The sequence below is a fragment of the Triticum aestivum genome, chromosome 4D (assembly GCF_018294505.1).
Source record: "Triticum aestivum cultivar Chinese Spring chromosome 4D, IWGSC CS RefSeq v2.1, whole genome shotgun sequence".
Lineage (NCBI taxonomy): Eukaryota > Viridiplantae > Streptophyta > Magnoliopsida > Poales > Poaceae > Triticum > Triticum aestivum.
Window position 1 is genome coordinate 486234514 of NC_057805.1, and position 72089 is coordinate 486306602.

General features: G+C 45.4%; 3 protein-coding genes across 3 annotated transcripts; 2 read left to right on the forward strand and 1 right to left on the reverse strand.

Annotated features, from left to right (window-relative positions):
- Positions 1 to 18451: 18451 nt before the first annotated feature.
- On the forward strand, positions 18452 to 22069 carry LOC123100495 (serine/threonine-protein phosphatase 6 regulatory ankyrin repeat subunit A). Its single transcript, XM_044522420.1, has 3 exons — positions 18452 to 19171; positions 20727 to 21253; positions 21380 to 22069. The coding sequence occupies exons 1-3, from the start codon at positions 18496 to 18498 to the stop codon at positions 22067 to 22069; spliced, it is 1893 nt and encodes a 630-aa protein (XP_044378355.1). The 5' UTR covers positions 18452 to 18495.
- Positions 22070 to 47267: 25198 nt separating this feature from the next.
- On the forward strand, positions 47268 to 49520 carry LOC123098895 (uncharacterized). Its single transcript, XM_044520969.1, has 3 exons — positions 47268 to 47787; positions 47983 to 48238; positions 48505 to 49520. The coding sequence occupies exons 1-3, from the start codon at positions 47296 to 47298 to the stop codon at positions 48795 to 48797; spliced, it is 1041 nt and encodes a 346-aa protein (XP_044376904.1). The 5' UTR covers positions 47268 to 47295; the 3' UTR covers positions 48798 to 49520.
- Positions 49521 to 49625: 105 nt separating this feature from the next.
- On the reverse strand, positions 49626 to 59479 carry LOC123098896 (uncharacterized). Its single transcript, XM_044520970.1, has 16 exons — positions 58927 to 59479; positions 58514 to 58605; positions 58169 to 58362; positions 57478 to 57517; positions 57103 to 57184; positions 56378 to 56455; positions 56168 to 56293; positions 55837 to 55958; positions 54700 to 54739; positions 54521 to 54595; positions 54316 to 54400; positions 53696 to 53866; positions 52256 to 52679; positions 50392 to 50509; positions 50101 to 50294; positions 49626 to 49989 (listed from the first exon to the last, which is right to left on the reverse strand). The coding sequence occupies exons 1-16, from the start codon at positions 59205 to 59207 to the stop codon at positions 49895 to 49897; spliced, it is 2217 nt and encodes a 738-aa protein (XP_044376905.1). The 5' UTR covers positions 59208 to 59479; the 3' UTR covers positions 49626 to 49894.
- Positions 59480 to 72089: the final 12610 nt, after the last annotated feature.

Here is a 72089-nt window from a genome sequence, read left to right on the forward strand (position 1 = left end):
GGGAGCAATAGCGTGGGGTTGATATTCTCGTGTGTGCTTGTTTGCTTTCTTCACTAAGTAGATTTTTTTTCCTTTTTGTTTCTGTTTAGTTGTGGGTGAAACATAAAAAAATTAAAAGAATGAAAATACAAAAAAAGTATTACTTGCCTCTCATGCCTAAAAAGGTTTTTCAAAAAGGGAAGTGATTGGAAAGTTATGCATTGAAGAAGTGAGGGTCGACCTTGAGCACTTATGTTCATGCTCACGGAAACAATGTAGAATTTTTCATGGAAGTTTCTCTGTAAATAATTATCCCCTTGTATATATCCATTGTATTATAAAAATAATGTGCCAAGCTTTGGTTTTAGTATGATTAGATTGCTTGTTTACTATGTGCAGAACAAAAACAGAAACTTTGGCTGTAGTGCATGAATTTAAATTTTTTACTGGAAGGTCAAATGGGTCTGAAACTTTTTGCACATTACTTCTGTACAAATTGTTAAAATTGGAAAATTTATTTCATAATTTTAGGAGTTACAGAAGTTTACTAAACTTCCATATTACTACAGACTGTCCTGTTTTTGACAGATTCTGTTTTTCGCGTGTTGTTTGCTTATTTTGATGAATCTATGGCTAGTATCGGGGGGTATGAACCATAGAGAAGTTGGAATACAGTAGGTTTAACACCAATATAAAAAAGAATGATTTAATTACAGTACCTTAAAGTGGTGGTTTGCTTTATTACACTAACGGATCTAACAAAGTTTTTGTTAAAGTTTTGTGTGGATGAAGTGTTCGAAGATCGAGGAACTATCAATATGAGAAGAATAAAGAGAGGCAAGAGTTCAAGCTTGGGGATTCCCAAGGCACCCCAAGTAAATATTTCAAAGGATACTCAAGCATCTAAGCTTGGGGATGCCTCGGTTGGCATCCCATCTTTCTTCTTCAACAATTATCGGTATACCTCGGTTTTTGTTTTGTTCACATGATTTGTGTCCCTTGTGTTTTTATTTTTCTTTAAGAACCATGCTAGTATGAGATGTCCCTTCATCAATTTATAGAATAATTCATGTGCTTCACTTATATCTTTTAAGTATGATCTTATAGAATTGCTCTTTGTGCTTCATTTAAATCTTTTGAGTATGGTTTTATAGAATGCTTCGTGTGTTTCACTTATACATTTTGAGCTTGGAAATTGGTTAGCCTATATTAATTGTAGAATGCTCCATGAACTTCACTTATATCTTTTGGAGTATGAATAATACTATCATCTAAAGCGGGTTTGGAAGAGTGTCAACCTTAGGAACTAGTGATCCCGCTATTCCGAATGAGAAGAGTTTTGCTTATGTAGAGAGTAGAAAATTTTCCATGCTTGTAGATCATGAAGAGAATGCTTTATGTGATGGTTATATTGTTGAATTCCTTCATGATGCTACTGAAAATTATTATGAGGGAGGAATATATGCTTGTAGGAGTTGCAATAATATCAAGTTTCCTCTCTATGTGCTGAAAGTTTCGAAGTTATACTTATTTTGCCTTCCTATGCTAGTTGATTCCTGTTCCTATAAATTGTGTTCTCACAAAATCCCTAGGCATAGGAAGTGGGTTAGATTTAGATGTGCTAGTCATATTCTTCATGATGCTCTCCTTATGTTTCAATTCTTATCTTTTTTGTGAGCATCATTGAAATCATCATGCCTAGCTAAAAGGCATTAAAGAAAAGCGCTTGTTGGGAGACAACCCATTATCTACCCTTACTGTTTTTGTGTGTTTACATGATTAAGCTACTGTATTAATCATGTTTTATAGCTTCTTGTTTCAATAAAGTGCCAAGTAAGACCTTTGGGAAGACTTGGGTGAAAGTTAATGTGATCTTGCTGTAAAAAACAGAAACTTTGTGCTCACGGGATTAGCTACCATTTTTTACAGAAGAGTGCTTTTGAGTGATTATTTTTGCAGAAGATTAATAGACAAACTCCTCACGTCCACAAATTTATTTCATAATTTTTGGAGTAGCAGAAGTATGGTTTATGTTCAGATCATTACAGACTGCTCTGTTTCTGACAGATTCTGTTTTCATTGCATAGTTTGCTTGTTTTCTAGTTTCTATGGCTTATATTTCTCAATATAAATTGTCGAAATGATATGGTACAGTAGGAATGGTGTGAGAACAATTATGAACCTTGTCTTAGACAGTACCAAAGTGAATGGTTTACTCTTTATCATACTAACCTATCTCACGAAGTTTTGTTAAGTTTTGTGTGATAGAAGTTTTCAAGCTTTGGGTGAGATATCGATATGAGGAGAATAAGGAGTGGAAAGACCCTAAGCTTGGGGATGCCCAAGGCACCCCAAGGTAATATTCAAGGAAGACTCAAGCGCCTAATCTTGGGGACGCCCCGGAAGGCATCCCCTCTTTCGTCTTCAAAACTATTGGTATACCTTACTCGGAGCTATATTTTTATTCGTCACATGATATGTGTTTTGCTTGGACCGTATTTTCAATTTTACTTGCTGTTTGAATAAAATCATTGGATCTGAATTATCAAATGAAAAAGAATCCTCCCATGGCTAGTTAATTGTTTGACTACTCAGTGTCCTTCACTATTATCTTTTGGAGTAGTTTGTCATTTACTCCTGTGCTTCACGTATATCCTATGAGTAAATGGTTGAATAATTGAAATATCATAAACCTGAATTTATATATGTTTCATATGCTTATACAATGGGGAGTAATGACTTCACATAGAATAAGTATAGGTAGTAAACTTATTGAAAGTTAGCAAACGTAGAATTGGTCACTTGAACAATTCATGAAAGAATATTGAAGGAAGAGAGATTTCACATATAAATATACTATCTTGGACATCTTTTGTAATTGTGAGCACCCATTAAAATATGACATGCTAAAAGGTTGATGTCGGACAAGGAAGACAACGTAATGGGTTATGTTTTCTTATATCTGAAATAAAGTATATTGTCTTGGATCATCCAATATGTTGAGCTTGCTTTCCCCCCTCATGCTAGCCAAATTCTTTGCACCAAGTAGAGATACTACTTGTGATTCTAAACATTCCTTAAACCAGTTTTGCCATGAGAGTCCATCATACCTACCTATGGATTGAGTAAGATCCTTCAAGTAAGTTGTCATCGGTGCATGCAATAAAAATTGCTAAATATGTATGATCTATTAATGTGGAGGAAATAAGCTTTATACGATCTTGTGATGTGGAAGAAATAAAAGCGATGGACTGCATAATAAAGGTCCATATCACAAGTGGCAATATAAAGTGACGTTCTTTTGCATTAAGATTTTGTGCATCCAACCATAAAAGCGCATGACAACCTTTGCTTCCCTCTGCGAAGGGCCTATCTTTTACTTTTATCTTCTACCCTTATGCAAGAGTCATGGTGATCTTCACCTTTCCTTTTTACATTTTATCCTTTGACAAGCACATCGTGTTGGAAAGATCCTAATATATATATCCAATTGGATGTAAGTTATCATGAACTATTATTGTTGACATTACCCTTGAGGTAAAAGGTTGGGAGGCGAATCTATAAGCCCCTATCTTTCTCTGTGTCCGATTAAAACTTTGAACCCATAAATATCACGTGAGTGTTAGCAATTGCGAAAGATTAAATGATAGTTGAGTATGTGGAGTTTGCTTAATTAAAGCTCTGACATAGACCCTTCCTGAAAATAAGATGAATTGCAATTGTTTGATGACTAAGAGCACTGTTTGTTAGTTTTCAAGAAAGTCTATGATCTATACTTTAACATGTGAATAGCTTGTTACTTGATCATGAAAATTTTTATGAGATGAGCTACTGTTATGACATATAATGATGCTAGAAAAGGTGATTGAAATTATCATTGATCAAACTTGTGCACCTGCTAGTATTCACACTTCATAAATTATTTCTTTTATCATTTACCTACTCGAAGACAAGCCGGAATTAAGCTTGGGGATGCTGATACGTCTCCAACGTATCTATAATTTATGAAGTATCCATGCTATTATATTATCCATCTTAGATGTTTTATATGCATTTATATGCTATTTTATATGATTTTTAGGACTAACGTATTAACCTAGAGCCCAGTGCCAGTTCCTATTTTTTCCTTGTTTTTGAGTTTTACAGAAAAGGAATATCAAACGGAGTCCAATTGACGTGCCAATTTTTGACGATTTTTTATGGACCAAAAGAAGACCCCAGAGTGAAAGAGTTGGGCCAGGAGAGTCCCGGGGCGCCACCCCCCCCCCCCCGAGGCGCGTGGGCCTACCTCGTGGACGCCTCGGGCACCTCCTTGACGTGAAACCGATGCCAAAAATTCCTATAAATACAGAAACCTTGGAAAATTAACCTAGATCGGGAGTTCCGCCGCCACAAGCCTCTGTAGCCACAAGAAATCAATCTAGGCCCTCTCCGGCACCCTGCCGGAGGGGGCCATCATCACCGGTGGCCATGGAGGAGTGTCCCGGAGAGGCCATCATCGCCATGAAGGCCAAGGACTAGAGGGAGAACCTTTCCCCATCTAGGGGGGAGGCCATGGAGGAGGAAGCACAAGGGGGAGAACCACTCCTCCTCTCTCTTGGTGGCACCGGAGTGCCATTGAGAGGGGAATCATCGCCGCGGTGATCATCTTCATCAACATCACCATCATCATCACCATCCTTACCTCTTTTACGCAGTCCACTCTCCCGCACCCCGCTGTAATCCCTACTTTAACATGGTGCTTTATGCCATATATTATGATCCAATGATGTGTTGCCATCCTATGATGTTTTGAGTAGATATCCTTTGTCTTCGGGTTGATTGATGATCTAGATTGGGACGAGTTGTATGTTTTATTTTGGTGCTGTCCTATGGTGCCCTCCGTGTCGCGCAAGCGTGAGGGATTCCCGCTGTAGGGTGTTGCAATACGTTCATGATTCGCTTATAGTGGGTTGGTGAGTGACTGAAACACAAACCCGAGTAAGGGGGTTGTTGCGTATGGGAATAAAGAGGACTTGATGCTTTAATGCTATGGTTGGGTTTTACCTTAATGATCTTTAGTAGTTGCGGATGCTTGCTAGAGTTCCAATCATAAGTGCATATGATCCAAGTAGAGAAAGTATTTTAGCTTATGCCTGTCCCTCATATGAAATTGCAATGACGACTACCGGTCTTGTTAACAATTGCCTAGGACAATTCCGCACACCGATCCACCATTATTCCACACTCGCTATTTATAATATTTAGTAATATATTCTAACTTTATGATAACAGCACCTACTTTTATATTTTAGCTCTCCGATACCATGCAAAGTTATCCTCTTCATACCCACAACGTAGTTTTATTTCTCGTTGCTAGTTGGAAGCAAACGTTCGGTGTACGTAGAGTCGTATCAGTGGCAGATAGGGCTTGAGAGAATATTGATCTTACCTTTAGCTCCTTGTGGGTTCGACACTCCATACTTATCACTTCCACCTTTGGAAATTGCTACGATGATTCCCTGCACTCGGGGATTATCAGTCGTTGACGGGGACGACGGCGGGGATGATGGAGGGGCTCCTTGATTTCTGCAAAAGCAAAAACCCTATAAGTTATCACTAATACATCCTGAATAATTGCTTAAACTAAAAAAATAACAAATATGACATGCTCAACTAGTTCTATTAATTCAACTAGTTCTTACTAAATATAAACTTACTATAAATAGAAAAAAAACTAGTTCTTTCTGAAAATAAAGTAGTTCAACTAGTTATATTAATTTTCTTACTAAAAATACATTAGTTCTATTAATTCAACTAGTTCAACTAGTTTATTAATTTACTTACTAAACTAGTTCAACTAAAACTAAACTAGTTTATTAATTTACTTACTAATTATTTTAAACACTTACTAAAAACAGTAAAAAAAACTACATTATACAATAGTAAAAAACATCTACTATTAACCATACTGCCCTAGTTAACTAGTACCATCACTACTACTAATTAACATCTACTACTACTAAAAATCATTATCTATGAACCCTAAATTAACATCTACTACTACTAAAAAACATCTACTAACTAAGCAGAGAGAGAGGGGGTGGGGGAGGGGTGGGGGGCTTACAGAGAGGGGAGAGACGGTGGCGGGGAGGTGCTCGGCGACGGAGAGGTAGGGGCGGCGAGGGCGGGCTCGGGATCAGGAGGCGGCGGTCCTGGGCGGGCTGGGGCGGCGGCGGTGAGGTTGAGGGCGACGCCGGTGAGGTCGAGAGCGGCGGCGGGCGGCGGCGGTGAGGTTGAGGGCGGCCTCGGGCGGCGGCGGTGAGGGCAGGCTCGGGCTCGGGCGGCGGCGACAGAGGAGTAGGGGAACAGGGGGGAAGGAGGACTTAGCAAAATTTTGAGCCCGCGGGTGGTTAAGTCGAACTAGCAGTAGCGCACTTTAGGAAACGCGCTATAGCTAATTTAGCTATAACGCGTTTTAGAGAAAAACACTACTGCTAAGTCTAAGCACGCATCAAAAATATACATTGGTCATCATTGATCTTTTTGTGTAGAATCTAAATAGTCAACATGAATCCTCACAATACCTGTATAGGCACCGGTGAAGATTCATATTGCAGCCACAAATCCTACACATATAGTTCAATGAAGACCAAGTGCTCGACATAGTTTGAGAAGTAACATATTTAAGGTGGTAAACACCTTGTTCGCTTAGCAGTATGGGACTAAACTTAATTAGGTGCAATACTTAGCAGCAGCGAGTTTTGAAGAAAAACGCTGCTACTAAGTACTTTAGCAGTAGCGCGTCCAGAGAAGGGCGCTACTACTATATCTAGCCTGGAGGCAACACCGTGGCAATTATAGTAGTAGCGCTTGTTTCACCTAGAGCGCTACTGCTACCAGGTTATTAGTAGCACGGTTTCCTCAAGCTCGCTACTGTTAATTAGCAGTAGCGTTTGTTTTTAAACCGCGCTGCTGCTAAGATTCTGTGTATAAGGTTTTCCCTAGTAGTGTACTTCTACTTGGACTGATCTTGACTTGTTGTTGGATGCTTAGTGTTGATGCTTTATAATATAAAGCGCGGGGAAACCCATTTTCATAATAAAAATGAGCCTGGCAATTTCAATATGCTCGAGAACCATCAAGGCGAGGAGGTCAGCTTGGATGACAACGATGAGCTTCAGCCCGCCAGATGAAAAGATCAACTGAGCTACAGAAAATCATTTTTGACAGATTGGAAGGTGTAGAAAGAGAGATCTGACATCCACGCCAAAATCACTGTCCAATTTAACAACAAAAAAACAATGAATTCTCAATAGGAGGAATCAATGTTCCTCACCTTCAGCATTGGAGGAAGCTCGCGGGCGAGATAGGAGAGAAGAAGGGCATAGCTGATGCCTTGAGTATGAGGCGGTGTAGGCGGGACGGCGGCGCCGGTGAGAGCCGAGGCGAGGTGGTGTGGGCTGGAGGGCGGCGTCGGCGCGAGGCGAGGTGGTGCGGGCTGGAGGGCATAGTCGGCGCGAGGCGAAGTGGTGCGGGCTGGAGGGAATCGTCGGCGAGGACCGACCACGTGCGACAAGGACCTAGGGTTGCTGCGGACAGTGGCGAGGACCGACTAGCAGCGGAAGGGCTGTGCTGCCTTGCGGAAGTTGCGGATGGCGGCGAGGACTGAGGAGCGGCAGGACCCTGTTGTCGCTGCGTACGGTGGCGAGGACCGAGGAGCGGCAGGACCGAGGGGGTGTTGGAAATATGCCCTAGAGGCAATAATAAAATGGTTATTATTGTATTTCCTTGTTCATGATAATTGTCTGTTGTTCATGCTATAATTGTATTAAATGGAAACCGTAATACATGTGTGAATACATAGACCACAACATGTCCCTAGTAAGCCTCTAGTTGACTAGCTCGTTGATCAATAGATGGTTATGGTTTCCTGACCATGGACATTGGATGTCATTGATAACGGGATCACATCATTAGGAGAATGATGTGATGGACAAGACCCAATCCTAAGCATAGCACAAGATCGTGTAGTTCGTTTGCTAGAGCTTTTCTAATGTCAAGTATCATTTCCTTAGACCATGAGATTGTGCAACTCCCGGATACCGTAGGAATGCTTTGGGTGTACCAAACGTCACAACGTAACTGGGTGGCTATAAAGGTGCACTACAGGTATCTCCGAAAGTGTCTGTTGGGTTGGCACGAATCGAGACTGGGATTTGTCACTCCGTATGACGGAGAGGTATCTCTGGGCCCACTCGGTAATGCATCATCATAATGAGCTCAATGTGACCAAGTGTTGGTCACGGGATCATGCATTACGGTACGAGTAAAGTGACTTGCCGGTAACGAGATTGAACAAGGTATTGGGATACCGACGATCGAATCTCGGGCAAGTAACGTACCGATTGACAAAGGGAATTGTATACGGGATTGATTGAATCCTCGACATCGTGGTTCATCCGATGAGATCATCGTGGAACATGTGGGAGCCAACATGGGTATCCAGATCCCGCTGTTGGTTATTGACTGGAGAGTCGTCTCGGTCATGTCTGCATGTCTCCCGAACCCGTAGGGTCTACACACTTAAGGTTCGATGACGCTAGAGTTGTAGAGATATTTGTATGCGGTTAACCGAAAGTTGTTCGGAGTCCTGGATGAGATCCCAGAGGTCACGAGGAGTTCCGGAATGGTCCGGAGGTAAAGATTTATATATGGGAAGTCCTATTTTGGCCACCGGAAAATGTTCGGGATTTTTCGGTATTGTACCAGGAAGGTTCTAGAAGGTTCCGAAGTGGGGCCCACCTGCATGGGGGGGACCCACATGAACGTGGGTAGTGGGGGCAAGGCCCCACACCCCTGGTCAAGGCGCACCAAGATCCCACCTTAGAAGGAATAAGATCATATCCCGAAGGGATAAGATCAAGATCCCTAAAAAGGGGGGATAACAATCGGTGGGGAAGGGAAATGATGGGATTTCTTCCCCCACCTTTGCCAACGCCCCAATGGACTTGGAGGGCAAGAAACCAGCCCCCTCCACCCCTATATATAGTGGGGAGGCGCATGGGAGAAGCACCGCAAGCCCTGGCGCCTCCCTCCCTCCCGTGACACCTCTTCCTCCCCGCTTGCGCTTGGCGAAGCCCTGCCGGGATCCCGCTACTTCCACCACCACGCCGTCGTGCTGCTGGATCTCCATCAACTTCTCCTCCCCCCTTGCTGGATCAAGAAGGAGGAGACGTCCCCGCTCCGTACGTGTGTTGAACGCGGAGGTGCCGTCCGTTCGGCACTAGGATCATCGGTGATTTGGATCACGACAAGTACGACTCCATCAACCCCGTTCTCTTGAACGCTTCCGCTCGCGATCTACAAGGGTATGTAGATGCACTCCTCCCCTCTCATTGCTAGCGCTCCTAGATTGATCTTGGTGACACGTAGGAAAATTTTGAATTTCTGCTACGTTCCCCAACAGTGGCATCATGAGCCAGGTTTATGCGTAGATTCTATGCACGAGTAGAACACAAAGTAGTTGTGGGCGACGATTTGTTCAATTTTCTTACCGTTACTAGTCTTATCTTGATTCGGCGGCATTGTGGGATGAAGCGGCCCGGACCGACCTTACACGTACTCTTACGTGAGACAGGTTCCACCGACTGACGTGCACTTGATGCATAAGGTGGCTAGCGGGTGTCTGTCTCTCCCACTTTAGTCGGATCGGATTCGATGAAAAGGGTCCTTATGAAGGGTAAATAGCAATTGGCATATCACCGTTGCGGCTTTTGCGTAGGTAAGAAACGTTCTTGCTAGAAACCCATAGCAGCCACGTAAAACATGCAACAACAATTAGAGGACGTCTAACTTGTTTTTGCAGGGTATGCTATGTGATGTGATATGGCCAAAAGGATGTGATGAATGACATATGTGATGTATGAGATTGATCATGTTTTTGTAATAGGAATCACGACTTGCATGTCGATGAGTATGACAACCGGCAGGAGCCATAGGAGTTGTCTTAATTTATTGTATGACCTGCGTGTCAATGAAAAACGCCATGTAATTACTTTACTTTATTGCTAACCGTTAGCCATAGTAGTAGAAGTAATAGTTGGCGAGACAACTTCATGAAGACACGATGATGGAGATCATGATGATGGAGATCATGGTGTCATGCCGGTGACGAAGGTGATCATGCCGCGCCTCGAAGATGGAGATCAAAGGCGCAAGATGATATTGGCCATATCATGTCACTTTATGATTTGCATGTGATGTTTGTCATGTTTACATCTTATTTGCTTAGAACGACGGTAGCATAAATAAGATGATCCCTCACTAAAATTTCAAGAGATGTGTTCCCCCTAACTGTGCACCGTTGCGAAGGTTCGTTGTTTCGAAGCACCACGTGATGATCGGGTGTGATAGATTCTAACGTTCGCATACAACGGGTGTTGACGAGCCTAGCATGTACAGACATGGCCTCGGAACACAAGCAAAACACTTAGGTTGACTTGACGAGCCTAGCATGTACAGACATGGCCTCGGAACACAAGAGACCGAAAGGTCGAACATGAGTCGTATAGTAGATACGATCAACATGGAGATGTTCACCGATGATGACTAGTCCGTCTCACGTGATGATCGGACACGGCCTAGTCGATTCGGATCATGTATCACTTAGATGACTAGAGGGATGTCTATCTAAGTGGGAGTTCATTAAATAATCAGATGAACTTAATTATCATGAACATAGTCAAAAGGTCTTTGCAAATAATGTCGTAGCTTACGCTTTAGTTCTACTAAGATATGTTCCTAGAGAAAATTTAGTTGAAAGTTGATAGTAGCAATTATGCGGACTGGGTCCGTAAACTGAGGATTGTCCTCATTGCTGCACAGAAGGCATTTGTCCTTAATGCACCGCTCGGTGTGTTGAACCTCGAGCGTCGTTTGTGGATGTTGCGAACATCTGACATACACGTTTTGATGACTACGTGATAGTTCAGTGTGTGATGCTAACGGTTTAAAATTGTGGCACCAAAGACGGTTTTGAAACGTCGCAGAACATATGAGATGTTCCAAAGACTGAAATTGGGATTTCAGACTAATGCCCACGTCAAGAGGTATGAGACCTCTGACAAGTTTCATAAGCCTGCAAACTAAGGGAGAAAAGCTCAATCGTTGAGCATGTGCTCAGATTGTCTGAGTACTACAATCACTTGAATCGAGTGGGAGTTAATCTTCCAGATGAGATAGTGATGGTTCTCCATAGTCACTGCCACCAAGCTATTAGAGCTTCGTGATGAACTATAACATATCAGGGATAGACATGATGATCCTTGAGCAACTCGCGATGTTTGACACCGCGAAAGTAGAAATCAAGAAGGAGCATCAATTGTTGATGGTTAGTAAAACCACTAGTTTCTAGAAGGGCAAGGGCAAGAAGGGATACTTCATGAAACGGCAAATCAGTTGCTGCTCTAGTGAAGAAACCCAAGGTTGAACCCAAACCCGAGACTAAGTGCTTCTGAAATGAGGGGAACGGTCACTGAAGCAGAACTACCCTAGATACTTCGTAGATGAGAAGGCTGGCAAGGTCGACAGAAGTATATTGGATATACATTATATTAATGTGTACTTTACTAGTACTCCTAGTAGCACCAGGGTATTAGATACCGGTTCGGTTGCTAAGTGTTAGTAACTCGAAATAAAAGCTGCGGAATAAACGGAGACTAGCTAAAGGTGAGATGACGATATGTGTTGGAAGTGTTTCCAAGGTTGATGTGATCAAGCATCGCATGCTCCCTCTACCATCGAGATTGGGGTTAAACCTGAATAATTATTATTTGGTGTTTGCGTTGAGCATAGACATGATTGGATTATGTTTATCGCAATACGGTTATTCATTAAAGGAGAATAATGGTTACTCTGTCTATTTGAATAATACCTTCAATGGTCTTGCACCTAAAATGAATGGTTTATTGAATCTCGATCGTAGTGATACACATGTTCATGCCAAAAGATATAAGATAGTAATGATAGTACCACATACTTGTGGCACTGCCACTTGAGTCATATTGGTATAAAACGCATGAAGAAGCTCCATGTTGATGGATCTTTGGACTCACTCGTTTTTGAAAAGATTGAGACATGCGAACCATGTCTATTAGTATATATGCATGAAGAAAGTCCATACAGATGGATCATTTGGACTCACTTGATTTTGAATCACTTGAGACATGCAAATCATACCACATGGGCAAGATGACTGAAAGGCCTCGTTTTCAGTAAGATGGAACAAGAGAGCAACTTGTTGGAAGTAATACATTTGATGTGTGCAGTCCAATGAGTGCTGAGGCACGCAGTGGATATCGTTATGTTCTTACTTCACAGATGATTTGAGTAGATGCTGAGAATATTTACTTGATGAAACACAAGTCTGAATTATTGAAAGGTTCAAGTAATTTCAGAGTGAAGTTGAAGATCGTCGTGACAAGAGGATAAAATGTCTGTGATATGATCATAGAGATGAATATCTGAGTTACGAGTTTGGCACACAATTAAGAAATTGTGGAAATTGTTTCACGACTAATACCGCCTGGAACACCATATTGTGATGGTGTGTCCGAACATCATAACTGCACCCTATTGGATATGGTGCATACCATGATGTCTCTTATCGAATTACAACTATCGTTTATGGGTTAGGCATTAGAGACAACCGCATTCACTTTAAATAGGGCACCACGCAATTCCGTTGAGACGACACCGTATGAACTATGGTTTAGAGAAACCTAAGCTGTCGTTTCTTAAAAGTTTGGGGCTGCGACGCTTATGTGAAAAAGTTTCAGGCTGATAAGCTCGAACCCAAAGCGGATAAATGCATCTTCATAGAATACCCAAAACAGTTGGGTATACCTCCTATTTCAGATCTGGAAGCAAAAGTGATTGTTTCTAGAAACGGGTCCTTTCTCGAGGAAAAGTTTCTCTCGAAAGAATTGAGTGGGAGGATGGTGGAGACTTGATGAGGTCATTGAACCGTCACTTCAACTAATGTGTAGCAGGGCACAGGAAGTTGTTCCTGTGGCACCTACACCAATTGAAGTGGAAGCTTATGATAGTGATCATGAAACTTCAGATCAAGTCACTACCAAACCTCATAGGACGACAAGGATGCGTACTACTTCAGAGTGGTACGTAATCCTGTCTTGGAAGTCATGTTGCTAGACAACAATGAACCTACGAGCTATGGAGAAGCGATGGTGGGCCCGGATTCCGACGAATGGCTCGAGGCCATAAAATCCGAGAGGATCCATGTATGAAAACAAAGTATAGACTTTGAAAGAACTACTTGATGGTCGTAAGGCTGTTGGGTACAGATGGATTTTAAAGGGAAGACAGACAATGATGGTAAGTGTCACCATTAAGAAAGCTCGACTTGTCGTTAAGATGTTTTCCGGCAAGTTCAAGGAGTTGACTGCGATGAGACTTTCTCACTCGTAGCGATGCTAAGAGTCTGTTAGAATTATATTAGCAGTTACTGCATTATTTATGAAATCTTGCAGATAGGATGTCAAAACATTGTTTCCTCGACGATTTTCTTGAGGAAAGGTTGTATGTGATACAACCAGAAGGTTTTGTCAATCCTGAAAGATGCTAACAAGTATGCAAAGCTCCAGCAATCCTTCTAAGGATTGGAGTAAGCATCTCGGAGTTGGAATGAACGCTTTGATGAGATGATCAAAGATTTTGGGTTTATACAAAGTTCATGAGAAACTTGTATTTCCAAAGAAGTGAGTGGGAGCACTATAGAATTTTTGATGAGTATATGTTGTTAACATATTGTTGATCAGAAATGATGTAGAATTTCTGGAAAGCATCCAGGGTTATTTGAAAAGTGTTTTTAATGGAAAACCTGGATTAAGCTACTTGAACATTGAGCATCAAGATCTATAAGGATAGATCAAAAACGCTTAATAGTACTTTCAAATGAATACATACCGTGACAAGATTTTGAAGGAGTTCAAAATAGATCAGCAAAGAAGGAGTTCTTGGCTGTGTTACAAGGTGTGAGTATTGAGTAAGACTCAAGACCTGACCACGGCAGAAGAAAGAGAAAGGACGAAGGTCGTCCCCTATGCTTTAGACGTAGGCTCTACAATATGCTATGCTGTGTACCGCACCTGAAGTGTGCCTTGCCATGAGTTAGTCAAGGGGTACAATAGTGATCCAGGAAGGGATCACATGACAGCGGTCGAACTTATCCTTAGTATCTAGTGGACTAAGGAATTTTCTCGATTATGGAGGTGGAAAGGGGGTTCGTCGTAAAGGGTTACGTCGATGCAAACTTTGACACTAATCCGGATGACTCTGAGTAGTGAACCGGATTCGTATAGTAGAGCAGTTATTTGGAATAGCTCCAAGTAGCGCGTGGTAGCTGCATCTACAAGATGACATAGAGATTTGTAAAGCACACACGGATCTGAATGTTGCAGACCCGTTGACTAAAACCTCTCTCGTAAGCATAACATGATCAAACCCTAGAACTCATTGAGTGTTAATCACATGGTGATGTGAACTAGATTATTGACTCTAGTAAACTCTTGGGTATTAGTCACATGGCGATGTGAACTTTGAGTGTTAATCACATGGTGATGTGAACTAGATTATTGACTCTAGTGCAAGTGGGAGACTGTTGGAAATATGCCCTAGAGGCAATAATAAAATGGTTATTATTGTATTTCCTTGTTCATGATAATTGTCTGTTGTTCATGCTATAATTGTATTAACTGGAAACCGTAATACATGTGTGAATACATAGACCACAACATGTCCCTAGTAAGCCTCTAGTTGACTAGCTCGTTGATCAATAGATGGTTATGGTTTCCTGACCATGGACATTGGATGTCATTGATAACGGGATCACATCATTAGGAGAATGATGTGATGGACAAGACCCAATCCTAAGCATCGCACAAGATCGTGTAGTTCGTTTGCTAGAGCTTTTCTAATGTCAAGTATCATTTCCTTAGACCATGAGATTGTGCAACTCCCGGATACCGTAGGAATGCTTTGGGTGTACCAAACGTCACAACGTAACTGGGTGGCTATAAAGGTGCACTACAGGTATCTCCGAAAGTGTCTGTTGGGTTGGCACGAATCGAGACTGGGATTTGTCACTCCGTAGGACGGAGAGGTATCTCTGGGCCCAGTCGGTAATGCATCATCATAATGAGCTCAGTGTGACCAAGTGTTTGGTCACGGGATCATGCATTACGGTACGAGTAAAGTGACTTGCCGGTAACGAGATTGAACAAGGTATTGGGATACCGACGATCGAATCTCGGGCAAGTAACGTACCGATTGACAAAGGGAATTGTATACGGGATTGATTGAATCCTCGACGTCGTGGTTCATCCGATGAGATCATCGTGGAACATGTGGGAGCCAACATGGGTATCCAGATCCCACTGTTGGTTATTGACTGGAGAGTCGTCTCGGTCATGTCTGCATGTCTCCCGAACCCGTAGGGTCTACACACTTAAGGTTCGATGACGCTAGAGTTGTAGAGATATTTGTATGCGGTTAACCGAAAGTTGTTCGGAGTCCTGGATGAGATCCCGGATGTCACGAGGAGTTCCGGAATGGTCCGGAGGTAAAGATTTATATATGGGAAGTCCTATTTTGGCCACCGGAAAATGTTCGGGATTTTTCGGTATTGTACCAGGAAGGTTCTAGAAGGTTCCGAAGTGGGGCCCACCTGCATGGGGGAACCCACATGAACGTGGGTAGTGGGGGCAAGGCCACACACCCCTGGTCAAGGCGCACCAAGATCCCACCTTAGAAGGAATAAGATCATATCCCGAAGGGATAAGATCAAGATCCCTAAAAAGGGGGGATAACAATCGGTGGGGAAGGGAAATGATGGGATTTCTTTCCCCCACCTTTGCCAACGCCCCAATGGACTTGGAGGGCAAGAAACCAGCCCCCTCCACCCCTATATATAGTGGGGAGGCGCATGGGAGAAGCACCGCAAGCCCTGGCGCCTCCCTCCCTCACGTGACACCTCTTCCTCCCCGCTTGCGCTTGGCGAAGCCCTGCCGGGATCCCGCTACTTCCACCACCACGCCGTCGTGCTGCTGGATCTCCATCAACTTCTCCTCCCCCCTTGCTGGATCAAGAAGGAGGAGACGTCCCCGCTGCGTACGTGTGTTGAACGCGGAGGTGCCGTCCGTTCGGCGCTAGGATCATCAGTGATTTGGATCACGACGAGTACGACTCCATCAACCCCGTTCTCTTGAACGCTTCCGCTCGCGATCTACAAGGGTATGTAGATGCACTCCTCCCCTCTCGTTGCTAGCATCTCCTAGATTGATGCTTGTGACACGTAGGAAAATTTTGAATTTCTGCTACGTTCCCCAACAGGGGGGGGGCAGGACGGGCGAGCCGCGCATCAAGGGGACGTCCAAAGAAGATGAGTGCCTCGCTGAAGCATGGAAGACCGTCTGCCTCGACCCGGTAACCGGCACAAACCAGAACGCCGACACGTACTGGGAGCGCATCAAGTCGGAGTTCGATGAGCGCAAACTGGTCGACCCCTACTTCGCCACCATCCACATGCATCGCGGCTCGAAGGCCATGCCGAACCATTGGGTGATCATCCAAACGGCCTGCAACAAATGGCTTGGGATCGTCGAGAAGATCGCGGCTCGCCCGGAAAGCGGCGCCAACGTCGAGAGTCAGTTATGCACAGACGCCGGCTCTCGCCTCTTTTCGTCGTGTATGTCGCCGACACTTGTTCTTCGGCGCAGATGGTTCATATGTTCGTCATGTACCGCCAGGATAGCAGGACCAATCAAGAGTTCAAGTACCTCCATGTGTTCACGCGGATCGAGAAGTGCGAGAAGTGGGCAGATGTCCGGCGCACCCTCGCCAAGGCCAAGGAGATGTACAAGACGGACGCTCCCACGCCGGGGGCGGCGGATGGGCGCCCTGACGGCAACAAACGAGCCAAGACGGCGAAGGACGCTGCACCGGCTACCGAGCGGCTGCACGCGTCCATCGAGCAGTGCATCGCCGACGGCAAGAACCACGCCGCCCAGAGGGAAGAGAAGTCCGAGGCGCGGTGGTCGGCGTTGATGACGAACAGCGCCGTCAAGCTCGACCTACTCCGGACGAACGTCGCCGCGAAGAAGAGGAACACCGACCTGGCATTCCTGATGGGGGCAGACATGTCGACGATGGACGTGCAGGTCAAGGCATGGTACCTGGTGGAGCGCGGCTCATCTTGAACCAGATGACGTTGACGACCACGCCAACTCCCACGCCGACCCCAACGCCGCCACCAAGCCCGATTGATTATGTCTCCACGACGCCCAGCACAGAAGCCGCGCCGTCGCCGACCAGCCCGAGTACGCTGACTCCCCCCAGTCCGACGCCGGAGGATCACGCCGCCGTTTGATGCATTGCGTACGCGTCCTTTCCTTTTGAACGCCAAACTTTCGAGTATGATTGATCGCCGAACTGTGGCATGGTGATCGCCGAACTTTTGTGGCAGCCGTTGATCGCCGAACTTGTGGCTTTTTTGGGGTAGCGGTAAACGTCGAGTTTGAATTCATACGCGTCTTGGGGCCGAAACCTGGGGGCATGGCTGGGAACTGGATCGCCCCCAGGGCCAAAAAAGCGCGGGCCGAAGGGCCAAACCACAATGGCCGGGTGCCCGGGGGGGGGGGGGGGGGGGGGGGGGGGGACGAGTGGAGATGCTCTTATTGCCCGCCGAGGTACATTTGCTTTGCGGAGGCCAATGAACATGGGAAACAAATCAGATCAGGCTACTTTTAATTTATGGCACAAGAAAAATAAGATCACCTTGCTTGAATTAATCATGAAACGGTTATTTGCTGAGAGCCAAAGTGAGGGCTCTCGGCAAAGGCTACCCACTGTCCCCGAGCCGTCAACCTCTGACGAACTTGCCGTGTGGCATTTTTTACCGTGAGCTTACTGTATGGCTCTCGCCATATGCTCCCTTTGTCGAGTTTCTTCTTTTTGTCGAGTATGTTTTTGCCGGATTCTCGGTAACGCCCGGTCTTTGTCGTGCTCCATTCTTCGTTGAGTGTTGCTCTCGGCATATAAATCTTTGCCGAGAGCCCGTGCTTTGTTGATTTGCCACTCGGCATAGATGATTTTTCCAGTAGTGCATCCTAGTGCGTTGACGGCTTTGTTAATTCAAATTCAGACTCGGCTTGAGCTTATCTCTAAAAAAGTTGTGGCGTGGTAGATACATATTACGTGTTGACCAATTAACGTCTTGCAAAGTAGTATATCAACTTATATATGGACCATCGAATGGGTTGATAACTGGTGGCGAACAGTTGGCGAAGTTTGTGCGATGATATTGCCACTTGTCAACAATGGATATGGTATACTACAAATGATGCAACGAGAGAAATTCCTCCGGCCGATCTAGCGAGAGGAAACAAACGTATTCTAGTCAGGAGAGGTCCCATCCTCCGGTCAGAATTGCCAACTTGAACAGGCAGAAACGCTCATATGGATCTTGGGCGTCCTGCTAGCTGCAAAGATGGAAGCATGTTCATGTGCCCTAGGCTTTACACCGCAGCTTTCGAGGGGCAAACGGAGGAGGTCACCGGGCTCCTGATGGGAAGCAGCGTTGATGCGCCGGCAGCAGCAAGGAACGGCCGGCCATCGACGGCAGTTAATCACCGTGGACCCTGCACGGCGCAGGAGGTGACCGCGGAGCGAAACACCCTTCTCCACATCGCCGCGGGGCAGGGCCACGGTGGCCTCATCGCCGAGCTCTGCTACCGGGACAGCTCCCTCCTCTCCTCCGTCAACAAGGCGCTGGACACGCCGCTGCACAGCGCGGCTAGGGCAGGCGGCGCCAACGCCGTCGAGGACATCGTCCGGTTGGCCCGAGCTAACTGCCTGGAGGAAGGCGGGGTTATTATCCGCGGGAAGAACGTGGCCGGAGACACTGCCATGCACCTGGCCGCGAGGCACGGCCATGGGGCGGCGGTGGAGAAGCTTGTGAAGCTGGCACCGGAGCTGGCGTCGGAGCTGAACCGCGCCGGCGTGTCGTCTCTATACCTGGCGGTGACGAGCGGCTCGGTGGATGCCGTCAGAGCGATTGTCTCGCACGGTGACGCGTCGGCAGCCGGACCCAATCAGCAGAATGCTTTGCACGCCGCTGTTCTCGAAAGTTCAGGTTTTCTTATCCTTCTTCATCATTGTTTCACCTTCATCGTGTGTTGTGATGACTTAGAATAGACAAAATTAAGTGCAGATGTGGTCGACAACCAGGTTTTGCTCAGTTTTACTCTTAAACGGATTTATTTTATTTATTTATAACTATATATATATAGTAGCCGTATGATATATATATATATATATATATATATATATATATATATATATATATATATATATATATATATATGTTGCCGTTTTTCTATAGTCTGTCTAGACATAAGTTGATCTGGATTTTTCTTCTTATATATGTCTATTCTAAGTCTTTCTTCTCCGAGAGTACTCTATTCTAAGTCTTTCACGGATACATCATACGGCTCAGACCATCAACTTAGACGTAGCAAATCTTAGAGGACTTCGATTTAACAAAAAAGGTCCTTTTACTCTTCTTTTTTTGCAGGAGAAAAAGGGTCCTTTTACAAAGTACATCAAAATAATATTTCAAAAAGCGGTGAGCTATCTCAAAAAATTGTTTCAAAAATATTGTGTGGAAGCCGATAGACATATTTGTTGTTACCTCACGGCGACAATGGGCACTTTTATTCTCTTTAGTTGCACCCAAGAATTGATTCCAAACCAGCAATGATCTGTGGTCAAAGCTGAAGGAGTCGAAGTGATGTGGGGATATGTACACATGTTGATGAATGAGCAATTAGTAGAAGCAACAACTGTGGGAAGTTGACCGTTTTTCTGTGACTCATGTGGAGATGTGGACACGTCCACACCTACACGTGCTATAGAAAGTTCAAACGTAATTAGAAGTTTCGTAGAGATAAGTATCTAAGATTATGTTATTATTAAAATAAGAGTGGTCATAATCTCGTACGCAAGTCATGCCAGGGAAACTGCGCCATTTGTATAGCACATAGAAGGACCGTTAGCATAGCCTATAGTAATTTATTCAAATCAGGTAATAAGATGAACTGGTCAGTCTGATATGAATATATAAGCACTGATGGATACACAAAGAGCACAAATTTTAACAAAATACTTGGCATTTTTTACGTGGAAATGCATACAGATATCACAATGAAGATGGTCATTTTCACATGAAAACACGTATAGAAAGATCATAATAATTCAACATATACGTATTGTGCAGAGTCGAGCCTTACAATGTAAGTCGGCCCTACACCTTGCACTTGTGCCGCAGCCCTAACAATTTAAGTGGCATCGCTGACTTTTTCTAACAATTGTAAACCACATACGAGTTTGTAATGAGAAGCTATCATGCTAGAGTGTCTGTGAAATGTGCTAAAGATTTTTAGTATCTTACTAATTTTCTTTCAAAGGCAAATATAATTAAAACACACCACTCTCATATCTATTCCTCTGGATTTATTTCTTTTCTTTTTCTAAAAGAGGGTTAACATCCCTGATGGATTTGTTTCTTGACGTTCTTTGGTCAAAAGTGGGCTATAGAAAAAGATCCGTTTGATATATCTTTATTGTTACAATAGTTTAATTCTTCAAGCATACACACATAACTAAATGTTCCATTGATCATCTTCCAGAGATGGTTGATTTGCTTTTGCAATGGAGGCCCGCGCTTGGTAGCGACCTAGACATAAACAAGAGCAGCCCACTGCATTTTGCTTCATCTGATGGTGATTGTTCGGTCATCGAAAAGATCATAACTCATTCACCACCCAACACTACATACCTACAGGACAGTGAAGGCCTCTCGGCTTTAAGCGCCGCTGCACTCATGGGACATGTATCTGCCGTCCGCTTGTTGCTACGATTTCACCCTGCTTGCGCAGACGTTCGTGATAACCATGGCAGGACCTTCCTGCATGCAGCAGCTATGAAAGGGCACTCTTCAATCGTGTCCTATGTTATAAAGGACATTATGCTGGAACATCTTTTGAACACACAAGACAACGAAGGGAATACGCCACTCCATTTGGCCGTGGTTGCAGGGGAGCACAAAGTTATCTACAAGCTGCTGTCAAGTGGAAAAGTGCGTGCCCACATTATGAACGATGCCGGTTGTACCCCTTCTGATCTCATCGAGAATTCAACGGGTTTCTACTCAATGGTAAGCAACAATAATAGGATTTGTAGTTAACATTTTGTCTATAAGTTATTTGAACCATGAAAAAGAAAATGCAAATACATATGGTGTGTAGATATTGATGACGTTTTTAATAATTAATATATGCAGGCAAGTCTAGTGGTAGAACTGTATGTGATGGGAGCACGGTTCAGGCCACAGAGGCAAGACCATATAGAGAAGTGGAATGGTCAAGACATAATGAAATGGCGAGAGACTACATCTAAAAATATTGCGGTTGTTTCCACCCTCGTGGCCACTGTCGCTTTCTCGGCCGCGTTCAATGTGCCTGGATCATACGGATCAAGTGGAAAGGCAAATCTGAGTGGGCACCGTCGGTACGATGCTTTCATGGTACTAGACACCATTGCCATGACAACTTCAGTGATTGCAACGATACTACTGATCTACGGAAGAGCTTCGCGGTCTCATCGCTCATGGCTAGGCTTTATGGTTGCAATGCACTTCCTTTGGTTGTCACTTAATAGCATGATGTTAGCCTTCTTCACAGCCATGGTCGCGGTGATGAGAGAGAAAAACTCAATGAAGGTAGCATTAACTCAGGTAATCTACAATGGGTTGTACATCTTGATGACACTACTTGCAAACCTTGCAACACCTAGATCGCTTCTAGGTGTTATGCAGCTTCTGGTTGGCAGTTGCTTTGAAAGGCGGCGGCGTGCTAAGAGACGCATAAGTCGGCAGTTTCCCTTCGTTATCTTTTATGCACTAAATGTGGTTGTGTTCATAGTCGTAAATACTTTGGCCCTTTCTGCAATTCAAGTCACGGGTGGTATGTAGGTCTATAGAAATGTTTTGAGTTGATTATGTACGAATGAGCAGTTTTTTTTTCTTTTGACAATAGAAGTGCTACACAGTCGTCATACTAGGGCACATACTATCTGAAATAAAGCAATTTCTTAGCTAGAGACGAGCTTTTGAGCTTGGCTATGTATCTCATTCGCGAGTTTTGGTTGTTAGAAACTCTTATTTTGTATGCTTCTAAAACCTATCCTGTCGAGGTTCCGGTTCATCCATGTAATGCGGACATATTCTTCTTTCAGAATCGGCAACTATGATAGTGTAACAGATAAGGAGACATTATTAATATAATCGAATGACTGAGTCTTTTTCGAGGAACCGATAGGAGCACTTCCTTTACATTTATATTTATAGGAGAATGGCTCACTTTTGAAGGAAATTAGTCAGAAATCCAGGTGCAGAACACATAGATCAACTATCTATCAAATACCATCACTCCCTTGGGAAGTCTCGTAGGCCATCTCCGTCGTTTTGATACCCTCCATGGCTAGCATGGCCGCCTTGATGTAGGTCATACGAGTTTCGTTGAAGATGTGATGGTTCCACTCCTTCCAGATGTTCGACAACATGTAGAGAAGATGCCGCTCCGTTGCTGCTGCACATGAATAGAAGCCTAGGCAAGCATCCCTCCACTAGGCTGAAACACTTGGGCGAGACGCCCTTGACCACCTCCCAAGAAATGCTCCCCCCATCAATCTTGGACATAGTTAGGCTACCACGATGGAGAAAGGGCAGTCCTTGCATAGGTGTAATGTTGTTTTGGGAGCACTGAGACGGAGTTGGCATGTTGGGTCATGTGGCCAACCACGAACCACAAGCATGTTAGTGATGAGAATGCACCCACACTACTAGGGAAAACATTATACATAGAGTCTTATCAGTAGCGCGGGTTAATGAGGGGCGCTACTGTTAATTAGTAGTAGTGCTTTATACTTTCGAGCGCTACTAGTACGCGGTTAGTAGTAGCGCGTTCTGGCAAACCGCGCTGCTGTTATGGCCAGCCTCAGCCCAGGTGCCCATCCCCACTTAGCAGTAGCGCATATTTTGGACCTGCGCTACAGCTATTGACTTTAGTAGTAGCGTTGGTCTTAAAACCGCGCTACTACTAAGCCCAGGTTATCATCGTCACACCTGACCTCTCCCCTCCTCACTCTACATCTCCACTCTCTCTCCCACCCTCGTCGGCGGCCTGCCCCCGCACTGCTCCGACCGCCCTCCCCCGACCCGCGCCCGCGCTCTCCTCCGCTGCATTTTCGCCGCCGTCGCCGCCTCCTTCCTCGTCGATAAGCCGCCTCCCTCCTCCTGCTCTCTCCTTTCTCCTCCCTCCTCGGCCGGCCGCCCTCCTCCTCTCTCCTCCCTCCCTCCCTCCCTCCTCCTTCGGGCACCATCCTCCCTCCTCTCTCTCTCTCTCTCTCTCCTACCTCCCTCCATCCCTCCTCCCTCTGTTCTTGTAGAATGTAGGTTTTTTTAATGTTTTTCAAATACAATAGAATGTAGAATGTAATTTTTTAGTAAATATAGGGATTATAAGATATTTAGTATTGTAGATTATTTGAATAGAATAGAAAAATTTCAATAATGTAGATTATTTGAATAGAATAGAATTTTTTTAGTAATGTAGGGGCAAAGCAAACAAATACCTTTAAAAATTTAGTATTAATTTAGGTTATTTGAATAGAATAGAATAGTTTGTATTTTACTACATTTAGTTGGTAAAAAATGTCCTCTGCTTGTTATATTCTGAAATTAGGGCTTTTTCTAGGGTTCATAGTATATTTTCAAATACATTTCAGCAATCAAACTCTAAGTTATGTGAAATTAGGGCATTTTTCTATGATCCAAGAAGTAGACAGTAGGTAAAAAAACAGGGCATTTTTCTAGGGTTTAGGGTTTCACTAAACCCTAAAATGAGGATATGTAGATAGATGGATGGATGGACAAATGTTAGGGCGAGAACTAGGGTATTTTTAGTAAATGTATAGGTCTTTTCAATTTTTAGGGTTAGAACAAGGTATTTTTAGTAAATTTTAGGGCTAGAACTAGGATGTTTTAGACATAGGGTTTCACTAAGTGCTAAGATGAGGATAATAATGTTTTTGTTTATATTTTGTTTTTGCAGAAATCAAGGAGCCCCTGCATCATCCCCGTCATCGTCCCCGTCACCAACCCCCTCCGACCTCGAGGTGAGACCAGCCAAATCCCCATGTCGATGATGATGTAGATGTTTTGATAGACATGTGTAACACCCCGGATGTAACTTTCCATAGTTGTAACTCCAACTCTTGCCATTTTTGGCTATGTGTTATGATATTCCCTTCATGGTCGGGTTTTATTTTTCATTTTGCATTTTGTTCATGTCATGCATCTCATATCATGTCATCATGTGCATCTCTTTTGCATACGTGTTCGTCTCATGCATCCGAGCTTTTTCCCCGTTGTCCATTTTGCAATCCGGCACTCTCACATGCACCGGCGCACCCCTCTTGTTTCTTTTCTTGAGCGGGTGCTAAACGTTCTCGGAATGGACCGATTCTTGCCAAGTGGCCTTGGTATACCACCGGTAGACCACCTGTCAAGTTTCGTTCCATTTGGAGGTCGTTTGGTACTCCAACGGTTAACCGGGCAACCGCAAAGTCCTTTTGTGTGTTGCAGCAAACCCCCACTCCAAACAGCCCAAAACCCATCTAAGTCACTTCCAAGCTCTAGGTCGTTCGATCACGATCGTGTGGGCGAAAACCGCACTCCATTTGGAGTCTCCTAGCTCCCTCTACCTATAAAACACCTCCCCCCTCCGAAAATCTTCGCAGATCAAACCCTAAAAATCGCCCTCCGGCGCCACCGGACACGTCCGCCGCCGCCGGACGCCCCCGCCGCCGCGCCCGCGCCAATGAGGCGCTGCCACGTCAGCACCCGGCCGCCTCCACCGCGCGGAGCCCGCGAGGCCCGCGTCGGGCCCCCCGAGCCCGTCTCCCCGCCGCCAGGACCCGCGGGAGCCCGCGCCCCCGCGCCGCCCTCTGCCGTCCCCGCCGCCATCGTCGCCGGCGCCGCCGCGCCCGTCGACCCCGCGGACGCCGCCCCGCGCGCCCGGCGCCCCCCCTCCGACTCCGGCCGTCCTCCTCCAAGCTCCTCCCTCCTCCCGAGCTCCTCCCTCCGTCGGTTTCTGTTGGGTAACGTAGTAATTTCAAAAAAATTCCTATGCACACGCAAGATCATGGTGATGCATAGCAACGAGAGGGGAGAGTGTTGTCCACGTACCCTCGTAGACCGAAAGCGGAAGCGTTAACACAACGCGGTTGATGTAGTCGTACGTCTTCACGATCCGACCGATCAAGTACCGAACGCACGGCACCTCCGAGTTCACCACATGTTCAACTCGATGACGTCCCTCGAACTCCGATCCAGCCGAGTGTTGAGGGAGAGTTTCGTCAGCACGACGGCGTGGTGACGATGATGATGTTCTACCGACGCAGGGCTTCGCCTAAGCTCTGCTACGTTATTATCGAGGTGTAATATGGTGGAGGGGGGCACCGCACACGGCTAAAATATCGTATATCAATTGTGTGTCTAGAGGTGCCCCCCTGCCCCCGTATATAAAGGAGCAAGGGGGAGGCTGGCTGGCCCTTGGGGCGCGCCAAAGAGGGGGGGAGTCCTCCTCCTAGTAGGAGTAGGACTCCCCTTTCCTAGTCCAACTAGGAAGAGAGAAGGGGGAGGAAAGAGAGGGAGAGGGAGAGGGAAAGAGGGGCCGCGCCCCCCTCCCCTAGTCCAATTCGGACTCCTCATGGGAGGGGGTGCGCCACCTCCTGGGCTGCTGCCCTCTCTCACCCCTCAGGCCCACTAAGGCCCAATACTTCCCCGGGGGGTTCCGGTAACCCCTCCGGCACTCCGGTTTTATCCGAAACTTCTCCGGAACACTTCCGGTGTCCGAATATAGTCGTCCAATATATCAATCTTTATATCTCGATCATTTCGAGACTCCTCGTCATGTCCGTGATCACATCCGGGACTCCGAACAACCTTCGGTACATCAAAACATATAAACTCATAATATAACTGTCATCGTAACGTTAAGCGTGCGGACCCTACGGGTTCGAGAACTATGTAGACATGACCGAGACACCTCTCCGGTCAATAACCAATAGCGGAACCTGGATGCTCATATTGGTTCCTACATATTCTACGAAGATCTTTATCGGTCAAACCGCATAACAACATACGTTGTTCCCTTTGTCATCGGTATGTTACTTGCCCGAGATTCGATCGTCGGTATCTCGATACCTAGTTCAATCTCATTACCGGCAAGTCTCTTTACTCGTTTCGTAATACATCATCCTGCAACTAACTCATTACTTACAATGCTTGCAAGGCTTATAGTGATGTGCATTACCGAGTGGGCCCAGAGATACCTCTCCGACAATCGGAGTGACAAATCCTAATCTCGAAATACGCCAACCCAACAAGTACCTTTGGAGACACCTGTAGAGCACCTTTATAATCACCCAGTTACGTTGTGACGTTTGGTAGCACACAAAGTGTTCCTCCGGTAAACGGGAGTTGCATAATCTCATAGTCATAGGAACATGTATAAGTCATGAAGAAAGCAATAGCAACATACTAAACGATCGAGTGCTAAGCTAACGGAATGGGTCAAGTCAATCACGTCATTCTCCTAATGAGGTGATCCCGTTAATCAAATGATAACTCATGTCTATGGCTAGGAAACATAACCATCTTTGATTAATGAGCTAGTCAAGTAGAGGCATACTAGTGACACTCTGTTTGTCTATGTATTCACACATGTATTATGTTTCCGGTTAATACAATTCTACAATGAATAATAAACATTTATCATGATATAAGGAAATAAATAATACTTTATTATTGCCTCTAGGGCATATTTTCTTCAGTCTCCCACTTGCACTAGAGTCAATAATCTAGATTACACAGTAATGATCCTTACACCCATGGAGTCTTGGTGCTGATCATGTTTTGCTCGTGGAAGAGGCTTAGTCAACGGGTCTGCAACATTCAGATCCGTATGTATCTTGCAAATTTCTATGTCTCCCACCTGGACTAAATCCCGGATGGAATTGAAGCATCTTTTGATGTGGTTGGTTCTCTTGTGAAATCTGGATTCCTTTGCTAAGGCAATTGCACCAGTATTGTCACAAAAGATTTTCATTGGTCCCGATGCACTAGGTATGACACCTAGATCGGATATGAACTCCTTCATCCAGACTCCTTCATTTGCTGCTTCTGAAGCAGCTATGTACTCCGCATCACACGTAGATCCCGCCACGACACTCTGCTTAGAACTGCACCAACTGACAGCTCCACCGTTCAATGTAAATACGTATCTGGTTTGCGATTTAGAATCGTCCGGACCAGTGTCAAAGCTTGCATCAACGTAACCACTTACGATGAGCTCTTTGTCACCTCCATAAACGAGAAACATATCCTTAGTCCTTTTCAGGTATTTCAGGATGTTCTTGACCGCTGTCCAGTGATCCACTCCTGGATTACTTTGGTACCTCCCTGCTAAACTTATAGCAAGGCACACATCAGGTCTGGTACACAGCATTGCATACATGATAGAGCCTATGGCTGAAGCATAGGGAACATCTTTCATCTTCTCTCTATCTTCTGCAGTGGTCGGGCATTGAGTCTTACTCAATCTCACACCTTGTAGTACAGGCAAGAACCCTTTCTTTGCTTGATCCATTTTGAACTTCTTCAAAACTTTGTCAAGGTATGTGCTTTGTGAAAGTCCAATTAAGCGTCTTGATCTATCTCTATAGATCTTAATGCCTAATATATATGCAGCTTCACCGAGGTCTTTCATTGAAAAACTCTTATTCAAGTATCCCTTTATGCTATCCAGAAATTCTATATCATTTCCAATCAGCAATATGTCATCCACATATAATATCAGAAATGCTACTGAGCTCCCACTCACTTTCTTGTAAATACAGGCTTCTCCAAAAGTCTGTATAAAACCAGATGCTTTGATCACACTATCAAAGCATTTATTCCAACTCCGAGAGGCTTGCACCAGTCCATAAATGGATCGCTGGAGCTTGCACACTTTGTTAGCTCCCTTTGGATCGACAAAACCTTCCGGTTGCATCATATACAACTCTTCTTCCAGAAATCCATTCAGGAATGCACTTTTGACATCCATTTGCCAAATTTCATAATCATAAAAGGCGGCAATTGCTAACATGATTCGGACAGACTTAAGCATCGCTACGGGTGAGAAGGTCTCATCGTAGTCAATCCCTTGAACTTGTCGAAAACCTTTCGCAACAAGTCGAGCTTTATAGACAGTAACATTACCATCAGCGTCAGTCTTCTTCTTGAAGATCCATTTATTTTCAATGGCTTGCCGACCATCGGGCAAGTCAACCAAAGTCCATACTTTGTTCTCATACATGGATCCCATCTCGGATTTCATGGCTTCAAGCCATTTTGCGGAATCTGGGCTCACCATCGCTTCTTCATAGTTCGTAGGTTCGTCATGGTCTAGTAACATAACCTCCAGAACAGGATTACCGTACCACTCTGGTGCGGATCTTGATCTAGTTGACCTACGAGGTTCAGTAATAACTTGATCTGAAGTTTCATGATCATTATCATTAACTTCCTCACTAATTGGTGTAGGTGTCGTAGAAACTGATTTCTGTGATGATCTACTTTCCAATAAGGGAGCAGGTACAGTTACCTCATCAAGTTCTACTTTCCTCCCACTCACTTCTTTCGAGAGAAACTCCTTCTCTAGAAAGGATCCATTCTTAGCAACGAATATCTTGCCTTCGGATCTGTGATAGAAGGTGTACCCAACAGTCTCCTTTGGGTATCCTATGAAGACACATTTCTCCGATTTAGGTTCGAGCTTATCAGGTTGAAGTTTCTTCACATAAGCATCGCAACCCCAAACTTTAAGATACGACAACTTTGGTTTCTTGCCAAACCATAGTTCATAAGGCGTCGTCTCAACGGATTTCGATGGTGTCCTATTTAGAGTGAATGCAGTCGTCTCTAAAGCATAACCCCAAAACGATAGCGGTAAATCAGTAAGAGACATCATAGATCGCACCATATCTAATAAAGTACGATTACGACGTTCGGACACACCATTACGCTGTGGTGTTCCGGGTGGCGTGAGTTGCGAAACTATTCCGCATTGCTTCAAATGTAGGCCAAACTCGTAACTCAAATATTCTCCTCCACGATCTGATCGTAGAAACTTAATTTTCTTGTTACGATGATACTGGTTCTTTGAACTTTTCAAATGTTTCAGACTTATGTTTCATTAAATAGATATACCCATATCTGCTCAAATCATCTGTGAAGGTGAGAAAATAACGATATCCGCCACGAGCCTCAATATTCATCGGACCACATACATCTCTATGTATGATTTCAAATAAATCTGTCGCTCTCTCCATAGTTCCGGAGAACGGTGTTTTAGTCATCTTGCCCATGAGGCACGGTTCGCAAGTACCAAGTGATTCATAATCAAGTGATTCCAAAAGTCCATCAGTATGGAGTTTCTTCATGCGCTTTACACCGATATGACCTAAACGGCAGTGCCACAGATAAGTTGCACTGTCATTATCAACTGTGCATCTTTTGGCTTCGATATTATGAATATGTGTGTCACTACTATCGAGATTCATTAAAAATAGACCACTCTTCAAGGGTGCATGACCATAAAAGATATTATTCATATAAATAGAACAACCATTATTCTCTGATTTAAATGAATAACCGTCTCGCATTAAACAAGATCCAGATATAATGTTCATGCTCAACGCTGGCACCAAATAACAATTATTTAGGTCTAATACTAATCCCGAAGATAGATGTAGAGGTAGCGTGCCGACGGCGATCACATCGACTTTGGAACCATTTCCCACGCGCATCGTCACCTCGTCCTTAGCCAATCTTCGCTTAATCCGTAGCCCCTGTTTCGAGTTGCAAATATTAGCAACAGAACCAGTATCAAATACCCAGGTGCTACTGCGAGCATTAGTAAGGTACACATCAATAACATGTATATCACATATACCTTTGTTAACCTTGCCATCCTTCTTATCCGCCAAATACATGGGGCAGTTCCGCTTCCAGTGACCAGCTCGCTTGCAGTAGAAGCACTCAGTTTCAGGCTTAGGTCCAGACTTGGATTTCTTCTCCTGAACAGCAACTTACTTGCTGTTCTTCTTGAAGTTCCCCTTCTTCTTCCCTTTGCCCTTTTTCTTGAAACTAGTGGTTTTACTGACCATCAACACTTGATGCTCCTTTTTGATTTCTACCTCCGCTGCCTTTAGCATTGCGAAGAGCTCGGGAATTGTCTTATCCATCCCTTGCATGTTATAGTTCATCATGAAGCTCTTGTAGCTTGGTGGCAGTGATTGAAGAATTCTGTCAATGACGCTATTATCCGGAAGATTAACTCCCAGTTGAATCAAGTGATTATTATACCCAGACATTCTGAGTATATGCTCACTGACAGAACTATTCTCTTCCATCTTGCAGCTGTAGAACTTATTGGAGACTTCATATCTCTCAATCCAGGCATTTGCTTGAAATATTAACTTCAACTCCTGGAACATCTCATATGCTCCATGACGTTCAAAACGTCGTTGAAGACCCGGTTCTAAGCCGTAAAGCATGGCACACTGAACTATCGAGTAGTCATCAGCTTTGCTCTGCCAGACGTTCATAACTTCTGGTGTTGCTCTTGCAGGAGGCCTGGCACCTAGCGGTGCTTCCAGGACGTAATTCTTCTGTGCAGCAATGAGGATAATCCTCAAGTTACGGACCCAGTCCGTGTAATTGCTACCATCATCTTTCAACTTTGCTTTCTCAAGGAACGCATTAAAATTCAACGGAACAACAGCACGGGCCATTTATCTACAATTAACATAGACAAGCAAGATACTATCAGGTACTAAGTTCATGATAAATTCAAGTTCAATTAATCATATTACTTAAGAACTCCCACTTAGATAGACATCCCTCTAATCATCTAAGTGATTACGTGATCCAAATCAACTAAACCATGTCCGATCATCACGTGAGATGGAGTAGTTTCAATGGTGAACATCACTATGTTGATCATATCTACTATATGATTCACGCTCGACCTTTCGGTCTCCGTGTTCCGAGGCCATATCTGCATATGCTAGGCTCGTCAAGTTTAACCTGAGTATTCCGCGTGTGCAACTGTTTTGCACCCGTTGTATTTGAACGTAGAGCCTATCACACCCGATCATCACGTGGTGTCTCAGCACGAAGAACTTTCGCAACGGTGCATACTCAGGGAGAACACTTTTGTCTTGAAATTTTAGTGAGCGATCATCTTATAATGCTACCGTCAATCAAAGCAAGATAAGATGCATAAAAGATTAACATCACATGCAATCAATATAAGTGATATGATATGGCCATCATCATCTTGTGCTTGTGATATCCATCTCCGAAGCACCGTCATGTTCACCATCGTCACCGGCGGGACACCTTGATCTCCATCGTAGTATCGTTGTCGTCTCGCCAACTATTGCTTTTACGACTATCGCTACCGCTTAGTGATAAAGTAAAACAATTACATGGCGATTGTATTGCATACAATAAAGCGACAACCATATGGCTCCTGCCAGTTGCCGATAACCCGGTTACAAAACATGATCATCTCATACAATAAAATATAGCATCATGTCTTGACCATATCACATCACAACATGCCCTGCAAAATCAAGTTAGACGTCCTCTACTTTGTAGTTGCAATTTTACGTGGCTGCTACGGGCTTAGCAAGAACCGTTCTTACCTACGCATCAAAACCACAACGATAGTTTGTCAAGTTGGTGCTGTTTTAACCTTCGCAAGGACCGGGCGTAACCACACTCGGTTCAACTAAAGTGAGAGAGACAGACACCCGCCAGTCACCTTTAAGCAACGAGTGCTCGCAACGGTGAAACCAGTCTCGCGTAAGCGTATGCGTAATGTCGGTCCGGGCCGCTTCATCTCACAATACCGCTGAACCAAAGTATGACATGCTGGTAAGCAGTATGACTTATATCGCCCACAACTCACTTGTGTTCTACTCGTGCATAGCATCAACGCATAAAACCTGGCTCGGATGCCACTGTTGGGAAACGTAGTAATTTTAAAAAAAATCCTACGCACACGCAAGATCATGGTGATGCATAGCAACGAGAGGGGAGAGTGTTGTCCACGTACCCTCATAGACCGAAAGCGGAAGCGTTAACACAACATGGTTGATGTAGTCGTACGTCTTCACGATCCGACCGATCAAGTACCGAACGCACGGCACCTCCGAGTTCAGCACACGTTCAGCTCGATGACGTCCCTCGAACTCCGATCCAGCCGAGTGTTGAGGGAGAGTTTCGTCAGCACGACGGCGTGGTGACGATGGTGATGTTCTACCGACGCAGGGCTTCGCCTAAGCTCCGCTACGATATTATCGAGGTGTAATATGGTGGAGGGGGGCACCGCACACGGCTAAAATATCGTATATCAATTGTGTGTCTAGAGGTGCCCCCCTGCCCCCGTATATAAAGGATCAAGGGGGAGGCCGGCTGGCCCTTGGGGCGCGCCAAAGAGGGGGGGAGTCCTCCTCCTAGTAGGAGTAGGACTCCCTTTTCCTAGTCCAACTAGGAAGAGAGAAGGGGGAAGGAAAGAGAGGGAGAGGGAGAGGGAAAGAGGGGCCGCGTCCCCCTCCCCTACTCCAATTCGGACTCCTCATGGGAGGGGGCACGCCACCTCCTGGGCTGCTGCCCTCTCTCACCCCTCAGGCCCACTAAGGCCCAATACTTCCCCGGGGGGTTCCGGTAACCCCTCCGGCACTCCGGTTTTATCCGAAACTTCTCCAGAACACTTCCGGTGTTCGAATATAGTCGTCCAATATATCAATCTTTATATCTCGATCATTTCGAGACTCCTCGTCATGTCCGTGATCACATCCGGGACTCTGAACAACCTTCGGTACATCAAAACATATAAACACATAATATAACTGTCATCATAACGTTAAGCGTGCGGACCCTACGGGTTCGAGAACTATGTAGACATGACCGAGACACCTCTCCGGTCAATAACCAATAGCGGAACCTGGATGCTCATATTGGTTCCTACATATTCTACGAAGATCTTTATCGGTCAAACCGCATAACAACATACGTTGTTCCCTTTGTCATCGGTATGTTACTTGCCCGAGATTCGATCGTCGGTATCTCGATACCTAGTTCAATCTCGTTACCGGCAAGTCTCTTTACTCGTTCCGTAATACATCATCCCGCAACTAACTCATTAGTTACAATGCTTGCAAGGCTTATAGTGATGTGCATTACCGAGTGGGCCCAGAGATACCTCTCTAACAATCGGAGTGACAAATCCTAATCTCGAAATACGCCAACCCAACAAGTACCTTTGGAGACACCTGTAGAGCACCTTTATAATCACCCAGTTACGTTGTGACGTTTGGTAGCACATAAAGTGTTCCTCCGGTAAACGGGAGTTGCATAATCTCATAGTCATAGGAACATGTATAAGTCATGAAGAAAGCAATAGCAACATACTAAACGATCGAGTGCTAAGCTAACGGAATGAGTCAAGTCAATCACGTCATTCTCCTAATGAGGTGATCCCGTTAATCAAAAGACAACTCATGTCTATGGCTAGGAAACATAACCATCTTTGATTAACGAGCTAGTCAAGTAGAGGCATACTAGTGACACTCTGTTTGTCTATGTATTCACACATGTATTATGTTTCCGGTTAATACAATTCTAGCATGAATAATAAACATTTATCATGATATATGGAAATAAATAATACTTTATTATTGCCTCTAGGGCATATTTCCTTCAGTTTCTTCTTCCCCGGCGAACTCCGGCCGCGCCCGATCTGGATCGGAACCTACGGTTGACTTTCCCCCCTCTCAAATTTCTCCAAGTCCCGAACATTTTCACATTCTGTTGCATACTTCATCGCATCATAACTCTCTGCATATAGCTCTGTTTCGTGCGTGTAATATAACGAAATGTTCGCCTCGAGATGCTCTTCATTTTGTTCCATTATGCCATGTTCATTTGAGTCCATTTTGATGCCCAAATCTCTGGTGCAAGTTTGCTATATGCTGTTAACTGCTGTTACTTACCAGAACTTGGTGATTTGTTATTTTTGTTGCATTTGATGTGTGCATCTTATGGGCATGATCTCTACATGTGTTTTTATATATGCCATTCCATCTTTACAGAGGTGTATGCTATGTATTTTTTTGACCTCTGTGGTGACTAGCACAAGCATGCAAACTAGGCTTCGTGATGTTTCTGATTTCAGGGACTTCGTAATTTTACCAAGTCTGTGACTGCTGTTATTTTGTTGCCATGTATCCATGTGTCTACAGAGATATCCATGCCCCTTTTGGTGATGTTCATTAAGGATGTTTTGTATATATAGTTGTGATCTATCCAACCATGCCCCTGTTTGCAATTATGGAGTGCCATAACATGTCTTAATCTTGCTCTACTTTTGCTATAAAATATTTCCGGCAGATTGTTAACATGATATTCAATTTTGCTAAGATTGTTGTAGTTGATCCATACATGCTATGTACTTGCTCTTGCCATGGTTAGCTTCCTAAACATGCCATCTTGCTGTAGGTATGTTTGTTTTGTCATGTTTTGCTCTGTGATGAGTGCATCAAGCTCACCAAGATGCACTCATAATTTCTGTTTCTGCCATGCTCTGTTTTCTGCTAAGTCTGAAACCTGTTAACGAAACTTGCTATGTTTACATGGTTGCCATCATATCTTCTGATCCTTTTTGGCTTATGGTCAGTAAGGGATTTTTGTTCTATTCTTTTAGTAGATTCATGCCATGCCTTGTTTTGCTATGTTAAGTTTCTGTAGCATGTTGATTGCTTGCTCTAAACATTGCTACCTGATGCTGTTTCAGCCATGTCCAGTAATTCCACCAAGTCTGTGAACCTGTTATCTTTTGCACTTTTGCCATGCTTGTTTGAGCCTGTTATGTTGTGATCTAGTCATAGCTCAGTGTTCATCTTTTGTCAAGCATCTCCTTTAGATTACTGGCATATGCTTTGTTGCTATATTGGAGTGCTGTAGCATAGTTACTTGTTGTATTCTAAGTGCTATCATGCTGTCAATCGCAGAATCGTGTCATTCTTGTTTTGCTTGCCATTTGCAAACCGTGCATCCGTTTCCGGTGATCTTTATATCGATTTCGACCGAAATCGTCTCATCTTTCCAGTGGCATGCTTGGTTTGCCAAGTTACTTCCTTGTTCATCATTTTTCTTCCGGAGCACGTATATGCATCGCATACCACATCTCGCATATCATACATGTTTTGCATCATGTTGCTTGTGCATTTCCCGTGATTGATTGTGGTTCCGTTTGCTTGTGTTCTTGTTGTGGGTAGAGCCGGGAGACGAGTTCGTGAACGAGGAACCTGTTGAGTACGCTTACGAGGATCAACCTTTCGACAACTCTGAGAACCTTGCAGGCAAGATGACCATACCCTCGAAATCACTTCTATCTTTGCTTTGCTAGTTGTTCGTTCTTTTGCCATGCTGCGCTTCCTACCACTTGCTATATCATGCCTCCCATATTGCCATGTCAAGCCTCTAACCATCCTTTCCTAGCAAACCGTTGTTTGGCTAAGTTACCGCTTTTGCTCAGCCCTTCTTATAGCGTTGCTAGTTGCAGGTGAAGTTGAAGTTGGTTCCATGTTGGAACATGGATATTTTGGAATATCACAATATCTCTTATTTAATTAATGCATCTATATATTTGGTAAAGGGTGGAAGGCTCGGCCTTATGCCTGGTGTTTTGTTCCACTCTTGCCGCCCTAGTTTCCGTCATACCGGTATTATGTTCCTTGAGTTTGCGTTCCTTACGCGGTTGGGTGATTTGGGACCCCCTTGACAGTTCGCCTTGAATAAAACTCCTCCAGCAAGGCCCAACCTTGGTTTTACCATTTGCCACCTAAGCCTTTTCCCTTGGGTTTTCGCGAGCCCGAGGGTCATCTTTATTTTAACCCCCGGGCCAGTGCTCCTCCGAGTGTTGGTCCAAACTAGAGCACCGTGCGGGACCGTCCCTTGGCAACTTGGGTTACGTTGGTACCTGTACGCTTAGCTTATCCGGTGTGCCCTGAGAACGAGATATGTGCAGCTCCTATCGGGATTTGTCGGCACAGCGGGTGGTCTTGCTGGTCTTGTTTTACCATTGTCAAAATGTCTTGTAAACCGGGATTCCGAGACTGATCGGGTCTTTCCGGGAGAAGGTTTATCCTTCGTTGACCGTGAGAGCTTATGATGGGCTAAGTTGGGACACCCCTGCAGGGTATTATCTTTTCAAAGCCGTGCCCGCGGTTATGAGGCAGATGGGAATTTGTTAATGTCCGGTTGTAGAGAACTTGTCACTTGACTTAATTAAAATACATCAACCGTGTGTGTAGCCGTGATGGTCTCTTCTCGGCGGAGTCTGGGAAGTGAACACGGTTTGAGTTATGCATGAACGTAAGTAGTTTCAGGATCACTTCTTGATCATTTCTAGCTTCACGACCGTTGCGTTGCTTCTCTTCTCGCTCTCATTTGCGTATGTTAGCCACCATATATGCTTAGTGCCTGCTGCAGCTCCACCTTATTACACCATCCTGTCCTATAAGCTTAAATAGTCTTGATCTCGCGGGTGTGAGATTGCTGAGTCCTCATGACTCACAGATTCTACCAAAACAGTTGCAGGTGCCGACGATGCCAGTGCAGGTGACGCAACCGAGCTCAAGTGGGAGTTCGATGAGGAACGTGGTCGTTACTATGTTTCATTTCCTGATGATCAGTAGTGGAGCCTAGTTGGGACGATCGGGGATCTAGCATTTGGGGTTATCTTATTTTCATTTGGATTTGACCGTAGTTGGTCTATGTGTGGATTTTTGGTTGATGTATGAATTATATTTATGTATTGTGTGAAGTGGCGATTGTAAGCCAACTCTCGTTATCCCATTCTTGTTCATTACATGGGATTGTGTGAAGATAACCCTTCTTGCGACAATACCACAATGCGGTTATGCCTCTAAGTCGTGCCTCGACACGTGAGAGATATAGCCGCATCGTGGGCGTTACACATGCGATACGTAGTGTTGTGTAGTACTAGTGCTTGCCCAAGTGGCCTATGTTTGCAGGGAACACCTCGGAGTGGCCTATGTTTTGCCGGAGTGTTGATATAATTTCCATTCCGGCAAATTTTAGGCGCTCGATATATGTCCTCTTTAGCAAAGGTCATGCTGGATTTTTCCGTGAATTTTGGCATGACTTGTGATAGAATATGTAGAAAATATCGAGTGGCCCGGATTTTGTAGAAAGATAATTAAACGACATTTCGGGTTAACTTTAAGTCTGTCGAGACTCCACCATATATATGAGAGAAGAAGAATGCTGACTGTTGTCGTGGGGGTCGTTCTTCCTCTTCTTTCTCGTGATAGACCTTTTGGTAATGCACGGGAAGGAAGAGAAGAACGACCATCACCGACGGTCGCAAATGTCAAGAGGAATCAGTGAGGGAGAGTCTCCACCATATATGAGAGGAGGGAGAATCCCGACTGTTGTCGTGTGGGTAGCTTCTTCTTCATTCCAATGTGCTAGACATTTTGGTGTAATGCACTTTGGAATGATAGGAGTGGCTACCATCACCGACGGTCGAATATATACACCACGTGAGCTGAGAGTTTTCAAGAAAAGACTCGACATACCGATAGTCAACCCGTGATGAATAATAATGATCTAATTTAGTTTTTGTAGTACATATATTGAATTGTAGAAGTTTAATCTTTGAATTATGAACATAGGAAATGTCTGACGACGACGATAGGATCCCGGAGTGCGACTACTGCGGTGACGACCGGGGTCTGTGCGACATGCCTCACCTGGTAGACGGTCGGCGCTTCAGTATTAAGCTCGACGAGACCTTCGATGTTGAAACGGTACGCAACGACGACAAGTCTTTTTTCGTAATTAAGCATGACAAGTCTTCTGCTTCTTCGATGTGTAATTTATATTGTCTTTACAATTCGACTAGCTTATCCCATGCCATGAAGGACGCTATGTCTTGGAGCATCTGAATTTCGGAGATCCTGAAAATATGGAGATAAAGATAGTTCAACTCAGGACCCATCATGGTTATGATTTTGCTGTAAAGCTATACAATTCGGAGAGTGTATCCCATTTAGGTTGCTCGAATTGGGAAGCACTGTGCAAGGCGTATGATTTTTAGGAGGGTATGTATGTCACCTTCGATCTTGGTGATCCTGAAGATGACATAGACGAAGATAATGTCGACGAAGATAATGTCGGTGAAGATAATATCGATGAAGCTAATATCGACATTTGGGTCCTTGTTCATACGCTTCCAGTTCTACCTCTATGTGAGTTTCTGAAACATATTCATTAAGTAATTTATATTGATTATTTCAAAATAGTTGACAGCTTATTTCCATTGACAGCTTATTTTCATTCTTCAAAAAATATACGGAAGATGGTAGACAGAACCTACTACACTGACGGCGCTGAATTAACTTATGAGGAGAAAGATCATCTTATCTCATTTGTTATTGATGTTGAGAATTACAATATCAATTATGAAACTCCTGCACATTATGGTCAATACGTGCCACTAGTTCACGTGTTGAACTACGGTAACATCCATGGAGATGGCATAGTAAGATTTTTTACTATTACGACAACCGTGCATCTTTTGCATATATTCTTCTAAAGCTAAACTACATTGCTAACTACGATGTTATTATTATGTTTTTCAACAAAAAATCCCGAAGGATTGTGTGCCTGATCTAATGTTTCCGAAAGGTTGCCTTGATGTTATTAGCTTACGGCCAAGTCATCCTAGGCTGTTCATACCGGATTTCTAAAATCGATGAAGACATGACAATCAAAGAATGAAAAAAGTATGGACAATCATAGGGAGCTACTTGGAAGCAACATTGTGCGAAGCGCGAGAATTGGAGACAGGATAATCTCCATTCTCCATGATGGAGCGTCAGGGGCTATCTTGTTTTATGCTATTTTACCTTCGAGAGGGTAGTAGGTCCTAGCTAATACTCATGATCATGTGCTAAGGACAATTAAGTAGGGTTGCACTACTAGGGAAAAGCCTAGCAGTTCCGCTGGTTTTTGGCCTAGCAGTAGTGCGGGATACCGCGCTACTGATACGGCTACAACTAAAGGTTAGCAGTAGCGTTGGTTTACCCGCGCTACTGCTACATCTACTTAGTAGTAGCGCTTGTTGCGGGAAGCGCTACTGCTAATTACTAGTAGCGTGTTTCTATGCCCACGCTACTACTATTATTCATATTCTACTTCTTTTTTGTTTTATGTTGTATTCATACACCATTATACAAGTTTTCATACAGTAGCAATTTAGAGATTTTTTTTACATCATAATGAGTTATTAAATCACTGGGTCAAAGAACCATGGATTAGTTTCAAGTGGATGGATCCTAAGTGACCAAGTCATGAATTATCGTCATAATCCATGACTTGATCACTTAGGATACATCCACTCGAAACTAATCCGCAGTTCTTCACCCAATGATATCATCATCATCATCATCATATCATTAACAACTTATCATCATAATACATCATTGTCATATAACAACTTCTCATGATCATCATTTTCGTCAATGAGACATCATATAGCAAGTTGGTCACTAGTCATAATCATAACTCCTCCTCATCATCATCAACTCTAACACATTGTAGCACATAATAACACATTGTACCTAGGACCTACTCCTCTCATATAGGACCTACTACACTCTCTTAGGTAAAATAGCATAAAACAAGATAGACCCTGACTCTCCATTATGCAGAATGGAGATTATCCTGTCTCCAATTCTTGCGCTTCGCATAATGTTGCTTCCAAGTAGCTCCCTATGATTGACCATACATTTTTTCCAATCTTTGATTGTCATGTCTCCATCGGTTTTAGAAATCCGGTATGAATAGCAGTGATGCGTAGGATGACCTGGCCGTAAGCTCGTAACATCAAGGCGACCTTTCAGAAACATCAGATGAGGCACACAATCGTTCGGGATTTTCTGTTGAAAAACATAGTACATAATAAATAGTTGTATGGCATTCGAACCCCACAGCTTCATGGTTGTATTCTAATTAGCTGGAAATGTATGACCTAAGCTTCTCAACAGGCATTCACTCAACAGAGCACTTAATGAGACTTTTTATTGGATCCGCCGCTCTTGATTCAATCAATCAAGTAAGTCCGGATGACACTTGTCTTTATTTAGTGTTTCCCCGACTATTCATCCATTACTTGCATCTCAGGTTCTTTGTACCCTTTTTTAGTGCCATACACACTGAGGTTTCTGGCATGACCGAATCTTTTGAGCATATCGCTTATTACGTTAAACCGCTTGAACCTACAAAGGGTGTGATGCGTTTTTGAGTGAAGGATTAGGTATAGCTGACCGATACATCGGACCTTTCTTGGCCTTTTATTCGGTGCTTTCCTTTTATAAGTCACTGCTATTCTTCCTTGACCCTTCTTACCTTTGCTAGATTTTGCATTCCCGTCTTGCTTCATCTAAGGAGTGATAAGTGCCAGGAGTCTGCCTCTAGCATCAATACATGTCCTAGTTGATTGGATAACGTTCTCTCAAGGACCTGCAAAACTCTCTAATGCGGATGGGCTGCCGACCGAATAACTGAAGATCTTCAATCTATGTTTGAGTGCTCTTGCGAAAGAAAATAATTTCGAATGCAAAAATGACTTCAACAATAGGATTGGTGATCTCTGTACTAGAATAGAAGCCCTGCTAATTGTGAAGAACCCACAGCCGGGAGCGTTAGCAACTGGATTTTACCACACTCCGTTATACCCTCCCATAACTTCGTAGTTAGAAATGCAGTTGCGGTTTAGAAGAATTTATGCAAAAGATGCACGGATGTCGTAACAGTAAAAAATCTTACCATGACATCTCCATGGATGTTACCGTAGTTCAACACGTGCATTACTGGCACGTATTGACCATAATGTGCAGGAGTTTGATAATAGATATTGTAATTCTCAAGATCAGTAATAAATGAGATCAGATGATTTTTCTCCTCATAAGTTAATTCTGAGCCATCGGTGTAGTAGGTTCTGTCTACCATCTTCTGCACATTCTTTGAAGAATGAAAATAAGCTATCAATGAAAATAAGCTGCCAACTATTTTGAAATAAACAATATAAATTACTTAATAACTATGTTTGAGAAACTCACATAGCGGTAGAATTGGAAGCGTATCAACAAGGACCCAAATGTCCGTATTTTCTTGGGCGATGTCAGGATCACCAAGATCCATGGTGACAAGCATACGCTCATGAAAATCATACGTCTTGCAAAGTGCTTCCCAATTCGGGCAACCAAAATGGGTTACACTCTCAGAATTGTATAGATTTACATCAAAATCCATACCATGATGGGTCCTTAGGTGAATTATCTTTGTTTCCATACTTTCATGATCTTCAAGATCCATCCTCTCCAAGACATAGCGTCTTGCATGGCATGGGATAAGCTAGTCGAATTGTAAAAGACGAAAATTACACGTTGAAGAAGCAGAAGTCGTGCTTAATTACGAAAAAAATACTTGTCGTTGCGTACCGTTTCAACATCGAAGGTCTCCTGGAGCTTAATGCTGAAGCGCCGACCTTCTACCAGGTGAGGCCTGTCGCACAGACCCCGATCGTTGCCGCACCAGTCGCACTCCGCCAGGAGACTTTCGTCGTCCGACGACGACATCGACGACATTTCCTATGTTCATAATTCAAAGATTAAACTTATACAATTAAATATATGTACTACAAAAACTAAATTAGATCATTATTATTCATCATGGGTTGACTATCGGTCTGTCGAGTCTTTTCTTGAAAACTCTCAGCTCACGTGGTGTATACATTCGACCGTTGGTGATGGTCGCTCCTCCTTTCATTCCCAAGTGCATTACACCAAAATGTCTAGCACACAGGAACGAAGGAGAAGTGACCCCCACAACGACAGTCAGGATATTTCGACCGTCAGTTATGGTCGTTATTCCTCCTTCCCCTAGTGCATAACAAAGGTCTAGCACAAGGAGAAGAAGGAAAAACGACCCCCACGACAACAGTCAGGATTCTTCTTCTCTCATATATGGTGCAGACTTTCTCCCTCACTCATTTGTTGACTGTCATGTATGGAGCCTCGACAGACTTAAAGTCAACCCGAAATGTCGTTTAATTATCTTTCTAGAAAATCCAGACCACTCGATATTTCCTACATATTCTAGCACAAGTCATGCCAAAATTCACGGAAAAATCCGGCATGACCTTTGCTAAAAAAAGGACATATCGAGCGCCTGAAATTTGCCGGAACAGAAATTAATCAACACTCCGGCAAAACATAGGCCACTCGGAGGTGTTACCTGCAAACATGGCCGGCCACTTGGGCAAGCACATATCCTATTTGAGCAACGCAAGATATACATGTTTACATCTACATCATATGAGCATTCAAACTTGATGGTCATTGCATTTCAATGGTTGAAAATATGAGCAAGAACATTTCAAAATATCTTATAGGACTCATATTGACATGGAGATTTGGCTGGTCTCACCTCGAGGTCGGAGGGGGTCGGTGACGGGGACGACGGCGGGGATGATGGAGGGGCTCCTTGATTTGTGCAAAAACAAAAACTCTAAAAGCTATTAACTAATCAAATGCATACGCCTTGCATAGTGCTCTCCAATTTGAGCATTCAAAATAGGAGTAGTTCTCCAATTTGAACATTCAATAAGCAAAACTAAATAATAAAATAAATTAGTATTCAAATTGGCATGCATTCAATAAGCAAAACTAAATCATCACTTGCGTCCGTACATCGTCGAATATTATCACTAATACATCTCGAATAGTATCATACATATACCATCACTAATACAGCTAAAACCCTAGCGAACGACGGGTATCGGCGCGGGCGGTGGACACCCAAAGAGAAGGAACCATCACAGGATCATAGCTCCAGTGAGATCCCTGAAGAACCTGCAAGGTATTGTCGAACCTGCCCTCCAACGCAACCATGTAGCGACGGACGTGCTCGTCCTCCTCGCTGACACGGTGACGTACCACCTCTGCGGGGGGACGAAAGCCTCCGCACCGTCACTGGCCCACGCGACAGCCACCAAAGAAGGTTCGGGTCAACAACGGGCTGGCTCCTCACCAAGTTGCCCCCCCCCCCCGGAAGGTAGCACCTCCCAGTACCAGCCCGGCGGAGCCCAGTCCCGGACATGGCCCCTCTGATCAAGCAGGCCTCCTCTGCCGAGTCGACGACGAGGATGCGGGATAGGCATCGTCGACGTCAATGCGGGAATAATTGCTTTAACTAAAAATAACAACAAATGTGACATGTTCAAAAATGGCATGTCCACTTCAAAACGAATCAACCTAGAATTCTGTTAAATACACCTAAAAATAAACTAGTTCTATTAATTTTCTTACTAAAAATAAACTAGTTCTATAGTAAAATTTTAATTAGATCATCAAATCTCATATACCTAAATTTTCTTACTAAAAATAAACTAGTTCTATTAATTCAACTAGTTCAACTAAGCACTTACTATAAATAAAAATAAACTAGTTCTTACTAAAAATAAACTAGTTCTATTAATTTTCTTACTAATTCTATTAAACACTTACTAAAAACAGTAAATACATTATACAAGAACAGTAAAAAAGAGTTTAGGGTTTAGGAGAGATGGAGGGAGGAGGGGGTGGGAGGAGGGAGGAGGAGGAGGGAGGAGAGAGGAGGAGGGGGAGGGCGGTGGGATCGGAGGAGGGAGGAGGAGGGAGGGAGGAGGGTGGGAGGATGGAGGAGAGAGGAGGAGGGGGAGGGGGTGGTGGGAGGAGGGCTGTCGGCGGAGGGCTTGGCCGGAGGAGGGAGGAGGGGCGGCCGGAGGAGGGGGAGGAGGGCGCAGTGGGAGAAGGAGGGGGAGGAGGAGGGATGGATGGACTACCTCAGTGGAGGAGGAGCAGGAGCATCCGCGGCGGCGGACGACAGGGGGTGCGGGGGAGAGTGAATGAGAGGGAGAGTGCGAAGGTCGGCCGCACGGAGACGATAAGTTAGGGTTAGTAGCAGCGCGGGTTGAAGAAAAGCGCTACTACTAAGGAGCATAGCAGTAGCGCTGGATAATGATAAGCGCTGCTGCTAAGTGGGGCTAGCCATGTGCGCCCAGTTCAAACTTAGCAGCAGCGCGTTTTGCTAACTGCTAAGATTCTGTGTATAAGGTTTTCCCTAGTAGTGTTGGTTAGATGACTAAGATGATGATGAGTATGACTTGTTATTATGATAACGAGTAAAAGTTGTATGCTGATGAGTATGACTTCTTATTATTAACGAGTAGAAGTTGTTACATGACTGTGATGATGATGAGTACGACTTGTTACTATGATAACAATGATGAGTTATATATTATTATGATGATGCATGATGCTAAGTTGTTATATGAGCATGATGAGTTATTATATATATCAGTGGGTGAAATGTACATGGATTAGATTCAAGTGGAGGCAACATGGTGCAGATCGAAAGTACTAGGTGCCTCTACTTGAATCTAATCCACGTTCATTTCATCCACTATATATATATAATAACTCATCATAATCATAACATCATATGATGAATAACTGTATATAAAACCTATACAAATACAGCGCCAATAAGCAGTAGGGAAAAAATACAGGCAAATTTAGCAGTAGCGCTGTTCATGAGAAACGCTACTGCTATTTACGGTTATCAGTAGCGCTGCTGTTCTGCAGGACGTGCTACTGCTAATTAGATATATCAGTAGCGTTTTTCCAGTGCTACTGCTATCAGTTAGTTGTGGCGCCTTAGTGTTAGCGCTTGTACCAGCGCTATTGATAGCTTTATTTTTAGCGCTACTGCTAGGGTTATCCCTAGTAGTGCCATGCAGCACGAGCCAGGAGAACATCTTGCACTTCGGCTCGGCGTGGGCTTTGAAGATCATGTTAACAAAAGTCGCCACTACCCTAGGCCTCCTTTGGTTTAGAGGAATCTTGTAGGAATTTCATAGGATAGGATTTCTATAGAAGAATTCCTTTAGAGTCCTTTGGTTTGTAGGAATGGAATCCTATTTTTATGGAGGAATTCTTCCTATCCTCCACATTTCATAGGAAAATAAAAATTAGTCTAGACTCAACGGAAAAAATCCTATGATGTGAATCAAATGGCATCTTCTTTCCTATTCCTACTCATAGGATTTGAGATGCATGTCATCTCATTTCCTATGACTTTCTTATTCCTACGATTTTCTTACCCTATGAACCAAAGGAGGCCTAAGAAGCAACTAGCTAGATACTTTTCTAATCTTGATCAAGTTTATCAGAAAAAATATGGCCATGGTGTAATATAAAATCAGTAGTATCATTGGTTCCATCGTAATTTTATTTTATTTTTGTATTTCCGCAGCATCATGTATGGATCATGGCGTATGTGTTCTGCACTGGCATCAGGGTCGTGGGAAAACCTTGTACTACCTGATCCTCATGACGATTAATTAGAACTCCATGCATATGCTGGTCGATCGATTATATATGCCATGTTTTTCTTCAACAAGAGTCATGCATAGCTAGGTAGGCGTCACCTCCCCTCCTGGGTTTAGGTTTAGCAGATCCCCAATAACAAAGTAGGCCTCGTAGGTACACGCGCGGCGTTGTCCAGGCCTCGGCCAGTCCCCAAATCGAAACCCTCGCAAGTCATGTCCGTGCCGCCGGCGGGTCCTGCCGGCGCCGCCGGGAACCCTTCCTTCGGCGGGTGGTCCTTCTGGAGCATGCAGAAGAACCGCGGCCTCTCCCCCGCCTCCACCACCTACACCGTGAACAACGAGGGCTATTCCGTCTGGACCTCCGTGGACGGCGAGTGGCGGCCCAGGTCTCCCATCCCCGCGGATCCCCTCGCACCCGAGTACTACCACGACATCACCGAGTTCTACCTCGAGGCGGCCCGCCGCCCCTCCCCATCGCCGACATCCCAGGCCTCGCCCGCTGCATCTCCTACTGCGGCCTCGCCGTCGGCCTCGCCGACCCCGTCACCAACATCGTGCTCACCACCATCAACGCCTTCGCCAAGAGACCACCGGGACCGGGCTATTTTTTCCTGGACGCAAAGCCCGACGATGCACTAGAGCAAAGCAAGAAGAGGATCACCTTCGCTGACGGCGCCGGCAACTCCCGCGCGGGCCTCGTCATGTTCATGCTGTGCTACTTCCGCCACATGACGGAGGCGCAGGCCAAGAAATTCCTCGACATGGCCGGCCACGACCTCCCCCTGGCCATCCTCCTCGTCGAGGCCGGCTGCCGGGGCTGCCATGTTCCACTGCAGCCCGATGGTGCCAGGATCAAGACCGCCTTGCAGCAGGCCGCGCGTACTCCGACACCGATGACCTCGTGCGGCTCATGACATGGAGGTACCCTCGTGAACTCCTCGACCCTGTGTTGGACGACCTGCGCGGAGGAAAACATCTCAGTGCCGACCGCGTCTACAAAATCTGCGACTTGCTGCGCTGCTCATGGCCGCCGCCGCCAATCCCTGCGCCTACTCCAGGCTTTTATCGTGACAACAGTGGGAACGTCACCACAATCATCAAGGTCAGAGAAGGCGTTTTCGCCACAACCACCATATCCAGAGACCTCGTCGCCACGACCACAATCACCTCAACTTGTCCGAGCCAGCATGATGATGATAATTACGCTTACACCGGCGGCAACAATAATGTCCATCTCTCAACTGTTTTAGCCGTAGAGAGAAGCTCGAGAGTGAACAACACATGGCGGGAGAACCCCGACTTCCTCCCGCTTCTCAAGATGTCTCTTCTTCGTACCATTCACGGCTTCTACATCAACGCGCTTGGCATACTGCACAGCCATGCATTACACGAGCAGCACCTCGTCAGTGCCGTCCTCACAGCCGGACACTGCTACGGCCCTATGGATCCCGTGTCCAACATCATACTCAACTCTATTTGGTACGATGCTGCCTTCCCGGTCCCAGAGAAAATCTGCAATCGGGTTGGTACAGCTGATATTCTCGATGCTAGGTCGATGTCCCGTGTTGAATCACGTTCCCGCGATGGCTTTGTCGCGCTCGTCTGCTACACGTACTCAATCTCGGAGCAACAAGCAGTGGTACTACTTTGCGAGCATCGCTTCAACCTCCCATCCTTGCAACAGGGCTCAAAGGAAATATTGTCCAATTTAGCTTCTGCGTCACTGATTGCCAAACACCCGCAACCCGCCGCCTTCGAGGATTTCCTCAATTCCCTGACCCCCAGTAAACTTGATTGTCTGCACTCCCTTGTAATATCGGACAGAACTTCGGGCAATGCTCTCTCTGATGATACTTTAAACCGGCTAAAGAAGATGGTGAGCGAGGAAACATCAGATAACGCAGCAGCAACGGTGCAAAGTACGGCTCCTCGTCTGGGCCAGGCTAACTTGTATAGAGTGTCTGAAAGGAGGTCGACCTTCAAGTCTGAGCAGGCTTATGTTCGCGCAAGATTGGAAAATTTACTGCTCGACTACGGCCGCGATAAGGTATGGAGTCCTTTTGAGTAGTTGGCTTTTGCCTTTGTAGATTGTTCTTACAAATATGTCTAATTAATTTTCCACCTCCTTGCTTCTTTTGATCACCGCACCTATAGATTAATTATTATGCTAAGCTTTTACCATTTTTGGTTGTCCTAACAAGTCTACTTAATAGTTAATATTCCACCTCCTTGCTTGCTTTAGGGACACACATACAAGCTTGGTATTATTTGTGGAGTGACAACAGCCACATACTGCTACCGACATTCCTTCTACGCAACCTGCTTTCATATCAACTTTTTGGTGAGCAGTGATGTCTCAAATGATGGCACGGGGTCATTTTGTTCGTGGGAACTCTTCTTTGCCGAATTCTGGAACGGAGCTGATGAAAGAATTGAGCAACAATCAACAAATTTGCCTTTCTGCTGCCCGGTGAAGGATTCTTTCGATGCCTATTCCAGTAAGCCCTCATCTCATCCATTAAACTTATTTTATCAGTTATGATGGTTATGGTATAAATATATACGCAAGATAATATAATTTTGAACTGGTCACTAAACATCTTTCAAAAATTATGATGTTCGTTCTTAACTCTTTAAGTATCACATCTGTGGACAGACCGACAGATTGAGATTGCGTTACAATATTGTAGATTTTGTTTGACATGTATTTGTCATGCTTATAGGCAGCTCATTTATTTGCTTTATGTTTTGATTTTGTGAACAGTTCGCTGCATCGTTTGCGACCATACTTCATGTATGATTGCACATCCATCTTCGGGCATGTATTACACGGGCAACACTCGACCTGGTTTCCCAGTACACCGCAAGTGGGGAGATGATCTACGTGGAATGCTGGAGTTAGATTTTATATATTTTGATCGAAGAAATAGTGAATCTGCAAAGACCCTATTGAAGGATCGGAGTTTCCTTTCGTCCCATAGGAAGCCGATAGCTAGAGCCAGTGTCAAACTTGATGATCCTGTTGATGCAGTCTCGCAAACACCCAACAGACAGTGAACTTGACAAGCCATGCTGAAGGCACTGGGTTCTCTGCACTAATCGATGCAGGTAAATTATTTGAACACCGTCGGTTGTTTATATACCAGGATGAATCCCGCCTGCTAAATTGATACCTGATACTGTTAGTTGTGAGAACACCGTACCAAATGAATTCTCGATTTGTGAGGCAAGAGACAGCCCATGAAGCAAGACGTTGTTGAAACAGAAAGATGAAAAATCTGCTCCTGCTGGTTGGTACAGGCACTCTGTTTATGTGACCTACTTGAGGCTTGCAACAACTTCTTTGTTATGTTATCACGCAACTATTGTTCTTACTTTCTACTATGAGTTTATGGATGAGATGAAGGAGTGCTCTTGTGAGGGCTAGCAGGCCCTTCTTTCTTTCAGATGAATTGAACAAGTTCACGGCAACTCTCTGTATCAAGTGCTTATGCTAATTCGTCAAATTTGACATTTTTACTGTTGCAAAAAATGACCCGAGGAGCAAAATTCTGACTAGTAGTTGTATGACAAATTGAAGTTACGAGATCATGCACAAAAAAGAAACGGCTTAAAAGGCTCGTGCCACAGTTTCAATTCCAAAAGACTAGGTTCGGTACTGCCCAGCCAGACCAGGAACCATCGCCGCTGAATCAGACAACTTCATCCCCTAGTAAAAAGCTTGAAGATAAGATCATGATAGGGTCTTTTTATTGTCGCCGTCGAGACAACATGCAATTAGTGGACAAACATTAGTAGGGGTGGGTTATGATGGCCTTACAGCAAAGGTCGCGGTACATCAACAAAGCCGTTTGATTGGTATCATACCATTGAAGCTGTTTACTCTTGTATCTTGTAACATTTTATTGCAATTGCCCAATCTAATGAGTACAATTCATTTCCAGATGCAAACCTTACGCATATCATTGCTTTATTCAGGCAGCTAGTGCCACTCATTCTCTAGAAGAATAGTCAAAACGAAAAGCTCGACAAACCGGCCATCGGAATTCAAGTTACAACAGCAACAACAATCACATCGATCGACAAATTGATATGCTATCATGAGTTTTTTTTTTTCAAGATATATATACCAGCTAGAGTGGGCGTCTTCAGTATCAAAGGAAGCATACCAAGATCAACACCATGTGGAAGGAGATAGCAGATATCCTCCACATGGACCCTGCGAACGCCGACCTCAAAGATCCTGCTTCTGCAATACCAACAAGAAGAGGTCAGAGACACGTCTCATCGCCGACTCAGGTCGATAAACTCGGCCGCTCGGGCCTGGAGAGGGTCTGCAAGTTTAAGAGGCTACACTTACTCTCGCAAGCTGGTGCTGTCTGGTTTTTGAAAAGAGTGGTCTGTATGCTGAGTGAAGAGCTGTTGGAATAACCACTGTAAGCGCACATCTTGAAGTCGCAACCGGCACCACTTGTCTGCCCAAGATTGAGCCCTTCGCTGCACGGCGGCACTGCTGGGCATCCCTTTTTTCCTTGCACTGCGGTGCAATTTAGCCTGGTGGTCGCCACATGGGAAAAAGATGGTTAATCTCCTGGTTACTGCTTGAGAAACAGCTCAAGAGATGTGGAAGCAAGGGAGCTAAGTTGTGTACTGGAAGGTGTTTGAACTGCAGCGGCACTGGATGCAGTCCTGCGCGGTGAGCGTGTAGGTGCCGTTCGGGAGGCGCAGATCATGATCATCCGAGGTGTTGCTGATTGATGAGCTGCAAACTGAGTATACAAAAATTCGACGAGCAGTTAGTACCAGATTCAGAATACCGCGGCTTTTTCTTATGAACCATAATGGATACTAGTCAAAAGAATCCATCAATAATCTTCAAAAATGCGTGGGCACTGAGCAGTCCAGTCAGAGTCAACTTTGTGGATTAGTCGTATGTTCATAGTTTGAGACCGAAAAGTCAGACAGTTTGCCCGGAGACAGCAACAGCTAACAACCAATTAAACAAGTCCAAGTAGGGCATCAATCAATTGAAGCTTCAAAGCTTATTTTCTTCAACAAATTTCACACCACAGATGCATTTTTTTTCTGGACAATTAAACGGTTGCAATTTATTAGCATTATGCCCTGGCACACAGGATGGGCATATAGCGACGTCTCTAAAAGCTTCCAAGTTCAGAGTGGAGGCATGAGGTCTCAATCTCTCTGAACAACTGAAACATGTGCATCAACCTCATCTTGTCCAGCTCACCTAGCCATCACTGAATATTTCGAATAAAGCTCCACACAAGGGGACCATAGCTTAAGTTGATTGAAGAGGCCTAGAAGGCACTTAACCTATTATATTTGTATAAATGAAATCACTGAATCCAAGCAATATAGTACTACAACAATAATTCATCCGAAGTGCACTCTGGCTTATCATTTTTAATCAGAAGCAACACTTAACATTGGGAAAACTAAGGGTCTCTTTGATTCAAAGGATTTTCATAGGATCTTTGAAGGATTAGAATCCTTAGGAATTTTTCCTACGTTGATCGTTTGATTCGTAGGATTGAATCCTGTAGGATTTTTTCCTAAGGATTCATTTGTACTACATTTTACAGGAATTCTAACATCCACTCCAACCTCTTGGAAGAAATCCTTTGTTTTTCCCGTGACACAATCAAATAAACTCGAATCCTATAGGGATCCAATGGACATGTCATTCCAATCCTACATTTTCCCTATTCCTGTGTTTTTGCAATCCTATGAATCAAAGAGGCCCTAAACAAACAAGCATACTTAATTGTCAGTTTGCCCAGTCCCAGGTCACGCATGTGGCCGTCCATAATTAACTCACTAGTTTATCCTAACTTGCATTCTGGCAGACTGTCACCAGTCAACTGAAAAACTTCAACACGGACTTAGTGGCAGTACCTCATATTGCAAGAATAGTCCTAGTTACCCCTTTTAAACTAAAACAATTACTGAATTAGATGTATCAGTCGAAGCATATGTGCGACGTTAAGAAGAACACCGCACAAGCACTTCCCGGAGAAGATATCTGAATTGCATTTTCGATTAACAACTAGCATCCCGGCCGCAATAATTTATTTGAATTGCATTCCCGGTTATTTTTCAGCCAGAACTATAACAGCAAGTCAGTAACACCTAAGCTCCATAGGGAAAATTACTAAACAAAGCAACTGAACTAGAATTTCCCCCAATCCCAGGCTCCCAGCTGGCTCTGCATGTGGTTGACTATAATTAGTTTACCCTATTGTAATCCAGATAATTTGCACTCTTTGTTGGTACTACTAATCTACTGGCACGCATCAAGACAAATTGAAATCTGAGTTCAGAACTCACTTCTCTGTAAGAAATTCAGAACTCACAAGATTGCAAGAACAATTGCTGTTACATGTTTTCTCTTTCAATCAATAAACTGCATGCATTAGTTGAACTACTACTTGTATGTGCGACAAAACATTAATTTTAAGAGGAAACAGAGCACAGGTAAGTAATTTCATACGTACCAGGGAGCGGGACATCAAGAACCTGGTCCTTCTGCAGTGTCTTGGGGTCGGCGATCTTGTTGAGCTTGAGCAGCGTGTCCTCGGTGACGCCGAAGGTGGCGGCGATGCCGGAGGTGGTCTCCCCGCCGTCGACGATGTAGGCGAGGTGGAAGACGGCGGCGGCGCCGTCCACGGGGTCGCAGCTGCAGGGCAGCGGGATCCAGAGCTTCTGGCCGACGGTGATGAGGTTGACGTCGGCGATCTTGTTGGCGGTGGCGATCTCCTGGTAGGTGACGACGGCGTCGAAGGAGTCGCGGGCGATGGCGTACAGCCCGTCCTGCGGCTGCACGGTGTAGACGGGCGCGTGGTCCGACTGGCCGACGCCGTTGCCGGCGCAGAGGCAGCGGAAGGGGATGCGGACGGTCTGCTTGGCGGCGACGCGCTTCTTGGGCGAGGTGGCGACCGGGAGGCCGTTGGCGCCGAGGAGGCCGGCGAGGGTGGTGGTGTTGAAGCGGGCGAGGAGGTCCCCGTAGGTGGTGGCGTTGGGCACGCGGTAGCCGATGGCGGACTGGCAGGTGGTGCCCCGCGGCGCGCTGCAGGTGAAGTTGGTCGCCGTGGCCGTGGCGGCGAGGTGGAGGAGGACGAGGAGGACGGCGGCCGGCACGGCCAGCCGGGCGGGCGGCGACGGCAGCGGCATGGTGAGAGCGAGGGGGGAGTGGGAATGCGAGGCGTTTGACTGCGGCGTTGACGCGGGTGGAGGAGGATGAGATGGTGCTCGGCAGCTCTGCTCACCGGAGCGGAGGCCCGGCTTAAATGGTCGTATGTGTTGTGCGGGGCCCTGCCCCCATTTATTCGTTTTTGGCTCGAACTGGGAGATAATCCTCCGGCTTGCTTAGCCGACATGTGATCCCAGTGTGTGTGAAATAATGGGGATAAGATCGTAGGAGTAGATATGTAGGAGTACAGCTTAAACCTGTAAAATTCTTTCAAAATAAACCGCGAAAATCCATCATAATATACGATGATACACCATGCCGCTGTAAGTTTTTCTCGCAAAAAAAAAGTCCCCGTCTATTATTTTTTACGTTTATAAGAACACCTCTAAAATTTATTCGTTTTATAAAGTCTAATAATTTTGCAAGTTCCGGTGAATTCAGAAGGAAAAAAAACCCGTAAAACCAAAACCCCAATTCGGAGAAGGTGCCAATTCAGCTCAGTGAAAAACAAGACATGATATAGACGAGCCCGCATGTACATCTTGCACTACGTAATATTATCAGATGATTGCTCCGTTGAACAAGAAAAGATTGTTCTCTGGCGTTGCGTTCCACAGGGGCTGGCTGCGGCGACCGAAACGCGTGAGGTGTGACTAATAAGCGAAGAGGAGCTGGAATTCCACGCCCACAAGTCGCGTCACAAGGAAAATGATTAGAACTCTGCCGGCCAGAGCGCCACGCTAACCGTCTCGAGCAGAAAAACAGGGTCAACGTGGTGTGGACTTCCAAGTTTGAACGGCGGGCCGGCGGCCAAGACCATATCATACGGCTGGGTGAGACGGTTCCCAACGGCAACGCCCTGGAGTGAGCTCGACGTCTCCACGCCGGACGCCACTGCCGTCCACATCACCCAAAGCTACAGACAAAGCGCAGGCACCATTTTTCTACTACCTTTCTCCCTTCTCGCCGGGACAACGACGCTCCACCCTAATCCGGCCCCATGGTTACAGCAAATCCGACCACAAACAGATTTCAAGCACACGGCAAGATTTAACGGCGAGCGGGTCGATTATTTCGCCTAGTTTGTCTGTCTGCCAGAAAAGAAGTGTCTGCTAGAACCGACGGAATGCTAGTAGAACATGAAAGCCAAAAAATACACAGGAAAGAAAGGTCTAACCAATGAACCAATGAAAGCCAGATTGCGCTTGCTGCTCTTTTCTACAAAGAATGAATGATGGAGCCAAAACGGGGGTCCTGAACTCTACTCCTGCGGCGGGATGGATGCTACTCCATGGACGAAGGCGGCATGCCGGGCGGCTCCTCCGTGCGCGGGGGTGACGAGCTGAAGTCGATGGTCGGGAACACCCCGGGCGGCCTCTCCACCGGCTGTATCGACAGCAGCTGCGACGAGTCCCCGACGACGTCGGCCCACCCGTAGTGAGGGTCCGCCCTGGTATATGGTGAAACGCACAGGAATATGAGATCCAACCCGCTCAGGATGATTTTAGTTCTGGTCGTATCTGGAACTGTTCTGGAGCTGGCAATAAGCTTCAGGGGTTAAAAATCTTACTCGTAGTACGTCTCCTCGTCTACGACTAAATCCCAGCTCTCGCCGGTTGTGCTCTTCCCGTACTTGTGAACTTTCCTGAAACAGATGTACTTCACTGGTTATCCACTGATAGTATCATATATACTATAACGATTTCAGCACAGATCTTAATAACACCATAAATGACGGACAGCACATACCCATTGCCAAAGTGCTCTTCTCCCCAAGTCCTTGACCAGCCTGAAAGTTTCAAATCAGATAAGTAACTGACTACGAAGATTTCATAATATAAGTTATACTGCTAGCGCTATACATGTTGAGCATCCACTTTCTAAGAATGAGATTCTGCATATACTGCATGCAACTTACACAGAATGGTACTGTTTCATACTCCAGTTCACAGTATTAAAGGATCTCAGTCGTTGGTAATGTATGACCCAATCGCCACAAACTAGCTAGCTAGTGCTATTTCTGATGTGGACAGAACTTTTTGGACAGCAACAAAAGAAACTGCATATAAGTGCATGGGGCACTAATGTTGTTGAATGTGTGTTTTGAGTAGACAGCTAGTAGCATCTTAGCTAGTTGGACACGATGAGACGCAACATATGTGGCTACGAATGACATTTTTAGGAACTACTCCCTCCGTCCCAAAATATAAGATCATTTTTTACACTATCATAGTGCCACAAATGGTCTTACATTTTGGGATGGAGGGAGTAACTGGTGAATATTTAACAACTATCATGAAATATAATTTATTTAGCAAATAATAAAACTAATCGAAATTCGTGAAGAAGCTACAGGTTCGTTTTGGCCTAGCTACTTTGTGTAGAATGGGCTGTTTGTTTACGGTTGGGTTAGCCAATTTTCAGGACTGTACATAATGTTTTTCATCAATCAATGCAACAAGCACAATGCTTTGCATTTCGTGGAAGCTTGTACAAATCGGTTGGTACAGGAATGTTCAGGGAATATCTTTCTGTCACCATTAAGGTAGTGAGCCCAGCGCCAGCCTGTAGGTCAAAGGGAATCACAAAAGGCCATCATGCATGATTAGCAAAAACAAATAGGGTGGTGTTCCTGGTGTAGCTCTGTTCACAACAAACCTTTGTAATTTATTAAAGATATAGGTAAAAAATATAAGGCATATTGTTATGACCCCGTACCCAGGATATGTATGTCAATATTATTAAGTTAATGACTAGAATCTAGCACAGTACTCCCTCCGTCCCAAAATAAGTGTCTTGAGACACTTATTTTGGGACGGAGGGAGTACATTGTTACCAACAAAACGCGCATTGTGCATATATGTTATCAATGGTGGCGAAACTTACGGTCACCGCCAGGAGAAGCATGCCATGTCTCCCCTTGTCGTGAACCAATTCCGGCAAAGAATTTCTCTTCCCATTTATCTCCCCATCTGGTGCCTAAGTCTGTCTCTGCCCACTTATCTGTCCTGTAAGACCATCCATGGCATTGCAACAGTTGTCAATCTCCATTGGACAGGGCAAATTGCCAAATACAGTATGTATGGTAACCTAAGGCCCTATGGCTAAATCTACAGTGAGATACTCATAAACCACTGAATACATATAGTTGGATTACTCAGTAATACAGGTAGGAAGGTGCTTACAGAGTAAGAAAGTCGAAGCTCAAGAAGCTCACCATTTCAATACAGAGCCACGACCATCATAATGTTCACCCCACCTCTCCCACCAGGACTGCTCATTTAACCTTCCGTATTTATGCGCACCTTTTTCTGTCCAGCCCTTGGCATCATATTTTTCCCACCTTGGAGAAAAATTAACAGTTCAATTAAATAATCTGCAGCACACTTGTAACCAAACCTAAACAAAAACACGATGCAACTCTCACCACTTTTCATACCACCCAGCATTTTCTGTCCCTGACTTGGCTTGTTTCTCTGCGCTCTTCTCGAGTCTTGCAAGATTGCTGCGTTACACAATTTAAAGATTTAAACCATGATCTAGCCTTACGGGCTGCAAATTCATATTTTCTTATAATAGGGTTATTACTTATTTTCCATTTTCTTCACATAGATAGTACTGTAATCAATGCTACAAATACTATGCCAAAAGTGAGTACATATTACAGCGACAGGCCTTTGTCCACTAGCAGGTGCTATCCGAACTGAAGATTGGAAGTATAGTGGATAGGAAGAAAAACAGAGCTTGCGATTCTAGGAAGAATATCAGTGACATACTATGAGATATACCACATGGTCAGGAAATCATGATCCCATCTGTCTTTTGTGGATCTTATACACTTGGGACACATAAAAGAGAAATCTACCGATGACCTGTGTGCATGCTGTATTATCTTGTTGATGATATTTTAATGTAAAAAATGAGCATGTTGCTTGGTTTTATCACCATCTTAGGTTCTACGTCTGCATATATGCAAGTACATCTATGGAATTGGTAACATTTTTCAACATTAGCTTTCTATCATCAAGGAACAACAAGGAATGTTGCAGTTACAATTTTAGTCACATAGTTAGATATGGAATGGTTTCCTTTTATTCATTGAATGAGGAATGATATACTTATAACACTGAAATTGCAAGTAAACTAATTCACCTCCATTCGTCTTGGTGCAGAACTTCTTTCCACTTCTCCCACCAAGAATCACCGTCAGCATTCTTCCCAGATTTTTCCGCACCTAATGTGTTAGAATTGTATTGAGAGTTCAAGCCATAATGACAACAAATGTATAAAGGATCAAAATAAAGGCAATCAACATAGCTACATACAGCATTTCAAAAAAAATTATAGCTGCATACAGCAGTTTCTGTTTCAATACTTACTGGTTAGAGGCTACTACCCTATGTCCCTATCACATCAGTTAAATTATTACCCCCATTTAGAAATGGTGTGACAAATACTATGCATCATTCCTAATTTCGAAACAAAATTGTGTTACCAGAGCCTCCATTATAAAGAGTAATTGCGCACCTAGCTCTTTGTATCCAGTCCAATCACTTTTCTCCCACCACTGCCACATATAATAAATACATAGAGATTTGTTAGTTAAAAGATTAGTGTGCAACTGGGAATGATAATGAAATTCACAAGCTCCTAAGGACTAGTTAAATTTTTACAGATAGGAAAGAATGACTCGTTAGAGACGCTATTAAATGCATACTTGAGCTACAGCCTTTTGAAGCCCATACCTAACTTAAATGACATCTATTTCAAGCACAAATATAGACTTAGGCACTTAACAAAGGTAAGGGAAAGAAAAGGCATGACAATTCTTGATGCAAGAAATTGCACTATTCAGGTACTTCACTCGCAGATAGCATCAATTTCACAGACAGGGGCCAAGGCAGTCTCAGAATAGGTGGAAGTGTAAACAAGCCAAGGAGCGGCACAACAGATAACACTGGAGCATGTGAGATTGGAATCTTCAGCTCATAAATATCAGGTTTAGTTTTCTCAAAAACTGAAGTCGCAATTTTATAACTCAAAGGTTAAATGTGTGAGAAAATAAAAGAGCGATATGTAGAACACACATGCCTCAAGCCGCATACTTTTAAGTTGAAGGTATCAACTATTACAAATGAACCTCACTTGATAAAACTGTAGCTAAAACCAGAATGACAGAATATGATCAGTAAGAGTAAGTAAAGCAGTGAGAACATACAGTCTCTTTCCACTCAGTGGAACCATCATGAGTCTGTCCACCCATCCTAGCCCAGCGGCAACGGTACCCATTCTCACCAAGATCTTCGCCGCTCTCCCTGTACCAGGTGCTTCCATCTTCGTTGGTGCCAGACTCCTTGACCGCTTCATCCAGCAGGTTGATTCCCCACTCCTTCTCACTAGCAATGCCAGTGTCTATAAGGCAGGTGCCAAAGAAACACACGCATTTCCTTAGCACCGCGGAATAACTACACTTGGAACTACAAATGGGGGGTATTTCACTTTGGAGTACACGTCTGGGAATCATTTCACTTCAAGATTAAAAGTGTCAGCAAAGCAAACCCACCTCTCTTGGGCGGGGTGTCGCGGGACTGGGGAGCCGGCCCTCTCGGCGTGCACCGCGGATAGAAATCATTCTGCTTGGGCTGCCTTCTAGAACTATACTAGTGAACAAAAGAGAATCGTGTATCAGAGATTTCATCATCACTAAACAAATAGTATTCCGCAACAGCACAAACATACTGACTCTTATGAATATGAAGCTTCTGCCTACAGCATTGGCACGTTAATTAAACTGTATAAAAATGCACGCATGTTGGAATAAACAAAGAAAAGGAGCATGGTTGTTGCCAGGGGCGAATGTGAGGCCACCAGATATAACTAGCAAGCGCGTATCTATCTACCCGGAAAAGAAAATTAATAATCAATGTGCAGGAGGATAAATCCTAGATTCGCAGTGGCGAGTGGCCGCGCACGTACCGGGAGGAGGGGAATGTGAGTGAGGGCGTGACGGTGAGGCCGACGCGGCGGCGTCCCCGGGCAATGGGCTTGCTCCCGTCGACAGACGCGGCGGCAGACGCCTTGGCGGAGAGCAGCAGCCTCCGCGGCGGCGTGGGCTCCGGGCGGGCGTAGCAGCAGCAGCGGATCGCGCGCGCGGGGCCACGCGCGGGGCGCGGCCAGGGCCCCGCACCCAACTTCCCCGGCCGACTGGCGGCCAGATCGAAGGGCGGCGCCACGAGCCCCCTGGCGCACGCGGCCATCCTGTGACGCCGCGGGCGAGCGGGAGCCCAGGCGGCGGAACGGAGGCCGGGTGAGGCGCTCAGTGGCGGGAGCAGGGAGGCGGAGGGGCTTTATAGGGGCGCATCTCCCCGGCCGCCCACCAGAGAGAGCGACTGGCGGTGGCGGCTCGTGGATTCGGTCACGGGGATGGCGAGACGGGAAAGAGAAGTTTTTTATCGGGAGATCCTGGCGGAGTGAGATGTCATCATGGAGTAGTGTGCGTGCGTGTGTGTGGTGCGGATGTGGAGGTATATGCGGCTGGAGGGAGACGAAGGAGGCACGCGGGTCGGTCCCGCTCGTCGGCGTCCGTCAGATCGGCAGCGAGCGGCAGGCAGCTGCGGTTCCGGTGCGCGATGCGGTGTTCTCGGGCCGGGCGGGCGGGCGGGCGGGCAACCTACGCAGACACGCTGCGTGGCGATCGCGGAGTCGCGGGTGGGTGGTGCCGTGTGCGTGCACTCGTGACTATAGTCGACGAACGAAATGGTCCGTCCATACCATACTCATGTGGATGCCATGTGAGTTGAGTTTGGCCGTTGCAAAAGAGGACGAGTTCGGCCATGTATGCTGGTGCTATGTGTCATACGAAGAAACGGTGAGAAACGTACTGTACAATCTTGTGTCCTGTAGAAACGCCAAACAGGAAATGACACCGACAAGGCATGCTCAGATGTACGTACATTAGAGCATCTCTAACTAGATACCGTAAAACTCCAGCCCAAATAACCGGCCCGATGAGATCCGCGAAAAAGGGCCCGGCTCGTAAATTTTTTAGAGGAGGCGCGTATACCGCCCGTTTCCACTATATATCCGGATGCCGGCGCTTTTTAGGGCTCCTGTCCCACATATGACATATCCTGAGCCCCCCTCCGACGGGAAACTCCTCCCTCCAGTGAGAAATCAATCCCCCTTCGACAGCCATTTCCGGCGCATCCAGCCACCCAATCTCTCCAGCGATGTCTACCGCGGGTGCAGGGCGTGGCGCGGCGACGGTTTAGCTCGTCGCGGGGGCGGGGACTTCGCGTGCTGCGGTGAAGGCGGCACGCACGGCGGCTTCGTCGCCCTCAAGCGCCGGAACGACGACGGGGCCGACAACTCTGGCCTCCGTCCTCCCGTGCCAGACAACCAACGGGAGGCGGCGCGCACGCACGGCGCCAAGTCCCACAGCGCCGGATCAAGCTCACGTGCGTGGAAGAACCTTCCGGCACTCCGGCCGGCTCTACGACCCGACGATTCAACGGCAGCGCGCGGGCGAGCGGGCGTGGTTTGAGTCGAGTACTGCCGTCGACGTTGTAGATGCGGCTGCGGCTGCCGGCGCTCTGGGATGCGTACCACCTCTAAACCCGGATCTCCGGCTCGCTCATCTACAACACAATTCACAGAGGGAACACTACAAGAAATATGTCAACTTGCGACCATCACTATTGGTCATTGAAAGGTCATTGTTTTACATTTGTGATCTTTTTGTGACCAAAAACAGAAGGTCAAAAGCTGGCGGCCGTAAACTGAAATTAACGACCTTCTCTGTGAGAAGGTCGTGGAATTCCACGACCAAAACAAAAGGTCATTGATTCTATGACCTTCTGTTTTGGTCGCTAGCTCTCTGCCCAGGCCACGTCAGATCCGACGTGGCAATCTAGCATGGCAAAATTGCGACCAATTGAAAAGGTCATTGATAAGATTCAGCCCGGTCTAATTCGCTGTTCTACATGGGCCAAGCCCACTAATTCAGCCTTTTTATATTTTTTTTCCTATTAATTTCAGCATGGGCCATACCCAACAATTCGACCTTTTTGTTAGGTTCTTCCATACTAGGGGGCCTTGGCCTGTTTTGCGGTATATTTATTTTTTTTATTTTCTAAGGTTTTCTTGTTTCACTTTTTAAACAGTCCAATGCTTGTTGGGTTGTGGCCTTTTCCAGCCCAATTATTTGTCCAATATTAGATCTCAGATTTTGAAAGAAATGTTTGGACAATATTGTTTGGGCACAAGACCTCTTTAATCCAGTTACACACATGCATCCGACATTGTTTCATATTCAAATTAGGAAAACTCCATGTTGAATTCAAATCATCCATCATATCACATCACATAACACATCTCCAAGGTTTACATAACACAACAAAATCATCCCAGAAATACATTTACACATGTATGTATCCTGACATGTACGTATATGCATGTGTGCTTGCTTGACCGGCGCATGCATCACGGTAGCAGCCAAGCCAGTAGGCATCATTGACGTCTACTCACAGCTTTCCTCGCACCGGAGAAAGAGTCAAAACAAAAAATATTAGACCATAATATGACACCAGACCACAGATTAGTAACTTTAAATCACAAAGTATATTCACATCACCATAAATTAGTCCCAGACCATCACGTAGAAGCCAAATACTATTAACTGATGATTAGTAGACACAGACATGATTCAGCCACATAATGGCTACCACAAGCAAAAGTGACAATTGTGTAAGCAAGCTGCTAGTGTACACAAGGTGATTGAACTCCTGCTGTTTAGTACGCATACATGGTAGGCTACTGCTGCTAGTGTTCTAAACCAACAGAGCATGCTATAGGAGCAGAAAAGTGGGAGCTAGGGCTAGAAGATGGAGCCGACTCATCGGAGAGCTCGTGGTCGCCGTCGTACACAGCTGCCATCACACCGGTCGCCTCAAAAATGTGACACCCCCGACTCGACCGTACACTAATCATACATACAAATGTGTACGATCAAGATTAGGGACTCACGGGAAGATATCACAACACAACTCTAGACACAAATCAAAATAATACAAGCTTCATATTACAAGCCAAGGGCCTCGAGGGCTCGAATACAGAAGCTCGAATACACAAGAGTCAGCAGAAGCAACAATATCTAAGTACAGACATAAGTTAAACAAGTATGCCTTAAGAAGGCTAGCACAAACATCAACGATCGAAGAGGCAAGGCCTCCTGCCTGGGACCTCCTAACTACTCCTGGTCGTCGGCGGGCTCCACGTAGTAGTAGGCACCCTCAGGGTAGTAGCAGTGGTCGTCGGGGTTGGCATCTAACTCCTGGGGGCCACCATCTGGTTGCATCAACCGGAAAGGAGAAAGAAGGGGAAAGGGGGGGAGCAAAGCAACCGTGAGTACTCATCCAAGGTACTCGCAAGCATCAGATCTATAATAAGTATGCATTGGTATCAAATGGAAGGGCTGTATCTGTGGACTGAACTGCAGAATGCAGAATAGAGGGGAAGGCCTAGCCTATCGAAGACTAGCATCTTCAAGCAGCTCCAAGCATCTTGTAGAATGTAGAAGAGTAAAGAATAGCAGTTTATAATTAACAAGCATGTTGTAGAATTAATGCCCAGAGATCCTCCCTCGACTCCCTGCGAGGAAGCAATCCCAGAGCCAACATATCCATCACATATCAAGTATCCATTTCTAGTTGTATAAGATCAGGATATAAGTCTGAACGTCCATTACCGTGGACACGGTATTCAAATATATATATATATCTTCCCTGCAGGGGTGCACCACGTTTTCCAACACGCTCGATCACTCTGGCCGGACAGACCTTTCTGGGGTCAATGCCCAGCCTTGGAAGATCAACACGTCGTAGCCCTATCTAGGCTCGGCAGAGAGGTCCCCGCCGGTCTACATCCTAAGCACTCCGGGGTCTGGGCCCATCGCCCGTTGCACTCTGGGTCGTTGTGCGATGAGCCGGGACGAGCACCACCTCATACTGGATGGCACTAGCCCGACAGGCCCACAATGCTGAACTGGACGTCTGACAAAGCTTCGGCTGATACTGCGACGTCGAGGCCCATAACTATTCTCGCGTGGTGGTTAGTGCGTAAAGGCCAAAGGCCAATTCAGAACAAATACCCAAACCTGTTAGTGCATTATTAAAAGAAGTGACGGCTGTCGGGACAAGTCCGGAGCTATCACCCCTCCTGGGTGATACCGCTAAATAGCAAGCCGCCACTATCACATCGCACGGGTGCTCTCCAGGCCCGCCCGGCTTTCACAATGGTCTCAAGTAAAGTCAAGGTAACCGTGTGTCCAGACATCAAGGGGAAAACCCGAGGAATCACCCCGGTGGATTCCACTCAATGTAATCATCAAGGTGAATGTAAGAGGGACCACCCTCGAGGTTCACACTTGAGGTGTTGAACGACAGAGCCGTGTCGGGAATGGTGAAACAGGAAATCACCCTCGATGACCACGACCGGATAGCTACACTACAGAATTATCATCAGCAGTGTGTTATGAGGGATCACCCTCGGCACTCGATAGTAGCTCTGCAGAGTCGAGCAACAAAATGGGCATGATGTGATGTGAGGTGTCGGGCTCTGGTCGTCGATCACGCTGATCGAGTCGTCGATGATGAAGCAGGGGCAACAAGGACAAGGTGGGGGTCACTGATGGATCACTAACCAACCTATACTAAGCAGTTTAGGATAAGCAGATAGGTAACAATAAGCAGGTTACAAAAGCAGCCTATGCATCAGAATAGGAGCAAACAATAACATTAGCAAAATCTAATGCAAGCATGAGAGAATGGAATGGGCGATATCGGTATGATCAAGTGGGGGGCTTGCCTGGAACCTCCGCTGAAAGGGAAGAAGGTTCGTCGTCGACGTAGTCGATCACAGGGACATCAGCAGCGGTCTCGGGGTCTACCGAAGAGAAGAGGGGGAAGAAACAGTAAATATAATGCAAACAGATGCAACATAGATGCATGACGAGGGTAATACGCAGGGCTAGGGGTGTTCTAACGCGGTACTACACGATACCGGCGAAGGGTGATAACATCCGGAAAGTTTTCCTGGAGTTAGGCATTTTCGGACAGACGAACCGGAGGGGAAAAGTTCGATGTTCGCTATGCTAGGGGTATGTGACTGATGATCGGAGAGCATATTCCGATTAGTCTCGTCGCTCTGAGCAACTTTCATGTATAAAACTTTTTCATCCGAGTTATGGATTGTTTTCTAAGATTTTTCAAAGATTTAAACAATATTCTGAAATTATTAATAATTCGAAAATAAATGCTAAAATGCTAGATGCACCCAGCACAGGGTACACAAAACTGTACCCAGTGGCTGCCAGGTGGGCCAGGGGGTCCCAGTTGACCGGTCAACATTTGACTGGTCAACACGGGATCGGGTCCCCCTGTCATGCACTGATTAGCCTAGCCTAACAGTTTAGTTAACTAAACTAGTGATTAGGCTAATTAATCCCAAGCTAATTAACTATTTAATTAATTAATTAAGTAATTAATTTATTTCTATTTTATTTATTTATTTAAAGGCCAGGGCAACAGGCCCCCACTGGCAGTGGCATTAGGCCAGCGACGCGGGGCGGGTCAACGGGCAGGCGCGCCCGTGACCGAAGCCACCAGGGGCGCCGGCCGGAGGGGCCGCGGCCACGGCGAGGCCGCCGGCGAGCAAGGCGCGACGAGGCGGGGCCTGCGGCTGCCGGAGGCGGGAGTGGCCGCGGTGGCGCGGCAAGAGGTAGCAGTGGGGCGGGTAGCACGCGGTCGCGGGGGTGGTGGTGGTGGCCGCGGGCGGGTGAAGCAGAGGAGGCGAGCCATGGGCGCGGGCGGTGCGACGGGCGACCGGAGCATGGAGGCCTTGGGATCGAGCCCAGGGGCTCGTCCGAGTCGAACTGGGGGGTGCACGCGCCTCCCTGGTGTTCCAGGAGCACGGCGACAGACTTCGGGCGCGAGCTAGGCTTCGATGGCCGTTGCAGCGAAGCAAACGGCGGCGACGAGCTCGGCCACGACGGAGGGGTGAGCTACAGGGCGGGATCGGGCTAGAGAGCGAGGGGGGAAGACCGCAGGCATGCAGCGGCAAGACCAGCGGGCTTGGCCCCGGTGAGCGCGGGCGCTGAGCTTCGAGCGGCGGCAGACAACGGGGAAGATGGGCGCAGCAAACAACGATGGGCACGACGCGGTGGCTGGCTCCAGCGGGGGCGGCCGGAGCATTGTACGGGCGAGCGCGCGAGCGTGAGGTCGCGGTTGGGGCGGTCACAGCAGCGCGGGAGTACGGGCAGGATCGCCGGGGGGGGGCGTGGCGACGAGCACGAGCTCGGGCGGCGGCGATGCACAGCGTCTATAGCGAGGGGAAGGTTGGGGAACGGAGGAGGGGGCCTCACCGGGCCCTGTGGATGTGCAAAAGCGTGCTTGAGGGAGGCTCGGTGTGGCCGGTGGTGGAGAGCGACGACGGCGATGGCGACGGTGTGGACGACGGCGACGGGGAGGCGAGCGGTGAAGATGAGGACGACGCGGCGACGGGGACGGGGCGCCGCGGGCGTCCAGATCCAGCGAGGGAAGGGGGAAGCAGCGAGGGAGGGAGGAGCTAGGGTTCGGGGTGCCGGGCGGCTAAATAGGCGGCGAGCGCCGGCGGATGGCCGCCACGGCGCCGGCCTGTGCCGTGGCAGGCATCGGCCATAGCCACCGAGGGGGGTATGAACAGGGAGATGGGGGAAAGCGGGGGAGCTGGGCCGGTCTAGCTCGGCCAGTTAGGCCAACTGGGCCATTTGGCCCAGGGGAGGGGGGTTGTTTTATTTCACTTTCTTTGCTTTTATTTTTCTTTTAACTTTTCTCCTTAATTACTTTACCTAATTCTCTCAATATTTTAGTCTAATAAAACTATGAGACCAACACCTAAATTAATGTTATAGATTAATCCTGTGCCACAAAAAGTTTCACCCACATTTAAAATAGTTTAACACTTTACAAATTATGAAAGGCAATTAATTAATTATTAAAGCCACTATTTTAATTAATTTTTAGCACTTAACTATTTTATAAAAACTTTGTTCCTACACCAGTAATAATTATGAATTATTTTCCACAGTCTATACATTTTAGTTCCGACATTATGAAAACTTTAATTTTTGATTTTAATTTAAATTTGAATTCGGACCGGATTCGAACCAACGCGAGTTTAACAATAGTAACAGTGATGACGTGGCATCATTAGCAAGGAATTACTGTAGCTTGATTATTCGGGCGTTACAAATCTCCCCCACTACAAGAAATCTCGTCCTGAGATTTAGGAGGTAGAAGGAAACAAAAGCGAGGTATTCATCTTGAAGACGATCCTCGAGTTCCCAAGTGGCTTCTTCTTCAGAACGATTTGACCACTGAACCCTTTAGAATTTTGAAAGCCCCCTGACGGCGCGATGTTCAGTTTGACCAAGAACGCGGACCGGACAGATACTTCAGACTTCGATGTAGCGTTTTCAACTCCCGCAAAAGGAGAAGCGCTTCACGCATCCAAGGAATAAATCCGTGCTTCAGCATTCCGAACAAGGTGAGCATGGTAGCTCACTATCTCACTTGACGGATGTAGTAGATGCACGGTTTTAGTGGCGCAAATGATAGAAGCGGTATGTGTTTTCAACCATTCCATTCCCAGAATGAGGTCGATATTGGACGACTTCAAATCAACGGGGGAAACATGGAATTCCAGCCCTTCAATTTCAACAGGGACGTTGAGGCTAACCATGGTGGTTCGACATTGGCCCGCAGGGGTGTGTACCACTAGCGGATTGTTCATTTCTTCGAACTTAAGCCCATGCATGGATGCAAAATCTTCTGATATGAATGAATGGGATGCTCCTGAATCGAATAAAACAGAAGCTGGTATTGAGTTAACAAGAAGAGTACCCAACACAGTAGCGGGCTGGTCTTGAGCTTCATTCAGATCAATGTGGTTGGCCTGACCACGACCATAAGGCCTGGCATTGTTGTTGCGGGACTGGTTGTTACCACGGCCAGTTGGAGGAGGTGCAAGTTGGTACTGATTCTGAGAGCAGTCTCGGGCACGGTGACCTGGTTGACCTGAAGCATAGCCCATCATTGGGATGGGGAGCAGGAACTCGGGGTGGTGCAGCTTGAAGTCTTGGCTGTCCAGGCGATGGAGGAGGCATGCGAGATGCAACAGGGGACTGTCTTGGTGCAGGGGCAGCTGGTGGATACATGTTGTGAGGGATCCATATCTTATGCTTCTGCGATGATGGGCCTGAAGATGAACCCACATCACGGTTGCGCCTGAGGGATCCGAGGTGTTCCTGCAGACCAGTTTCGACATGAATGGCCTTGTTCACCAAGGTGGCAAAATCAGCAAAGTCATGCACGAGGAGCGCCAGTTTGATATCAGCTTGAAGTCCATCTCGAAACTTTTCCTGTTTACGTGCATCAGTGGCAATGTCATCTTCAGCATAGCGGGACAAGTCAAGGAACTCCCGCTGATAAGCATCCACAATCTTGTTACCTTGGGTGAGGCTGCGAAACTCTTCCTGTCCATAATTCCCTGAGGAATGAAGCAGGCTCGAAAAGCAGCTTGGAAATCCGGCCAAGTGATGACCGTTCCAGCAGGTAGTGAATGCCTGTGGCTGTCCCACCATTGAGCAGCGGGACCCTTCAGATAATATGCCGCAAAGGTGACATAGTTGCCAGGGGCTACACCATCAAACTCTAGCTCGAAAGTGATGTCACAGAGCCAGTCATCAGCATCAAGTGGCTGAGTTGAGCTGCGGTAGATGCTTGGGTTGAGATGTGCAAAATCATTCAGTGTCACAGTGGCTGGCTGTTGATTCAGGTTGGGGGCGAGGAAACTGAGCTATCACTCCTTCCATGAACTGGCGGTTCAACTCAAACTGTTAGATCATACCAGCCATGTACTCAGGCGGTGGTGGGGCGTTGCCACCACAACCACGACCAGCGGGTCTAACCATCCTGCTAACATGTAACAGGGGTAGTTCAGCATGAAGAAATTTGCAAAGACAAGGAATCATTCATGATGAAACATGCATACTGAAAGAAGTTCGATGGATACAACATAGTAGCCAAACACGACATATAGATCCATACATAAGTTTGGTTACAAGCCATAAGTACGAGTTCAGAAAAGGAAAGGTAGTCTAGACCAACTAGGCGGCGCGCAGGCACGCGGTGGAGGGATACAACAACGCGACATAGCGATATGCTACATCAACGTCGGGGAAAACCTCTGAAGTCTGGCAACTGTCAGTGAAGGAAAGCACGGCGATGCTCGAGGGAAGGAGGCTGCATGCCGTGGCGGCTCTGGTGTACCAGCTGATCTCCAGGCGGAAGAAGAGGTCCACGAGCAGGGGTATCACCACCAACCTGAGGCCACACAAGACTTGGTGGCATCTCCGTCCTGCGCGGGTAAGTAATGAACGGAGGAAGAATCGCTGTTGTGCCTACTGGACGGATCTGTTCCAGAGTGTCGTAGTGGCGTGCACGCGTGGCGTACAACTCAACAGTCAGAGCTCGAACAGTGCAATCCAGAACCTCAATGTATCGAACCATATACTGAGGGTCGTACCGACGACTCACGTAGGGGGTACACACAATAGTGTAGCGCCTAGTATCATCCCCAGCTGGTGGGTATGGGAAGTATCTGAACCCAGTCTCCTCCAAGCGTGGATGCTCTCTACGGAGGCTGGTGATAGCAACATAGGCAACCTCCTATACTGCCATCTCGACAGTCACTCCAATACCCTCAAAGGTATGCAACTCGTGGGTGGAGTTGTTTTGCCGATCATAGATATCAACCTTAGCATGATACATCTCCTGGTTGAACTCACGGTAGATCCCGTACACAGTGTACTGAGGATACCAACGATATCCCAGCAAGGTCAAGAGGTCGACCAGAATGGCCGGGAACCCAGGCGTGCCGACCGCCATGGTCTGGCGGACGATCTATGTTGCGGGACGCATCTGAAATAAGGAAGTTCAAGGATGTCAAATGACGATGTGAGTATTATTCAAAATACAATTCAAAGGAATAGTTGTAGATAATCCAGCTCTCTGGGTGAATGTGATTACGAGATCCTAATGTTGGAGTTAGTAAAATCATTTAACCCGAGTAGAACAGAGATCAGAATCCTAGAGTAAAGGTCGAGGAGTAAAAGATCCTAATACCACCCAATGGCGACGTGGGCCCGTAAGCCACACAGCCATGTTAGTAAATCGTTTTTCAAAGACTAGACCCAACTTCGGCCAAGGAGTTGGAAAGGGGGAACCTACAGGCAGTCAGCTCTGATACCAACTTGTGACGCCCCCGACTCGACCGTACACTAATAATACACGCAAATGTGTACGATCAAGATTAGGGACTCACGAGAAGATATCACAACACAACTCTAGACACAAATCAAAATAATACAAGCTTCATATTACAAGCCAGGGGCCTCGAGGGCTCGAATACAGAAGCTCGAATACACAAGAGTCAGCGGAAGCAACAATATCTAAGTACAGACATAAGTTAAACAAGTTCGATCTCATGCTCAACCACAAGTTGAAGAAAGTCCTCTTCCCAAGAATCCTCAAGCTAATGCTTCTCAAGTTGAGAAATCAAGTGAGAAGAAAGTGAAGAGTAGACGTTGCTACTTATGTCGTGAGAAAGGTCACCTCGCTTCTTCATGCACTAGTGGTAACTTATCCAACCCAATTATTATTGATGATATCTATTCTCTTGGGAAGGATAAGGTTGGCAATGTGTTTGCCAAATTTGTTGGTACTCAAAGTGGTGTCAAGAAAAGAACCATTTGGGTAGCCAAGCATATTGTGACTAACCTCGTAGGACCCAACTTGGTTGGGGACCAACTAGCTCAAACTTGATCAATAGGTGTTGTTGGAGGGCATTGGAGACTTGGCAACTTTATGAAGAATTAAGGGGACTTCATCATTCTAATTGTCTCAAGCCAAGTCATTCGGATTATCAAGATTCTATCTTATATCCAATGTTCCTCCTTGCGGTAACTTGTACTTAAATTGCTCACATTGAAAGTTACTTGCCCCCGTTGCATGTTTTGGTTTTGTTCCTTGCATGTGGTTGTATATGATTGTGTCTCCAAATTGCTTATCTTGAGCTATCAAGTATAGGTATGTTGGTTTGCACTTCATGTACATGTGTGTCGTTCGTTGAGCCATTGTGCATCTTGTTTGTATCTTAGTTGGCTCTTGTGAGAGATTAATGGAATATCCCATTATGGGGGAGTGATGTGCTTTGTGCACCTCACAATCCTATAAATGTGTGTACATGAGTAATACCATCTAGTATTGATATTTCAAGATTATCTAGTCGGTATGTGGTATGTCTTCTCATGAGAAATTCAAATTCTAAATTGTCCATTAATTATCTCTTGTTGAATCGTTATTTTGCCTCTTGTTTATCTCTAATTGGTATCACATTATGGGGGAGTAATATGCTATGTGTATATTACTAGCCTAGAAAATGTGTACATTTGAGATATTGTCACCTAGAATTGATATTGTAAATTATTTTGTTCCTAGGTGGCATGTTAGCTCTACAAGTTGCAATTTGCTTTTGTTTGGTGTGAAGATGATGTCGGATATCCTTGCTATCTACCACCGGGAATTATTTCCAAATACTTCTTGTCTTTTGACAATTGGTACTCACTTATGTGTGGTAGAAATTATTGACCATCTTTACATTGGCCTTTGCTTTTATTTGCTTTTTTTCTCTTGCCTAGGAATGTATCAATTCCCTTTGTCTTCCATACCACTTGTGGATCTTGTTAATTTCTTGATCTTGTCTAGTGTTTTCTAGATATAGTGAAAGTGGTGATCCCACCTTGTGCATTTTGTATTCAAACGCAAATTCTCTATAATGCACTAGTCTTGGGGGAGCTATCCTATTTTCTATAAAACACTCATCTTGCGATCCTTATCAAGTGTGTGTTGGTGGACGGCAAGCCGTTTCTTTTTGGTACTTGTGCCATCATGAAACTTTGTAGAGAGCTTGGTTTGTTTGGAACCATCCTCTCTTTTGGGAGTTTGATATCATTTTGTGGGTTCCAATGGATATCTCATTCCTTGATGTATCTTTTAATGATATCTTCCAAGTGATGATTTCTCCATTTGGTATTCTTTTCACTTGGTATTTCCTTGTATTTTGGTATCGGTTCTTGAAAGTCTTGAGCATGCATATTAACTTCATGTAGTTTCCTTGGCATGCTTTCTCTCTTTGACCCAATATATAGGGAAAACTCCACCAAGTCTCAAATTGGATGAGATGTGCATGAATTTCATTTCCATATCTATATGCACATAATTATGTGGAGTTTGTCCTATGTATTGTTGGTGTTTCTAACTCTTTTTTCCCAATGAGTTTGGGTACCATTTTGTTTGTGTTGTTGTTCTAGGAACAATTGGAGATGCATTGGATGCTCGGCTCACTCACAAGGAAGGTGTTGTCACCATGTGCTTTTTGGAGTCAAGCTAGGATGATCAATGAACTACTTTGTACCTTCAATTGGTATCTACTACATCCTTCCAATGTTAACTCGGTAACAAGTATCTTCATATACTTCATGCACATATTTCTTGAATCAACCTTGTGTAGGTTGCATCATGGCATGTTATTCATTCTCTCTTGTGATACTTGTTTCCTTTCTCAAAGCATCCCAACAATGATCTCTTGTTGCTAGTTGTGATGTCTTTGATGGTTGTGTGGTAGGAATTCATTTATGTACAATAAGACCATATCTAGCCATGTGCTATGCTTCCAAGCAAATATCTTATTGGTATATCTATGACTTCCTTTTGGATATCTTGTTCCTTCGTGTTGTAACTATTTCGGGTGTACATCCTTCTTTGTAGATATATATCATCATGATCTCGTCTACCTAGAACCTTATACACTTGAGAGAAATTACATCTCTAGATGATATCCGTTCTTTCACGTCCACCTTGTCTTTCTTGTTATTTCTTTGGTGGCTCCGTGAAAGCTTTTGCCTTGAGTGCATGTCTTATCTCGTTGCATCTTGATGCACTCCTGTGTGGTGAAGATTATTTTCCTCATGCTTATCTCTACGA

Coding starts and splice junctions, on each gene's coding strand:
- LOC123100495 (XM_044522420.1), top strand. CDS start 18,496: ATGGATCTTGGGCGTCCTGCTAGCTGCAAAGATGGAAGCATGTTCATG. Junction 19,172..20,726: donor CGCTGTTCTCGAAAGTTCAG/GTTTTCTTATCC, acceptor ATCATCTTCCAG/AGATGGTTGATTTGCTTTTG. Junction 21,254..21,379: donor CAACGGGTTTCTACTCAATG/GTAAGCAACAAT, acceptor TAATATATGCAG/GCAAGTCTAGTGGTAGAACT.
- LOC123098895 (XM_044520969.1), top strand. CDS start 47,296: ATGTCCCGTGTTGAATCACGTTCCCGCGATGGCTTTGTCGCGCTCGTC. Junction 47,788..47,982: donor TCGACTACGGCCGCGATAAG/GTATGGAGTCCT, acceptor TGCTTGCTTTAG/GGACACACATACAAGCTTGG. Junction 48,239..48,504: donor TTCTTTCGATGCCTATTCCA/GTAAGCCCTCAT, acceptor TTTTGTGAACAG/TTCGCTGCATCGTTTGCGAC.
- LOC123098896 (XM_044520970.1), bottom strand. CDS start 59,207: ATGGCCGCGTGCGCCAGGGGGCTCGTGGCGCCGCCCTTCGATCTGGCC. Junction 57,518..58,168: donor CCACTGAGTGGAAAGAGACT/GTATGTTCTCAC, acceptor TATATGTGGCAG/TGGTGGGAGAAAAGTGATTG. Junction 55,959..56,167: donor CGTGGCTCTGTATTGAAATG/GTGAGCTTCTTG, acceptor ATGGTCTTACAG/GACAGATAAGTGGGCAGAGA.